A 60,948-nucleotide genomic window follows, 5' to 3' on the forward strand; every position below is an offset into this window, starting at 1 on the left:
CATTAACTGGACCAGAATCGATCTGCTAGGAATCATAATCAACCTATGTAATAGCTTATTTGTTCGATTCTGAATCTACCGATTAAGTTATTGGTCTCCCAACGATTTAGAACCGATAGATAAACTAGGAACTGTTGGAACTAGAGTAAATCCACATCCACATCCTATATATAAATGTTACAAACCCTAAGTGGCAGTGGCACAATGATTTTTCCGAATCTAATATTTCGTCTAACTTAAATTATTGAGGTAGATAACACTCTAGTGGGGTGGAGCACTTGCATATATTAGACACAGGAAGCGTTGGCGTAGGTCGTGTTCCCGATTGGAGAACTACATACCTTTTAAGTATTTTGGGAAAGGAAATTTCATTTTCTTATATGTGAGTGCATCTTGTTGTTACTAAGGTGGTGAAGTTAAAAGTTGTAACTTACTTTTGAATGCCCTTGACTTATTCTCAAAAAACTATTTAAGTCAAAGGTAAAAAAGTAAGGATCGAGGTTTTTTAATGAGAATTCATTCATCGAAGGCTTCAGATGCGCACAAGGGGTACCGAAGCATATTTTGAGGAACATACTAAAAACCAAGAATGGTTTGTGAATCTTAGGATAATCCAAAAAGTATTTTCAAAATAAATTGAAAGTAACTAATTATTATGTCATCTTCAATAATAGTCATTGTCTTTGTAGATAATTACATGATTTATCCTCACCAAAAACAAAAATACTATTGTGATACAATCTTATTGTAACCAATTTTTTTACAACAAGATTTCCCATAGGAATTACATAAACAAAAGACATGAGCATGAAGCTAAGCTAAAAGATGGTCAGCGAGGGGTGGATGTGAACGAATTCAGATCCTCTATGGCACACTGCCTGTAGCAGCCTGAGCGGGTGTAAGGTGATCATTGCACCGCTCAGCCTGCTACGAGCAGCGTGTCATAAACGATCTGGATCCGTTATGAACCCGTCCAAGACTGGCCGCCTCGAGCGCTTAACATGTGCTTCTACGGTGTTTAGCCCTCTCTCTCAATCAATCTGTCTCTCGCTGTTGATCAATCCAAACTCCAATCAATCTATTTCGCCCTTTGTTTTGGGTTGGTTTTGTCCCTTGGTTCTGGTTCATTTAATCTCTCTCTCAATCAACTAATCTATGTCTCTGTCAATCAATCCAAGCTCCAACAATCAATCAATCAATCAATTCCAATTCATCAAAGATAAAAACAGTATTTTGTTTGATTAAATGCAGGAGATAGTGGTAAGGCCGTTTTGTGTTTTGGCGCTGGTGTCACGTTGGCCAGGCGATCAGGTAGTTTTTTTTTTTTTCTATTAATTGTTCAAAACCAGGGTTTTAAATCATAGAATCGATCATCGGATCCAGATTGGAATCAATTCAAATCAGTGTAAATTGGGATCAATCATGGATGATTCCCACTCGAATCAATCGATTTCTATCCAACTCGGCCAATTTACCGATTCAATTCCTGATTATTAAGACCATGTATAGACCCCAACAATAATAGTGCCCTAACCATCTTGGTACAAAAGCTAGAAACAAATAAGTCACAAAAGCTAGAAACAAATAAGTCACAATTAGGAATTTGATTTGCTAGAGTTTGATCTTCTCTTGGGGTTCTTCCAATTTAATTTGAAGCAGCAACTCTCGGTAAAGTAAAGATTAAAAATAGAGAACGAAACCCCAAGCCACTTGGGCATTTTTGTCTGTTTGTAAATTCTCCTATTGCTGCATGTTCAGGCAAAGACTTTGATCGCCATTGATGCTTTAGTACTTGTCTTCTTCGTCTCTGCAATATTTTCATTATTTTACGTTTTTGGTCCACTGCATTCCAAGATGAAAGCTTACAATAACTGAAGTCGACAATATCTAGAAGCCTGAGTGTTCGTCTGTCAGGGTTGCAGGAACTTTCATGCTATCGGGTTCAAGGTTAAACAAATGAAATAATTCATTTTCCCTGTTTCAAAAATACCTTTTTAGATTATGTTTGGTTGCAAGGGAAATCAAAGATAAGGGAATAGAAATGAAAATTTTTTTTTGTAATTATTTTTCCCGTGTGTGATTGTATAAACTACTTATATTTTTTATCATATTTATTAATGATGTATTTTACATGAAATTTTTATTTTACCTTTTAAGCTAAAGGGAAATTGATGCCAAGTAAAATGGAAGTAAATAACCAAATATGGAATGATTTGAAATTAGTAATATAGTCACATGGAGTAATGATTACAAAAAATTATATTTTAAGTTTGAAAATTTCAGTTCCTTCCCTTTATTTCTCCTTGCAACCAAACGAAGCCTTTGATTTTTATATTTTTTGACATATCCTACGAGATTTCATTTCTTTATTTGCGAGCCCGAGTAATACTAGGAAAGTTCCTGCAACCAAATAACATCAATAGTGCCTCCGTACGTCGGTGTGTTATATATGTTGGTTCTTGGTGCATGTAGAGCCTAATTGGTTGATTCAGAGGGAGCCGAGCCTCTTTTCTCATAAGAGATGAAATAGGGGATTCAAAATTTCAAATTATAGTTTCCATTTCTCTTAGGGGTGTCAATTCTAGGCACAGCCCTGCAGACCTAACCAAGTCCGCTCGGCTAAAGCCCGGCCTATTTATTAAATGTGTCAAGCTTAAGCCTGACACGTTTCGTAATCGGGCAGTCCCAGTGTGGGGTTCTAGCCCGTCAGGCGTCTGACTGGACCGACCGATTCCATATCCGACTTAGCCCGATCCTTTAACTCTAAAATTCCTCTCCCTTACGCTCTGATGGTCTCCCATGTGTGGTTGTATCTGATCTTGTTATATGGTGTTCTTCTCATCATATTTTGTAAAATGAAAATTGTTTGAGTAAGAGAAATTTAATTTCATAATTGGTATTAAATCAAAGAAAATAAGGATCAGCCCGGTGTTGTGCTTGTGTCGTATGTTAAGATATTTGACAATGAATTTTTAATTGACATAATAGAATGCTAGGCCCCATATCTGATATATCAATCAACGACTAGCCCATTGAACCTACAAGTTGAACTACTACTACTCCATAGTCCATACATTGTATCTTATCCATAAGCCCATTATATTCAAACTTGACTTGACCCAAGATGAGATGGGTCGAAATGGAAAGCTTAAAGGGTGCTTTTCATTTTTTGGATTTTCTCCTCAGTCCTCTGTGGTTGCATCGTTTAGAACCTTGGTTAAGGCAGGTTTAGAGTTAAGCATGACCACAGCCCGATTAAGGCTCAATTATTGTAGCTTGATTATAGCCCAAACCCGACGGAACCCGTCCAAGCCCGGCCTGATTATATAAACGGGAGGTCACGGTGCGGGTTTTAAGCACCATGAGGCCCAGCTAGGCCCAACCGGTTGACACCCCTAATCTCTCTAATGCCTATTAAATAGTATGAGAACAAGATACAACTCATAAGTAAAAGTTTTGTACAACACTAGCTCAAAAATGATATTACACACCCCCTCACGTATCACTATTCATGTGAGGGGGTGATATATCATAAATGCCCCTTCTCCTTTTGTCAAATTCCATAGGGGGTTCCTTTATTTGCCTGAAACTACACACGGGCCGGTGTAGGGAACTCTCTCCCTAAATAGGCTGTAAACAAGTTACGTACTGGATTACAACAAGTCCACTTCCTTTGTGAGAGATGACCACCTGTCCCATTTAATTTTTTGCCATTTACAAGGGGAGTAAAGGTATTAATTGAAACAAAAAGGACAAGTGGTTATCTCTCACATATATGTTCGCCTGCACGTACGTGTAGATGATCTATTCTCAATTACAAGTCCTTACAACTTTAACTCACGTTCATGTAATAAGTTACATAACCATAACTTCGACACGAGTTGGTCTCACGTTCACATACGTCAGCGTATGAGAACGGCTCACAACCATTAAGATGGAATCCACCTCATGTGGGGTGAACGTGAGCTGGACTCGACACCTAATACTCCATATTAACCAACACGTACCACTTCTCTACTTATTTTTAGAATCCTATAAATTCCACTTCACACTCATCCTTCTTCCCAGTGTGGGTATTCAGCTTTTCGTACCGTCTCCCCCTAAACTATCTTTAGCTTTTTGTTGTTGTTTTCAAACTTCAATGGATCTTCTTCGTCTTATCATCATTGGTTTTCTCTCCGTAAGAGCCCATACGTTCATTCAGATCATCAGTTTGATTTCATCTCATTAATTCAAGATATATAATAGATCTATATAACTCTCTCAGTGCAATAACCTTTTTTTTTTTTTTTTTTTTTTGGTGGGGGTGGGGTGGGGGGGGGGGGGAATGTTATTATTTATAATATTTGAGTAACAATTGATCTGATGAACTTGTTACATGCAGTTGTTCACTATGGTAGTGACCAGCAGTACTACTACTACTGCAACTGATGAGAATCTAGCTTTGAAAGATTATTGGAGATCAAAATTGCCAAACACGCGAATGCCAAAAGCAATCCAAGCAGACCTTTTAACAAAATCAAAAAAGCCTTCGCTAACCGGAAACGTGGAGTTGGTGTGGGATGCGGTGGTTGCTAGTAACAATGGCTGGGGGAGTCCCCCACACAGCGTCGGTCAGCAAGACGATCATCAGCTCAGTTATGACCAAATAAGTGAGACTTTATACTTCCTAGAGAATGAGTTGCACCCAGGCAGCACCATGAACTTACACTTCACTAAGACAACTCTTGGGATCCACTTCTTGCCACGCAAGGAGGCAGAGGCCATACCCTTCTCCTCTAAAAACTTCTCCAATGTCTTACAAAGATTCTCAGTCTTGTCCGGATCAAATAATGCCCAGGTGATGAAGAATACAATCAGTGACTGCGAGAAGCCAGCAAGTGCAGGGGAGGAAAAGTATTGTGCTACTTCATTGGAGTCCATGATTGACTTCAGTTGTTCAAAACTTGGGACTAATAATGTTCAGGTCTTGTCGACGGAGGAGGAAGAGAAAGAGACGTCCCAGAAGAAGAAGATCATTATTAAGAAGTACAGGATTACAGGAGATTTAGAGAAGATGAAAAGTGAGAAAGCTGTACTCTGCCATGGCATGCCTTATATGTATGCTGTATTCTACTGTCATACAACACGTGGCGGGACAAGGGTTTACAAGGTTCCATTGGTGGTTGATGGTGATGGAACAAAGGCCCACGCCATTGCTGTTTGCCACATGGACACATCTAAGTGGAGCCCCAACCACTTGGCATTCCAACTACTTAAGATTAAGCCCGGGAATTTTCCAGTCTGTCACTTCCTTATGGTGGATCATGTTGTGTGGGTTCCTAACATGTAGTAGTGCTCTATCTCCACGACCACGTACTGGATCCACTTTCTTTGTTTGTTTTGTGTGTTTGTCTGTTTGCTTGTCTGTATATGTAAGTTTTTTTTTTTTTTTTTTTTTTTTGTTTTTTTTTTGATAAACTTTGCATATGTAAGTGTAACTCTATGGATTTCACCCCAAAAAACTGTAACTCCCTGGAGATGTTGAAACCTAATAATATATAAATAATTCTCTGTTGTCTTACAAAAAAATGGAAAATTTGTTTGTAACCGCGCGAGGTAGTTATAGACTAAGTTGTAACCTCTCTTTTATGTCCACGATCAAATGCCTATTTCCTTTATTACCTTCGGGAATAAAACCGTCATTTCACTTGGAGTGTATCGTAGAAGAAAAAAAATAAAAATTCAGAACCTTGATTGCTATAGGGGTATTAATGTAATTCAGTTTTTGCAGGGGACAATTGCGCAGCATCACCCGCAGCCCCTCACTATGAGTTCCCCACGCACGTTCACCACTAAGGCTTTAAGCACCACCACGAATTGCCCACGCCAGACCCTCACCACGAGCAATTTGGATCCTATACTGCCGAGCTGCCCAGACACGGTGTCGCTCTCAATGTCCGCCTTATCCCTGTCCAAACGCCTTGTCCGAGTGAGGGTAAGGCGAACATTGCACACAGTACCGTGTCTGGGCAGCATGGTCCTACCGAGCAGCTCAGTAGTAGAGATCTGGATCCCACCATGAGCGCCACAATTTGGATTTTTTTTTTTTTTTTTTTTGGAGGAATTGGGTGCTTTTATATATATATATCTATATCTTTAGGTATTTATACCTATAGAGCGGGGGGGGGGGGGGAGATTTTTTTCTTTTCTTTTTCTTTCCGTCGATTTCTAACCAACCAGGCGTAGCCTAAGTTAATTTAGTATCCTTAACCTTCTTATTGCAAACAGAAACTAGAAACAAGTAAGGCATAATTAGGAATTTGGATCGCTAGAGTCTGCACACTATGAAATACCATGAGTTGGCCAGGTTTTACATTTTATCTATTATTTCTTACGATAATCGGGTCCAACTGGCAGATTAGATTCCCATTAAGGCGAGTAATTAATTAATTCTCCCCATTCATTTTAACTCACAGTACTCCACAGTGCTAGCTAGCTGCTGGGTTTTCAATTAATCCATAGTGGTCATCAAAACTGAAGGACAAAGATCGAAGATGCAATTCCTTAGTTGCTCATCAATTATCTTATTCTCTGATGCTAATATGGATTTTAAGGTATTGAAAATATCCAAGTTATGAATTATATCTCTCTCTCTATCCACAACTTTGTGAGCATACCCAATTGCACGATAATGCAAGATTTTTCCCTATTACTATTATCAACTAGATATATTTTAATACCCTTTATATTAAAATGTGAAATCTATAAAGCTCATGGTCATGTGGTGCAAAAGATTGGACTTATTTTCACTTTACCCGTAAACTATAAGTGCTCGATCTCTTTTATTAAACTAATTAAAATAAGTTTTAAAAGTTTTAAAAAATAAATATTCATTTATTAATACATTAATGAAAGTATGAAACAGTTAAAACAAATACTTTAATCAAAAACATACCAGCCAACTTTAAAGTGGAGTTCCATGGAATATTATCTCCTCCAGTTCCCTGTCCGGCCCAGTTTTCCCAGTGCCTATAATAATAGGGGTTGGACCCCACCCGAGCAGAGTGTTCGGGTAGGGGTAGGGTGGTCATTGTGCCACCCCCCTTCCCTTTTATTAGAGACACAAGAGGAACTGGAGGGGACAAAGATCCGTTCCATCACGCTCAGTAACAAGCACGGTTTTAGTGCACGATCCAACTTCAAAATCGATATGATATTGATACGGTATCGACATACATTGACTGTATAGACAAGTTTACCCCTAATTTTTTTTTTTACAATTTAGTTTTTGTTACTATTTTATTCATTGTCCATATTAATACACCAATACAATATCAACCAAGTATCAATATCGATCATTTTCAAAATCATGATCCGATACCAATACCTCAAATTGTGATAACAAGTGCAATATTCATTGGAAGAGATAAGTCCAAGAATATCACACTCTACTCATATTTTATGTTTTTTGAATGGAATAGATATATCAACTTTGTCCTTCTCCCAATCGAAAGAAAAAAGGGTTAAAATGATTACAAAGACTCATGCTCCGATAGCTTAGAGGGGAGACACCTAAGCATGAAAAAAGAAAGTATGATATTTTCACAAGAACGGTAGGCTACAATTATAGAATGCTCTTTTTCAGTCTTTTCTTACCAAGAAAAGAAAAAATAGAAATGCTTTTTCAATTTAATTATCAAGTGTGTATAGTGTTATATATATATATATATATATATATGAGCCATCAAGTGATTCAAGTGGCAAGAAGGTCTACCCAAAAAAACGAAAAAGTGGCAAAGAAACTATTAGCCGCCTATCATATTGGGTGTTGGGATTTGATGTTGGACAGTTGGAGTGAGTGAGAAAGAGGACAAAGGGAGTGATCACTGATGATAGTGATAGAGATTAGCCTTAGGATTAGTTTTTTAACCCATCACGACGCCATCATTTTATTTGCTATCCGGTTTCTTTTGATTAATCGAACTGCATCAGAAAATAGGGGTGTCAAAAAGTCCGGCTCAGTTCAAGTCCGACCTAACCTTCCTTGAGCCTGGATAGGACCTAGGTCCGATTTTTCAGCCTATAAGGTGGACTTGGGCTTCATACTTTCTTGGCCCAGGCATGGCAGGGTCAGGCCTGGGTTGATGCCTCGGACTGAACCCAACCTGCCCAACAAAGACCTATTATTGTTACAGTTATAATTCATGGTCAATTAGGATCAACCTGACCCGACCTGACCTGCTCAATCAGTAAATCCTGAAAGGGCTGATCTTGGGTCAAGAGTTTGTTAGGTCCTGATAGGGCTAGACTGGGCTTGAATTCAGTTTAAGATTCCCTTGGGTTGGGCTGAGGTTCAGGGCAAGCCTGGCCAGCACCGCCGTTTACAATCCTAATTATAAAATTATAACCAGATCATTTTTCAACAATGCCGTTTAATTCAATTATAAACGGTCGGTTCTAGTTCCGGGAATCGGTTTCGATCACATTTGAACCTGTTGGTGTTCTACCGATTGAATTTGAAGCAGAACTCAGTAAAGATTAGTAACAGAGAAAGAAGCCGTAACAACTGACTAGACTTTAGAAATAAATAAATAAATAAAAAGTAACCACTTGACATTTGTCGGTTTGTGCATTCTGCTTTTGCTACTCTTTAGTATTTTGTCTTCTTCGTCAGCGATGATTCAGAATCCAAAATTGATCTCCACCATATCTTACTTTCGCCCAGTGCTTTCCATGTGGAAGGCCCCTATGATAATTGAAGACGATAATATCTAGCCGCCAGTGCCTCAACAGTGGGTCGCTGTGTAATGTTGGCTTTTGGTACATGCAGACTTTAGCCACGCTTGATTATTTTAAAAGGGATAAGAATAGATAGATAAGGATAAGTTTTAGGAGCTTAGATGATTCATTAGGATGGAACCGACCCTTTTTTTTTCCTCATGAGAGAAAAATATATGAGATTTTTTTTTTGAACAAAGCTTTACTGATAAAACGTGTAGTGTATATTCATGGATTCTGAATTAGAAACTTCATGAAACTATGAAATAGAAAGAGGGGGGGGGGGTCAAAATATTTTATACGTAAAAAATCGGACCCTCCGCACAAGGCGGTCAACCATGCTATTTTCCTTTATTGAAAAAAAAAATGATTTAGCTGCTATACTTGTAACAAGAATGTTTCTGTTATAAGGTTGGCAGCTAAGGAAATGGAATAATTCATTTTTCTTTTGGGTTCATAAATTCCCTCTTAAGTTTTAGTATTTTTTAAAATACCCTTTAAAAAAAAATTCTAGTACAAATGTAGCAGCAAAATTTCATTCTTTCAAATTATATATCAAATGAACTAATATTGGCCATAAAATGTTGGAGCATTACTTGTAGAAAGTACTCATGATGCTGCCACATATCAAATCAAAGTTTCCATTTCTCTAATGACCATTAAATAGGTTGTAAACAAGTTATATAATGGATCTTACCACTCCCCTGATACATTGTAATATAACTGATTACAATTTCTTACAACTTTTAGTCGCGTTGATATAATAAGTTATGGGAAAAAATTATACACAACGCCAGTTCAAAAATGAAATTGCACACTCCCTCGTATATCACTGTTATTGTGAGGGGTTGATATATCATAAATGTCCGTCTCCCTATTGTTAGAATACAAAAGAAAATTCCCTCGATCATTCGATTAAAACTGCATGCACTCGAAGAGTGTATGAAACCCTCTCCCGTTTGTGGTTATTACATAACCACAACCTAGACACCTAATACTCCACTAACAACATAATTACTCCTCTACACTACCACGGATGCATACAACATCTATGCATTACGGACAACACATGATCAACTCCATATTAACCAACACGTACGTGCGTACCACTTCTCTACTCATTCGTAGAATCCTATAAATTCCAGCACTCACTCTTCCTTCTTCCCAGTGTATTCAGCTTTTTGGTGTTGTTTTCAAACTTCAATGGATCTTCTTCGTCTTATCATCATTGGTTTTCTCTCGGTAAGAGTCCATACGTTCATTCAGATCATCAGTTTGATTTCATCTCATTAATTCAGGGATAGATAATAGATTTACCTCTCTGTACGTACGTGCAATTATTATTCTTTTTTTAGAATTATTTTTAAGTAACAATTGATCTGATGAAGTTGTTGCATGCAGTTCTTCACTATGGTAGTGACCAGCAGTACTACTACTACTACTACTACTGCTACTGCAACTAATGATGAGGATCTAGGTTTGAAAGATTATTGGAGATCAAAATTGCCAAACACGAGAATGCCAAAAGCAATCCAAGCAGACCTTTTAACAAAATCAAAAAAGGCTGTGGTGGTGACTGGAAACGTGGAGTTGGTGTTGGATAATATGGTTAATGTCGACTTATCCTGGGATGTTGCCACCGACACTAATCAGCTTCGGGGTTATGACCCAACTGAGACTTTATTCTTCCTAGAGAATGAGTTGCATCCAGGCAGCACCATGAACTTAGACTTCACTAAGACGGCTCCTCTTGGGATCAACTTCTTGCCACGCAAGGAGGCAGAGTCCATACCCTTCTCCTCTAAAAAGTTCTCTAATGTCTTACAACGATTCTCAGTCTTGCCTGGATCAAATAATGCCAAGGTGATGAAGAACACAATCAGAGTTTGCGAGATGCCAGCAGATATAGGGGAGGAAAAGTATTGTGCTACTTCATTGGAGTCCATGATTGACTTCAGTTGTTCAAAGCTTGGGACTAATAATGTTCAGGTCTTGTCGACTGAGGTACAGTACAACAACAAGAAGAAGGAGGAGGAGGAGGAAGAGAGAGAGACGTCCACGTCCCAGAAGAAGAAGATGATTAAGGAGTACAGCATTACAGGAGACGTAGAGAAGATAGGAAACCACGAGGCAATTGTGTGCCATGGGTTGCCTTACATGTATGCTGTATTCTATTGTCATGCAAGACGTGACACAAGGGTTTACAAGGTTCCATTGGTTGCTACTGATGGAACAAAGGCTAAAGCCATTGCTGTTTGCCACATAGACACATCCAAGATGAACCCCAAGCACTTGGCGTTCCAACAACTTAAGGTGAAGCCTGGGACTATTCCAATCTGTCACGCACTTCTGCAAGATCAGGTTGCGTGGGTTCCTAACATGTAGTACGACTCCTCTATCTCCACAACCACCACCTACTCCTCCTACTTACTTTCTTTCTTTGTTTGTTTGGTTGGTTGTTTGCATATGTATGTATTTTCCTTTCCTGTTTTGTTTTTTTTTTTGGCAAACTTTGCATATGTAAGTATAACTCTATGGAGATGTTGATAGGTAATAAAACATAAATAATGTGTAAGGGTATTTATGTAATATCTCTTCATATGTTTTAATATAATCGTACTTGTATTAAAACTCAGCCTGTGAGGGGTAATCTAGTAATTAGCCCATCTGATTTAAACCCTAGTTTCCTTATAAATACTAGCTGGAGGCAGCAGCCTGGGTATTCCAAACTCGATACTCAGGGTGTAATGCTTTAAGCAACCTTGTGCTTAAACCCTAAACCCTAACATAATGCTCCGTTGCCTTAAAAACAAAATGGAAAATTTGTTTGTAACTGAGGTGGTTACAATCTAAGTTGTAATTTCTCTTTTATGGCCATGATCAAATGCCTATTTCCTCTGCTACCTTCGAAAATAAAAGTCATTTCACTTGGAGTGTATCGTCGAAGAAAAAAATAATAAAAATTCAAAACCTTGATTATGTTAGGGCTATTAATGTAATTCAGTTTCTACCGGGGACATACTACCCAGCATCCAGCGGATTTGGATCCTCTACTGTCGAGTTGCCCGGCAGGACCGTGCTGCCCAGACATGGTGCTGCGTGCAATGACCACCTTACCACCACTCGGGCAAGGCGTTGGGCAGGGGTAAGGCGGACATTGCGTGCAACACCGTGTCTAGGCAGCACGGTCTACCGGGCAGCTCGGCAGTAGAGGATCCAAATTGGTATCCCACTGCAATTTGGATCCTCTACTACCGAGCTGCCCGGCAGGACTGTGCTGCCTAAACACGGTGAGGCATCCAATGACCGCCTTACCCCCAGCTGCCCGGCAGGGCCGTGCTGCCTAGACACGGGAAGGAAGTAGAGGATCTGGATCCTTCGTCTAATGGCCAGATACCCTCCTTTTTATTTTTTTCTTTTGGAGATATTACATTAACTCATGGGCCACAATTAAATCTAATTAGGCATAATTTTAGCAACTTTTTCATGGGCCTGTTGCTGTTGTTGTTGTGTGTGTAGGCCGTAGGGGTGGCACTTAAGCCTGTTATCGGGTTCAGCCCAACAGCCCAGGTTAGTAAATGGGTTAGGTTTGGCAGTGGGCTATTGAACCTATCTCATCCCACTTGAGCCCACTTAATCTGCCTGACTAAAATGTTTTTTTTTTTTTTTTTAATATATATTTTAATTTCCTTGCCGTTCATTTCTATTTTGACAATCCATTAATAAGGAGCACAACAATTTAAAAAAGGGCCTGCTAGAACTTGTCCAATTATAAATGGAATGGATTCGGGGTGAACCCCTCTACTTTACTAAGTTCATGGGTTCGGGTTGGATTCATTTCCCCTAAAATCCGAATTCAACGTTTTCTTTTCTATTTTTTTTTCACCCTCTCCCTGCTTGTTTTGTTGTAAAAACTTTCATGTAAAACAGGAATGCGTTTTCTGTCCGAGAGGGTGGTCTCTACACAATGAAAGCGCATGTAGAAGCATCATCAGGTGTAGGATTTCTATCTTTCATGGGGATGGGACCATTTTGCCCCATGCATATTGTGTCTAGCACAAGACTCACACTCCGAGAAAGAGTCTTTTTTCCCAAGATATTTTACCTGAAATAGTTGAGACTCCGACTGAACTCGCTCTTCTCTAACGGCCCAGCAAAACTCACTTGTCGTGTGACCCGTTGATCCCAAGCAATGTCCTTTGCAAAGTGACCCACAACTACACAGCTCTCCTTTATGTTAAGAGACGGAGGGGAGGAGGGGAAGGGGGGGGGGGGGGCGCAACTCAAACGGAACTTCCATCAGATACAACCCGTCTCACTGGATGGGTAGTCTTTCTCTACCCACCCACCCGCCACCCCTGTTTGAGAGTGATTTCAATATCAATGGGGTAGTCTCAAAATAAGGAAGTTGCTTCTTGGAAAAGTGCCTTTTCGCTGCCAAGTCTTTTTCTTATTTGGTCGGGCAAGAATCCATCCTGGTTTAAGAATTCATCCAACTGGGACACATCCATCCATTCACCTGAAACCATTAAAAACGGAAAAAAGAAAGTGTTTCCATAAGGGCTTCAAACAGCCAAAACTATTAAAAGAGGAAGGATGCAGTGCACGAGCCTATTAATGCCCAAGCCAAACGAGATAACTTAGTTAACTTAGGGTTCAGAATGATCTGGAACAGCGATTCCAGTGTTCTTTCCCGACCCGATTCCATCCTAGGAGATTTCTAATTTGTCAGTATATTAATTTGTTTGTATTTTAAGTTAAAACAAACAGTGCAAAAATCTTAATGTACAGGAAAATTTACTTTTCTATCATTTTACGTAAAAACAAACCAGTTGATATACTTCATCCATCGTGTCTGCGTATGGGCCAGCATATGGGCTAAACTTGCTAAAACAAGAACCAATCTTTGAAAGAAGTGGGAACCGGAGAGGATATTGATCCCTTAATAGTGATGGATGTTCAACTTTCAGGTCACCTCATGCGCTTGAAAATTGAAGTGTGCTTCTACGGTATTTAGCCTTCGTCCTCTCTCTCTCAGTCAATCAATCAATTCAAAACTCTAAGATGGAAAAAATCCAAGAATATCACTCCTTTATTCATGTATTATGTTTATTGGATGAATAGACAAGCTCTATGTCTAGTATCATATTAAAGTAATCTACAATCTGATATTTAGACACATGAACTTATCTCATATGACAATGTCGGCAATGGGATTTTTTGTTTTTGGTTTGGTGAAAGATGGAAATGCCGCGATTGAATAAATTAAACAGTGTCTAAAAGGAAAAGGAAAAAACATGTATATATATATTTTAAAGCATTTATCTCAACCGCTTACTTTTTGAATGAAGCAATCATGATCATTAGGAGAGCTTAATACATTATTAAAAAAAAGTTTTTTTTTTTTTTTTTTTTGATGAGCTAAGTTTTTTTTCTTTTTGATGAAGGTGGGTTAAGTTATACGGAAAATTATCGCCCCCAGTATTGGGGGTAGTCCATTGCGCATCGTGCGGCACAGCACGATCCATGTGTGCACGGTGGGATGAAGGTGGGCTAAGTTATACGGAAAATTATCGCCCCCAGTACTGGGGGTGCTCCAGTGCGCATCGTGCGACGCAGCACAATCCATGTGTGCACGGTGGGACCCAGTACTGGGGGCGATAAAGATCCAAGTTATACATTGGTCAATCTCCTTACGATCGTAGACTCCCACTATGGTGAACAAATAGTTAGCAGGTAGCTGTAACACCCACTGTGCACACATGGATCGTACTACCTTTGCATTGACGGATCCCAAACCACCACAAAGTGAGATCCTGGAAGAAGATGTAAAACGGATTGCATGGATTCAAGCCGATTTTCAGTGTAAAAATCGGATATTGAATGCGCTTTCCATTGATCTATACAATGTGTATAACTCATACGAGTATGCATATATGATCTCGAACGCTTTATGCAACAAGTATACTCTTGATGATGCAAGCAGCAAGAAATATGTGGTAGCAAATTTCTTGAATTTTGAAATGACCGATGACGAAAGCGTCTCTTCCCAAATTGATAAGTTTCAAATCTTGGTGGGAAGGTTATCTAAGGAAAATGTTATTCTTCCGGATGTTTTCGTCACAAGTTCCCTCCTTGAAAAACTCCCTCCCTCTTGGACTGATTTCAAAAATAATATGAAACACAAGAGAAAGGAATGGTCCTTTGAACAGGTTGTGATCCGAATCAAGATCGAGGAGAGGAACAGGAACAAGGACAATGGTGGAAAGCCTCTTGGGTACACAAGACTCAAAGCCAACCTTGTCGAATCAAACAAACAAGGTCATTTCAAAAAAGGTCTTCAAGTTAAGAAAGGCAAGAGTTTCAAGAAGTCAAAAGTGAAGTGCTTCACATGTGGTAAGCATGGTCATCTCAAGAGAGACTGTCGGAACAAGAAGTCTCTGAAATCTGAGAAAGTGAAGGCTAATTTACTGGAGGAGGACATTTTCACCGCCATGATTACAGAAGTAAGTTTGGTTGAAAAACCAAAAGATTGGATACTTGATACGGGTGCAACTCGACATATTTGTGGAGATCGCAATGCGTTCGGTACTTACTCTGTTGTTAATTCGGGTGATCAAGTTTTTATGGGAAATTCCCAATCTTCTAATGTTATCGGTAAAGGAACCGTCACATTGAAGCTCACTTCGGGTAAGACACTTGTCTTAAGGGAAGTGCTTCATGTTCCAGACATCAGGCGAAATTTGGTTTCGGGTCCACTTCTAAATAAGGCTGGGTTTAAACTCACCTTTGAACCTGACAAACTTGTACTGTTGAAGAATGATATTTTTGTTGGAAAGGGTTATGTAAGTGATGGTCTTTTTGTAATCAGTGTTCTGAATGTAATAAAAGATAAGCCGAGTGCTTCTTCCGTTTATATTGTTGACTCTTTTAATTTGTGGCATAATAGATTAGGACATATTAGTGCTCCCTATTTATCTAGATTATGCAAGTTAGGTCTTATTGATAGCCTTGGAAAGCCACCGATGTCTAAATGTACTACTTGTGTAGAGGCCAAACTGACAAAGAGGCCACATAAGTCAGTAACGAGGCAAAGTGGTCGCCTTGACTTGATTCATAGTGATTTGTGCGATTTTAAATCGTATGCATCAAGAGGTGGAAAAAATTATGTTGTTACCTTTATTGATGATTACTCAAGATTTACTATGTTGTATTTACTGAAATCAAAAGATGAAGCAAGTGATGCCTTTATATCCTATAAAAGAGAAGTTGAAAATCAACTAGGGAGTAAAGTTAAAAGACTTCGAACCGATAGAAGTTCAGAGTATTTTAATCTTTACAAATTTTGTGAAGAGAATGGTATTATACATGAAACTACAGCTCCATACCAACCACAATCCAATGGAATAGCCGAAAGGAAGAATCGTACATTGAAAGAAATGATGAATTCATTCCTTATCTGTTCTGGGTTAACCCTTGATATGTGGGGGGAAGCTATTCTAACGGCTTGCTATATTTTAAATAGAATTCCTTACAAGAAAACTGGTTTAGTACCTTTTGAGTTATGGTTTGATAGAAAACCTAACTTAAAGCATTTAAGGGTATGGGGCTGTTTGGCAAAAGTATTAATACCTGAGTCAAAGAAAAGAAAAATTGGTCCTAAAACCTTTGACTGCATTTTTATAGGATATGCTTCGCATAGTAATGCTTATCGTTTTATGATTCTCAAAACCATAGATGGTGTTTGTGAAGAAAACAACATAATAGAATCAAGGGATGCAGAATTCTTTGAAGATGTATTTCCTTATCAATCCAATGAAGTGGGTGTTACTAATGCTAGTGGTGATTTTAAAGATGTTGTATCAAAGAGTACAGAAAATGATACTGTTTATCAAGATGATCCTATATCTAATGATAGTGACGAAAGTCATTTGAGGAAAAGTAAAAGGCAAAGGAAAGCTAAGCACTTTGGTAATGATTGGGTTGTTTATTCTATAAACGAGGATCCCAAATTATATAATTGGGTTGCCCATATTGTGGATAAGGATCCTCTTACGTATAATGAGGCAGTTACGTCTCGAGATGCCGTCTTCTGGAAAGAGGCAATAAAAAGTGAAATTGATTCATTATTATTCAATCATACTTGGGAATTGGTAAATTTGCCACAAGGTTCCAAAGTATTGGACACCAAGTGGATATTTCGAAAGAAATTGAAATCAGATGAATCACTTGATAAATTTAAAGCCAGACTAGTCGTCAAAGGCTTTAGGCAAAAGAAGAACTATGATTATTTTGATACTTTTGCTCCAGTAGCAAGAATCACCACTATAAGAGTAATGGTGGCTGTTGCATCAATTTACAATTTGGTGATACACCAAATGGATGTAAAAACAGCATTTCTCAATGGAGATTTAGAGGAAGAGATATACATCAGGCAACCAGAAGGTTATACAGTGCCTGGACAATTACATAATGTATGCAAACTTGTTAAGTCCTTGTATGGACTCAAACAAGCGCCAAAGCAGTGGCATGAAAAACTTGATATGGTACTCATATCAAATGGATTTCTTGTAAATGATGCCGAGAGGTGTCTATATAGTAAGTTTCATCACGGAAAAGGTGTGTTCATCTTACTTTATGTAGATGATATGTTGATTATGGGCACTAACCTAGATATAGTGAGACATACTAAAAATCTCTTAATGTCCAATTTTGAAACCAAGGACATGGGAGAGGCTGATGTGATTCTAGGAATCAAAATCGTCAGGAAGGAGAAAGCGATTATCTTATCACAAGCTCACTATATAGAAAACGTGCTTAAAAGGTATGGATATTTTGACTTATCGTCGGTTAAAACACCTTTTGAGATGGGATGTCATTTACAACGACATCAAGGTAACCCTGTGAATCAGAAAAGATATTCACAGATAATTGGTTCTGTTTCTTATCTAATGAATTGCACTAGACCTGACATAGCTTTGGCTATGGGAAAACTGAGTCAATATACTCATAACCCGAGCAACGAACATTGGGATGCTATTGAAAGACTATTGAGGTATCTAAAAGGTACCGTTGATTATGGTCTTCATTATAGTGGAAATCCAACTGTACTAGAAGGTTTCTGTGATGCTAACTGGATATCAGATACAAATGAATCGTTAGCAACTAGTGGATATATCTTTACACTAGGAGGTGGAGCGATTTCGTGGAAATCGATTAAACAGTCCTGTGGGACAGGATCCACGATGGAAGCAGAATTTATTGCCATGGAAAAGGTAGGAACTGAAGCCGAATGGCTTAGAAATTTAGTGGCAGATATTCCACTATGGCCAAAACCTGTTCCTTCGATATCACTTCATTGTGATAGCATGGCGGCTATAGCTAAAGCTAAAAGCAGAGTCTATAATGGAAAAAGGAGGCATATTCGCTTAAGACATAATCTTGTGAGGCAGTATATAAATGAGGGAACAATAGCTATCGATTTTATAAAATCGGACTGCAATTTAGCAGACATGTTCACAAAACCAATGCCTACAAAGATTTATATAGAATCATCTAAGGGAATGGGCTTAAAACCTGTGACATAGGTCATGTGATGGAAACCCAACCTATGAAGAGGTTTAACTCCTAGATTAGGTTCAAAGGGTACAAACGAAATCACCGGATGATCTGATGAGTACTACCAATAGTTGCTCATTCTGTTAGATAGAAAGGTAGTACCACCACAATGGAAGAGGTTGAGTTACTAACTCTTAATCAAACCAAATCTCACGAAATGTGGGGATGTGTTATCTGTGGTGCACACTGTGGGTTGACCTAAATGGATGTAGGAGGTGAGGCCGCCTACCAATGAGAGTTTTAAAGGCGAACTCTCTAAACGTCCATAATACCAAGATATGGGACAAGGTCGGATTCTGTTTGAAAGACAAAGTAAAATGTCCGTTTAATTTATAAGGGTACGTCACGTAAAGTCGACTGATAGGATATGGGTGGTGAGCTTGCCGGCTACACCAATGAGGAAAGGTTCAAGAAGTCTGACTTTACCCGTACTCTGTAGCGAAGTTCATCAGACCTAGTGTAGGTTCAAGTCCGAAAGACACCTGCAACGATGTGTCCTATTATGTCTAATGTACCGTACAGGTACTTTAAGTGTCCCATAAAAATAGGGGGTGTGATGGTCATTTCACATGTGGGGCTCAGGTGGGACTCACCTGTGAAATGACCACCCCACCCCTATTTTTGCTGTCGTTTAACTGAACTGGATGTTCCAGTTCCTGCCACTTCAGGACAGGAGCCAAATCCTACGTATTCTACTGTCATACAACACATGGGACATGAGTGTACAAAGTTCCAATGGGTGGTGCTATTGGAACAAAGCTGCCACGCTTTTTGTTTTTATTTTTGTAAAAGAAAAGAAAATCATTTATTGAAAAAACTTGAGAACATGGATTTCCACAGTTCTTGCTTTAGCTTTCTTTCTGTGTTGCTGATGAATTTTTATCCGTTGCTCATAGGAAGGCTTCTTTCCACAACCTCTAGGAAAACGTGAAATCTATTCTCGTACGTTCTAAAGTGACACGTGGCTTTTAAAAACAGGATTCCCATTTTGCCGTTTCAATTGTTTTTTTATTTTTATTTTTAGGCAAAAGATTTTGTGTGGTCTACATCATGTCCATCGTGCTTGCAATCGTTAGATGAGGATGTGGGATCTATACTGCACACCATCATGCCCATCAACGGTTGAAAGCAAGATTGTGCATGCATAGCCATGTACCAAAACTCTCTCCCTATATATAATATATATATATGCTTTAATAGGGGGAGGGATAGGAGACGGGGAAAGGCCCCAAATTAGTTTGAACTTTGAACTCATGAATCATGATCTTTTATTTTAGGAGTTGGGTCTTTTGCCAACTGACCTGACTCCCTGAGGTCAATTCTCTCCTTATTTTTAGTTTTTAAATATTCAATCACACCCCTCTCTCTTCCGTTTTAGTTCCTTTGTTCAACCTTTGCCATATTCTTTTTATTTTTTAAAATTTTTTCATTTCTCCTCCTTCCCAGAACCGACGAACATCACGTCTGTTTTAATTTTAAAAAAAAAAAGAAAAAAAAAAAAAGACAAAGAACACATCTGCAAGACTGCAACCCCACTAATCCACCGCCTCCGCTATCTCCACAACCCTCACCTCCCCGGATCTTCCTCCTGCCCCATCCCCTGTAAAATAATAATCTCTCTCTCTCTCTCTCATATTATGATGAAGTGATCGCTTCTACCAAAAAGAAAAAAAAAAAGGGAAGTGAAGTGATCCGTTTGTAATTAGCGAACAAAAACCTTGAATTTATTGAAAAAAAGAAATGAAGTGGAGGTACACGGTGGGGTTGGCAGTTGGGAGAAATGGCAACATTACACACGCATACAAACTCCAGTGTTGCCAAGTTCCTCTTAGGAGGACCAATGACGTCGTGACATTAATAAAAGGGAATCACTGAAAAGATAAAGACAAACTAATAAAAAACTGATCGATCAACAAATGAAGCTGCCTTCCTGTGTCCGATACCACTGAAGTACGTCTACAGAGCTGAGCTATACTACCTCTTCTTCTTCTTAATAAATGAAATGAGAAAAGATTCTAACAGGGAGGCACATATGCAGGTTTCCTTCTCATACTTGTTTCGGTGGTATTACCATTCTTCACTATTAAGACTGTGGTCATACCCCAGCTTACGTGACGTTCAAAGTGACAATGCATTAACCACACTCCTGGAAAAAACCATTATTAATAGGGTTAGAAATAGAAATCACCTTATGAAATTGAAACAAAAATCATACCAAAAAAATAAAATAAAAATTTTAATTATTACCAGGGTTGTTTGCCCGGAATCTGATGGCGGCCCATCCATTCTTAGGGACTCCAACTGTATTGATTTCAGGGGGATCAACCAAGTTATAGTTTAGGGGATCTGTGGTCTCGTTAAAGTTTCCAAAACCCCATCCAACCCAATAAAAGCTATGACCATGAACGTGCATTGGATGGTTCTCCCCTGAAAGAATGTTTGTCCCTTGGATCACAAGCTCCACTGTTGAGTTGAAATCTACCACTATCACCTTGGTATCCACCGCCGGGGTTAAAAGATTAGATGCAAACTGGTCTGCTGTGAAGTTATAATAGTTAGCCGGTTCAACTGGAAAATCTGTTTCATATACCCCTTTGATCTGCTCATAATATGCATCAAGTATGGCAATGGATGGGAGTCTAAAACTATTGTTGCTCATGCTCGCAGAGAATCGGTCCCCATTAGGTCCGGTACAGGTGTTATTGGCCCCACAAGGCAATGTGTTGACAGCGATAATTGTGTATATTCTGGAATCGAAAGTTTGAGGGACATCAACTGGGTGCTCTGCACTGGCTAAGCTTCTAAGCTGACTGGCGTAGTTAGTTGCTGCATTAGTGTCCGTATAGCCAGGCAGGTATGGGAAAAAGGGAGTTGATGTAGTAGTAGTAGTAGCGGACTGATCGGTTTCGGTTTCGGTGTCATCGGAATATTGTATGATTGCTGTGGATGTGGTGTTATCAAAGTGAACAAGAGTTCCAGCGGAATAAGCTCTACTGGCCAAGTAATATTGACCATGGCTTTGATCAGCTGTCAAGAGGCAATCCATGGTTTGGCCTGGGGTTATCATTATATAATCTGTTGTTATGGGCTTAATGTAACCTCCATCTGTTCCAACCACTGTCAGTGTATGGTTCGCTATGGCTACGAATGCTTCCTCATTCATCCCTGAATTGATGATCCGAAGAAGATACGTTTTCCCTTTCTGCACCAGTACCTTAAAAGTCCCTGCAACCACCAATAAAGGTGCATTTAGAACTTTGACTGACGGACACTCTCTTCTAATTGTCTTTTTTTTTTTATTATTTATTATTCAAATTTTTTTTAAAAATAGAGGTATAAAAGGATTTTTAAAAATAAATTGAAAATAACATATCATTATGATATCATTATCAAAAGAAGATGTTATTGTGGTGCCCATTTTTTTCAAACTATGTGTTCTAAAAAAAGAATAAAATAATAAAATTATAAATTATTTTATATTTTGAGAGGTGTCAATAAGAAAATTCCTTCTAAAATCAAGAATTGTATCTTAATCTAGAAATTCTTGAATTTTTGCATTTAAAACACATAAATTATATATCTCGTATAAAAAAATAAAACTACAGTATTGTCTCGTGCATACATATAGTTAATTACCTGCTTTGGAGTTTGGATAGAGATCTCCTGGTTGACCATTTATGGTGTGAGCAATTGAGAGGTTTGGTTCTCCTCCATTCAACAGGGCTTGTTCAATTATCTCATTCACGTCCCCATGGTACCAATTTCCTAAAAATTTTCCCAACAAAGATATAAAAAATTGAATGAACCACCGAGGCAGACGTACGTAATGGTCTTTCTTCTCTCTCTCTCTCTCTCTCTCTCTCTCTCTGTGTGTGTTCTCTATGGAGTAACTAATTAATAATGAACATACGTACGTACGTACCAAGAATAATGGGGACTTCAGAGTAGGGTTGAGTGTAAGGGTAGGAAGCTCCAAGCTTGGGGTAAACGATGATGGGGCCATGGGCTGTGGCTCTTGACCAGTCACTGTGGGCGTGCCACCAAAGGGTTCCTTCCTCTGTGCTGAAGTTTATCTCGTATGTGTAGTTCGCCCCAACTTGGATTGGGCACTGTGCGATGTACTCTGGACCATCTGACCATGGATTCCTCGGCTGTTTCACACCATGCCTGCCATGCCATTCATTTCACACAACACCCCAAAAATGATAAGCACCCATTCATTAAGAATTTATAACTAATAAAAAAAATAAAAAATAAAAAAAAAGCTTTTCTTTGTTTTCTAGATTAAATCCGGCCATATTCTTACATATTTTAGCATTCTTCTTTCTTTCTTTCAGTTAATAATAAGAAGCATACCAGTGAATGGTGATATTGACGCCTCCATGATTGACAACTTTGATAAACACTGTATCTCCTCTGTGGACATGCAAAGCTGGTCCCGGATATAACCCATTCACTGTCAATATTGAATTGGTGACATTCACTCTGGTGTATGAAGCTGTAGTGATCTACGACAACCATCAAACAAAAAACAGAAACAGAGAAACTTATAAGACCTTAATTAATTAATGGACTAGCCATGTCAGTTCAATTATATACATAAATTAGAAGCTAACAATTCAATGAGAAAACTCAAATCATGAATGAATATTGAACTTACATGCCAGTTATAATAGTAGGTTTCCCCCATAGACAGGCAGAGGAGTTCCAACAACACAAGCCCCAAAAGCTCCAACATCACACCATTCTTTCTTAGCCCCATTTTAATTTGATCAAACAATAATGAAGCATGCAATTAGAGCTCCATCTTCTTTTTCGTTCGTTTGCCACTTATGATCTGTGAATTGAATCATCTATTGAAGGGCCTTATATAGTTCTTTTCTCTATTATGGGGCCCACAGACCTTACATTCCTCACGCGGACAAAAAAAATTCATAATCCATCTTTAACATTTAGATAGCGTTATGTGCCCGGTGTATGTTGGTGATTATTCTGATTTGAATAATGATGTACGCGGTTGTAATTATACGTGCGAGTCATTATGTGAAATATGTAAGTATGTAAGTGATTAAAGTAGAGGTGATGTCGTGGTAGTAGTTAATAGAAGTTAATAGAGTAATGGAAGTGGGATAGAGTCGTAACTAATTAATTGTCAATCTATTTAATAGGAATCGGTATATATGAAGTAAGCGAAGACTTTTGAATCCCTAAAATTATCCCTAAAGATATTACGAAGGAAGCTTCGTTCGTACCTTGTCTAGTTTCTCTCATATGTACCTGAGTACTTATCAAAAAAAAAAATATATCAAACCTATTCTTCAATTCATTGATTTTGGGGGTGTTTATTTCATCGTGAATGGTAAAAAACTTTTTACTTTGAAGTTGTAATAGGTAGGGAAAAAGTTCATTCTGACTGTGTGTCATGATAAATTTTTTTTATTTTGGGTATGAGTATCACTTTATTCAAAAGGGAAACAAGGAAAAGAGGAAAGGGGCTACTGCGCATGTACAAAGAGGTATTACCCAAATCAGGGGATATCCACAAAAAAGATGCACCCTAAAATAACATGCAGCAGGGACACAAGATAAACAATCCAACAAACATCAGAGAGGACTTCATGAGGCCGGTTAAGGCAGTGACACCCAAGGTATATCCCAATGACTAGCAATGTAGGCATTTCTGTGGGTATTCTTCCCGGTCAATGATAGGGAATGGCATTTGGCAAAGCCATGATAAGTTTTTACAGATAGTTGGTTCTAGTTAACTTAACCCTTGGATGAATTGAATGCCTTTTTATGGATTAACTATGTTTATAATTCTAGACTAGAATTTAATTAAGGGCAAGAGAATAAGAGATCGTTGTTTGGTTGTGTAGTCCCTACATCAGTACGGGGCCAATGAGAGCACGTGTACAAGCATTAACATGGATCGGATTTTTTATTTTTATAAAAACGAATACACACACTCCTGAGCCTGAGCACAGAACCTACACCTCCAAACAGCCTTATTTTTCCTTGAATTAATACCCACCCACGTATGCATGTGCATCTTTTTATTTTTAAGTGGTTCGTGAAACTCTAGTCCCTAGATTTTCAAAGTATTTACCACTTGGCGAACCCTTTTGGATTGAAACATGACATGTAGGAAGATGATTTTGGGGTTTACTTGTCTACAAATTTGTGCCCCTTCCGATATATGCCATGTGGTAGATATTAGGGTCTTAATGAGAAGTTTAATAGAATGAATTGTCTTGGATAAATTTGGCCTAATTAAGATAGGTATCAATATTATAGGGATGGATAGTGGACACTTTGGATAGACCACTAGTTTCAAATTTCAAATTCATTCAACCGTAAAACCCCATATATATTGGCATGCATCCCCATCCCATGTCTTTCCATGCATGTCTATAGTATTTTTACCAAAAAGTAAAAAATAAAAGTGCATGTCTATAGTACTTTGACCACTATTGTGCACGCTATCATAATCTTGGATTTTAAAAGCGATTTTTCCATTTGACCAATTCCGCTTAGATTGAAACTTGACACGTGAGTAGAGTACCTAGGCTTCATTGTCTATGAAATTTGGGCCTCATTCAACGTGTTATATGGTAGATTTTTGGGTCATCCGGATGTACTTGTGTGTTGGGGATACAATGTCTTGTATTCCGTCGCTTGAGTTTGTGGGTTGATTTCGAAGGGCCGGCCTTTGAAGACTATATGGTTATTTCGGTAAAATTCCTATATAGGATTGCACTATAAATATGAAGCAAGAGTTTTTTCTCTAAAATGATATCTAAGAGAGGTGTGAGGATGAATAGCTATAACCCTATTCTCCATTGATAGTGAAATAGATTTCATATCACCATGGATATGGACAATCTTGTCAAACCACGTAAATCCTTATGTTCATTTGTGTGATTGTTATTTACGACTTTCATTCTTTTCTACATCCTAAGAGATTTCATATTCAGTATTATGCCCCGATCAGTAATCTCGGTGAAAACAATTATTTTAACATAATTGTAGACTAGAATATAGGAAATTTTTATTAAATATTCCAAAAACAAATTAATTATATCTTAACGACCGTTTTGACCTGATTAAATAATTGAGGTGTTTCCTGAGGAAGGAGCCTATTCTAGGTAATCGTCATCCAAAGTCAACTTGAACATTGGTCAGGAAAATCTTATATTAGAGCCGATTTAAAGAAGAATACATTATTGTATTCAATGGCATTTGTGTATGTATTTTTGTATGACCTATACTTGGTAAAGAGAAAGCCTTTCTTAAAAAAATTTATTACCGGAATGGGACCCACTAGGGGGTGACCCACGAAGGACTATATATATATATACACGAAAGTGGGATATTCTGGGAATGTCTTTCATCAGCCAGCACCTTGAACAGCCAGTGGGATAGATGCCGACACATATTAGAATGACTTACCGAGATCTTTTTTTCTTCTTCAATCCATTCAAGATAAATAAAGCAGCCTCTTTCTTAAAAAAAAAAAATTTCATTTCGGATAGAATCGGTCTTCTGTCGGACACCATCCCCACACATGTATAAATAAATAAATATATATATATAAAGTAAATCGAACGCTACTCAACTCATCCCCTGAAAATCGAAGGGTGAGTATTTTCAAACAAGAAGAGGTGAGTTGAGTATCGTTCAATTTTCAAGGGGTGTCATGTAATTTACCCATATATATATATATATATATAAATGACTCTCCCCTAACTGCTTAGTAGATCATTCACATTATAGAAGGGATATTGGTTGCTCCTTTTTTAACATCTTTGTTAAAGATGCAATTTTTTAAAGACACTCATTGATGTGGTGTGTACATTCTTTCCTACACTAACAATGGGAAAACCTTCTGATAATTAACACCATATGGACATGACATAAAATTTTTAATTATTTTTTTTTGTGTAAAATATTTATTAATTATTTTGATACTATAAAAATAATTACTAAGGAAAATAGTTCTAATATGTCAACTATTCTTTTTACATTTGACAATTGACGTGGTCATTTTGACCAATGGATAGAGAAATCATGGTTTGACATAGTTGTGTGTCAAATTTCAAAACCTAATTCAATTGGGGAGGGAGGGAGGGAGGGGGGGACAATTACAGTATTAGATGATTACCTAATTATCTTATGTATTGTCATACCTTGACTCTTGTTGTATCTCGAAGCATTTTTTTTTTCTTTTTTGGTCTAGATTAACAGTATATGGAGCTGGGTATGCCCAATCTTGGTGGTCCACCAGACCATATATATACATATATATATTGGTGGATTTGTTATGTGCCAATTTAATTAATGGATGTACATTGACATTAATTTTGAACTCATAATATTAGTATTGTTTAATAGGGGCAACTGACAATGACTACATATATATTTCACTCTTAAAAGTTAATACTTTAAACTTTTTTTTTCCTTTGTCAATTTATTAACTCATTATTTAACTTTATGCAATGTTCATTACTGTTTAAATTCAAGTTCTTATTAACTCGTTGCAAGTTTTTTACTAGAATTGTTATTAATTGTCTTTATATGGAATTGATAGGGAATGATGTATCTGATTATTAAATATAGAGCAAATGTGGTTTGATTTGTTGCACCACATTGTAAATCTTTAATTCCCACTTTTGTTAACATCAAAGGATCCGTTTCTTGACTTTCTTGGACAAATGGGGCATTCTTTAATAGGTATCTTATGTTGACCAATCACTGGTTTTCGCACCTTAATGTTAGATATAGGTGGTTCTGAAACAACTTTAGCCTTTAGGTTTAAAAAACTTTTAATGTCTAATATCAAACATAAGCTAATAAATAATAATAAAGCCATTGATAATTTTATTTTAATATCTAACACAAAACATAAGCTAATAAACTATAAAGCCATTGAACCTTTATTATTTTTTTTTAAAGTTAATGTTATTAGTTAATAAAATTTTTTTTTGACCAAATAACTTAATCAGCCAAAACAATGTCCCAAGAATCGGGGTAAGTGATTTCCTAGGCCTATTTTTTGTTGGGGTTTTGGGGGCCTTTTTCTTCTCGTGAGATCTGTCCTTTAGAGGCATGTAAGGGTTGCCTTGCTTTGTTTGTAACTTCGTACATTTTTTCCTTCTTTTTTTTTTTTTTTTTTTTTTTGCAATAAATTTGATTATCGATTTAAAAAAAAAAAAAAAGGGCTTAGACCCATATTTTAATAACAATATATGAAACATGATAATGGGCTCATAAACATATAACATAAATAAGGCGTTAAACAAATAACAAAAATTGGGCCGATGAACAAAATCAGAATATGGGTTTTGATATAAAAAGGAGTTAAATATTGTAAGAAATTTCATAAGTAGATTTCAAAAATCATTTTAACAAATTAAATCGAAACAAAATGATTTCTGATTTCATTTACATAAACAGTTTATGGTCCATCCGTTTGTTGGGCTTCATAATTGGGCTATCATTAAAACTATGATTAGATCAATAAATTAATAAAACCCACAACTTAATAAGCCCAAACCCTCACCTTTAAATGACCCAAAACTCAAATTTTTCTAATGCTCTGCAAACCTGTAGAACTTATCTCAGTTATCTGTGAGTTGAATCATAAGGGTGATGCATTGGGCCGGCCAAAACAATGGCTAATGCGCATGCGGCGACAGCGGAAACAATTTTTTTTTTTATTTTTTATAAATTACGTTATAAAATACCAATAAATAGATAAGCAATTCTTTTTATTTTTGATGAAAAATAGATAAGCAATTCAAAGAGCATAATATATTGTTCACCATGGCCTGATCTCTATGTGCCATCTCTGAGAATCACCAATAATTGTAGGCAAAGGAATCTCAAAGTTTCCCTCTTTTTCCTTTTTAGTGTATCTCAACAATAGGTATTATCAAAAATACAAAACATGGGACAGAAAGAAGGCAAAGAATCCAATATTTATAACCAAACAATACAATTCTCCTACTAAGGAAAACAATAAATTTAGGACTCCAATTAACTTAATTATTATGGAATGGATATCAATTACTTAGAATCCAAATTAGGTGGGGCGATTCTGGCAAGATCTACTATAGATCCAACTTTCTATTCACTCGTGTGATGCAGGTGGTCCAGAGGGGACCACCATGGCTCCTCTCTTATGGAGAATCCATACATCTCTTATACAAGAAAAAAAAGAAAAAAAGAAGCAGTCAAATGATGGAATATTTGGTTAGCCACTATTATAGATAATGGGAGAAAATTCCTACAATCTCTTATTTGGTCCATATGACCTCATTATAATTATCCCAAAACAATGTGTCTGGTTGGAGCATTGATCCTCACATCTTGGCCCTGGGGTTGCAACGGGGGGGAGGGGAGAGAAAGATCATCGTAGGAAGCGAGGAAGGTCACATGTGGAGGTGGAGTTGCAGTAGGGAGGCCAGTAGGTCGAGATGGGAAGGAAGGGTGAACAAAAGTTGTTTGTGCCAATCAGTAAAATTTGAGTGGTTCAAAATTGGTACATTATTGGGAATCATAGCAGGTGGAGGTCCTACTAGAAAAACATAAATAACATGTTTACTATAATTCATGCAATAAAATGACTCTAGAATAATTAGTTTGCATTAATATATTTATTCTAAACAGTAACTCATTGCATCATCACGATTTATCCTATGAGATCAAGACAACAACATGCTTGAGAAGTTCCCTCGATGGGCAAGAGAATCACCCATAGGGTTAAATAGTTAAAGTCAACCCAATCAAAGAGGATGTATACCTTTGAAAATATTCTCATACAAACTTAATTCCTATTTTGTCACATAATTCCCTAAGCTGGTTCACAATTATTTAAAAAAAAAAAAAAAAAATCTTGTACCTATTGAGTTATTGAACACCAGTCTCATAATTATAAATCGGAATCATGACATTATTACTTTTAAAAATTAGTTCGCTTGGATATCTTCATGTTTTCATAATAGATCATCTATGATGGCAATCGAATTATTTTAATTTTCAAATTTCTCCATGCCATGAATAAGATAACATCTCAATTAATATCATAAGACAATTCATAAATATTTATACATGATAATAAAAACATAATGCATGTTATTTTAACCTTAATGTGTTAGATATAGGAGGTTTTGAAAAAAGTTTGACCTTTAAGCTCAAAATATTTTAATATCTAATACAAAACTAAAGCTAATAAACAATAAAGTCATCGAACCCGTTTTTTTTTAATAGTTAATGTCATTAGTTAATAATAAAAAAATTGGACAAAATACCTTAATTAGCCAAAACAATGATGATGCCTTAAAATAATACGGACCTTGTATCTTGTTGATAGATGGGAGATCCTTTGTTTGGATGAGTTAGTTTGTGTAGGGCTCTTGCTTGGGGCTTGTCCCAAGAGTGGGGGTAGGTGATTTCCTAGGCCTGTTTTTAGTTGGGGTTTTCAGGGGACTCTTTCCTCTCGTGGGATCTGTCCTTGAGAGGCATGTAGGGTTGCCTTACTTTTTTTGTAAATGTTTTCCTTCTTTTTGCAATAAATTTGATTATCGAGTGAAAAATATATGGGCTTAGACCCATATTCTAATAACAAAATAGGAAACATGATAATGGGCTCATAAACATGTAACATAAATTAGGCCTTAATCATATAACTAAAATTGGGCCGTTAAATAAAATCAGAATATGGGCTTTGACATAAAAACACTTATATATTATAAGAAATTACATAGTTAGATTTCAAAAATAATTTTAGTGAAGTAAATCGAAATAGAATGACTTCTGATTTCATTTACATAAACAGTAGTTTATGGTCCATCCGTTTATTGGGCTATCATTAAAACTAGGACCGAGTTTCCTTCCACCTACGGTGAATCGGATCCCATTGGGCAGGAGAGGGTGGGAATGAGTATCGGGACGGTATTTTAGAACATACTAAAATCATAGGAGGAATTTGTGAACCCTAGGATGGTGGGTGTACCGTCCTCTATGAGTGGAGGAAAACTTTATCCTTAAAGATACGATTGAATCAATAAATTTATTAAACCCACAACTTAAGAAGCCCAAGCCCTTACCCCCTAAAGACCCAAAATCCACAATTAAATGGGCTTTCAAGTTAATAAAATATTCCTTAAAATTGACAAAGTCCAATCCCAAATCTTATAAATCATTGTATTAATAGACCACACTTATGGTCTATTATCTTCCAAAACGGAAAAAAGACCCCCAATCCTTGCTTCATCTTCATAACACTACTGCCGCCCGCGCCCCTAGTCCACTGTAATTTTTTGTCTAAACGTTGCTTTCTAGGAGGAAGAACCCAGTCGCCCGGCTACTGCTACGCTGAGCATAGGCGGCCGGTCACAACAGAAGAGGGGTTGTTTCATCGGATCCTTAGGGATAGTCCGCCGGTGGGAGAGGTATTTTCCAACATACGTCAACAGCAGGTGGGGCCGGGGGGGGGGGTTTGGTTTCATAATTTCATTCATGCTAGAGGGGTTGTGGGTGGGGGTTTCACCACGGACACCAGTGCAGGATGCGGGTGCCTGGCCCTTGCGTCAGGCGCACGTGGGTGCCGGGCCAATCTGGGCACCTACGGGCTAGAATTTTTTTAATAAAATAAACCCATAATCTGTGGATTTAACATCATGAAGGGTATACTTCATGGGGGAGCCGTGCTTAAGTAAAGCCTCAAAACATGCATACATGATACAACTATACAAATACCAGTCTCATAATATAACAATTAGAGCTGTAGGATCGGGTTGGGCTGGGCTTTTTAAAATCCTAGCTCAACCCTAAGTTCCTTATATGGGCCCAGGTTCGGGCTGGCCTTTACTTAGGACTTGAAAAATCTAACACTGGTCCACCCTCAGGGTCAGGGTATCTCAGCCCAGGCCTGTTTGGACTCAGGGAGGACCAGGGTGGATTTGGGCTAACAGGACCAAATTTGCATCACTAATAACAGTAATCTCTCTTATTATTATGAATTGATGGCTCAGTACTTACCAAACAACCTTCTCTTTATTGAACCAAACAAATTTTTTTTGGTCGGGGGAGGGGGGACCTTAAAACATGCATACAACACCAATAATAGCCTAGTTCCTCATAAGAGGATCTAAAAATTACTGACATTACAATAAATAACTGGTTAAACTATTTGACAACTCAAACACAAAATTACTAAAAACTGATCAAACCCAGAATTAAGTCTTGTGTCCAATACCGACGTCTACAGAGCTGCGGCATAGATAATAAATGTCAGCAGGGAGGCACATGTCGAGGTTTCCTTCTCATACTTGTTGGTCTGGTTTTACCATTCTTCACTATTAATACTGTATTCATACCCCAGCTTGCATGTCTCTCCAAATGACAATGCATGAACCACACTCCTGCCAAACCAAACCAAACCAAACCAAATTAACCCCCATCATGCCATCATCAATTAATTAATAATTAGTATATACAACACTAGCTAGACTTCCCTTAATTAAATGACTTAAAAAAGTAACAAAATTAAGCAACTTACCAGGGTTGTCTGCTCGGAATCGGATGGCAGCCCATCCTTTCTTAGGGACTCCCACTGTATTGATTTCGGGTGGATCAACCAAGTTATAGCTTTTGGGATCTGCGGTCTTGTTAAAGTTTCCAAATCCCCATCCAACCCAATAAAAGCTATACCCATGAAGGTGCATTGGATGGTTCTCTCCTGAATACAAGTTAGTCCCTTGGAACACAATTTCCACTGTTGAGTTAAACTTCACCACCTTCACCTTAGTACCCACCATTGGTGTTGAAAGATTAGATGAGAACTGGTCTGCTGTGAAGTTGTAATAGTTTGGTGGTTCGTTAGGAAAATTAGTTTTATAAACCCCTTTGATCCTCTTATAATATGCTTGAAGTATGTCAACTGATGGGTTTCTAAAACTAATGTTGTTCATGCTTGAAGAGAGTCTTGCCCCATTAGGTCCATCGCAAGAGTTATTGACACAAGGTAATGTGTTCATAGAGATAGTTGTGTAAACTCTGATATCGAAAGATTTCGGGACATCAATTGGGTGATCTTTACTGGCTAAGCTTCTAAGACGACTAGTGTAGTTAGTTGCTGCATCGGTGTCGTTAAAGTCAGGGAGGGTTGGGAAAAAGGGAGTTGATGGAGGGGTGTAGGTTCCATTGTATTCTATGATTGCTGTGGCTGTGGAGTTATCATAACCAACACCTTCTCCACCCGAATAAGATTTAGCTGCAATGTAATAGTGACTAAGGGTTTTGTCAGCTTTCAAGATGCAATCCATGGTTTGGCCTGGGGTTATCATTATATAATCTGTTTTTATGGGTTTGAGGTAAGCTCCATCTGATCCAACGACTGTAAGTGAATGGTTAGCTACGGCAAAGAACGTATCCTCATTCATCCCTGCATTGATGATCCGAAGAAGATAGGTTTTGCCTTTCTGTACCACCATCTTAAAAGTTCCTGCATCCACAGTTCAAATGATTTATTAAAGGATCTCTCTGAATGTAAACCCTTTATTAAACGGACCTGGCTCATGTCCAGCCGTGGCCGGAGCTGGACGGTCAAGCGCTCGGAAACCACCCCAAAAACAAGGGGGGTTTCATTTCACTTGTGGAGCCCAGGTGAGACCCACCTGTGAAATGACCACGTACCCCACCCCTGTTTTTGCTGTCGTTTAACAAAGCTGGACACTTTAGGTCCTGCCACGGCTGGACAGAACCTTTTTCCTTATTAAATATGGGAAAATAACTTTGCGGGGGGGTGGGGGAGGCAGATTAGGTTCTCTTACTTGAACTATTATCGTACTCCTAAGGGTTCACAGATGGAATCCAAGAGAGTGAGTGGCTTATTAAATATGGGAAAATAATTTTGCGGGGCGGGGGGGGAGGGGTGGGGGAGGCAGATTAGGTTCTCTTACTTGAACTATTCTCGTACGCCTAAGGGTTCACAGATGGAATCCAAGAGAGTGAGTGGATTCCATTTGTGCACCCTTCGGAGAATGGTTCTTCTAGCGCAAGAACTTGATCTAGCCTATGCGTGCTGCCCTAGACACAGGGGGCGAAAGTCCTGGTTGACCATTTATGGTTTGCCGAGGATATATATTATAGAGTTACGTTACCTGCTTTGGAGCTCGGAAAGAGGTCTCCTGGTTGACCATTTATGGTATGAGCATCAGATTGGTTTGGTTCTCCTCCAAGCGCAAGGGCTGTTTCAATTATCTCCATCACGTCCCCTTTGTACCAGTTTCCTATAAATTTTCCCAACAAATTAATATATATATAAATTGATTGATTGAAACCACCCCCCCCCCAATCAGACATAATATATGGTCTAATTATTCTTAGGGAGAATGTTTTGTGTGCAGCATAGCTGTGCTAAGGCACATGGGTAACCTGTGCAGGGGGCAGGGTGGTCATTGCACCCATCCCTATGTGCCGAGGTGCAACTTGTGATACGACATAGAGAACAGCGCCCCTTATTCTTATTAGTGTTTGTTCTATATATGGAGTACAGTTAATAATGAACAGACGCACCAAGAATAATGGGGACTTGAGAGTAGGGTTTGGGGAAAGGGTAGGAAGCTCCAAGCATGGGGTAGACGAAGATGGGACCATGGACTGTGGCTCTTGACCAGTCGCTGTGGGCGTGCCACCAAAGGGTTCCTTCCTCTGTGCTCAAGTTGATCTCATATGTGAAGTTCGCCCCAACTTGGATAGGGCACTGTGTTATGTACTCTGGACCATCCGACCATGGATTCCTCGGCTGTTTCACTCCATGCCTGCCCTCATCATCGATCATGAGCCCAAGAATTAATTATGATATATAAGCGCACCCACCCATAAGTAGTAGATGATCGAGGCTTGAATAATACAATTAACATAATCCATAATTAAAAAGGAAAGAGAGAGAGAGAGAGAGAGAGAGACATACCAGTGAAGGGTGATATTATAGTTTCCATGGTTGACAACATTGATAAACACTCTATCTCCTCTTCGGACATGCAAAGCTGGTCCAGGAAATAGCCCATTCACTGTCAATATTTCTTTGGTGCTATTCAGTCTTGTGTATGAAGATAAAGTGATCTGCCACAACCTCAAACAAATAAGAAACAACAAACTTAAGAGATCTTGGACTATCCAGTAAAAATACCCCATGAAAACCATTCATGTTTGTAGGTTTTTGTTTTTTTGTTAAAATAAAATTAAGACCTATCTAACTAGGCACTCTTCACTAAGGAGACAGCAAAAAAGGGGAAAAAAAAAAAAAAAAAAAAGTGGATTAATGCCTGAAACTGCATGAACCAGGAACCCTGAATCATATTTATGCTCTTTGGCTTTGATGGAAGATCATGAAAAAAACTTATTCCATGAATGTAATGGAACAGCTCAAATGGCAAAACTGGATTTATTTCCGGTGGATATTTCCCATGGTCATCACAACTTAACCACAAATTCAATTACAATCTAACATGAGAAACTTGTGAACTTACATTCCAGTTAAAATGGTAGGTTTCCCGGCCCAAACACAGGCAGAGGAGTTCCAGCAACAAAAGCCCAAAAAGCTCCAAGATCAGACCCTTCTTTGTTACCTCCATTATACGATCAAACAATGAAGGATCGATGCAAGAGCTCTCTTCTTTTTTTTTTTCTCGTTTGCCACCTATAGTTTATGAATCATCTTGAATAGGGTTTTATAGAGTTCCTTTATATTATGTGGCCACACACTTAACATTATTCCTCACGCCGAAAGATAAAAAAACCAAGGTTCAATAAAAAAATTAAAAAAGAAACGAACACATGATTAAGTTTTGGCTTATTTAATATAAATATGGGAGCCCGTTCCCATGTTGAAACCTTTTGCATATGCCTAATTTAAAAACTTTTAATTGCCATGTGGTAGATCATGGGGTCTAAATTTTGTGAATTCGCAGAAACCACTAAACATGGTTGTTTTTTTTTATTTGGTAAACTAAACAGGTTTGTTCTAGGAATAGGAATTTGATTCTAAATATCTGATTTTCGATTCTTGTCAATTCATGTTTCAAAAAATCAGAGTTTCTTCTAAGGTTCAGGTTGATTCCAACAACATTGCAATCAGAATTAGTGAAGACTGATTTGATTATTGATTCCGCTTCCTCAAACAATACCCCTACGTGCCACTCACACGTCAAGTTTCAATCCTATTGTAGTTCTCCATGTGGTAAATATATATATATATATATCTTTGAAATCTGGGCCATTGGAAAGAGCATAATTGTTGTTGAAATATGGTAGATATACATGGAATGCATACCAATACATGAGAAGGTATTTGATTATGCATAGAATACATACAAATACATGAATGGATGTTTGATTAAATTAAACAAACAGGAAGATAAAGTCATATTATTTCACGCAGAAAAATATGGAATCACTTCACTACACTGTTGAAATAAAGTCGTACTAGTACAGGTAGATTGAGCAACTCCAATATTAAAACAGGAAGGGAGACCATAAAATTCCCTTTTGTTCTTATTTTACTTTCTTGGTTACAACTTGCAAGGAAAGATAGATTTATATATATCATACGACCCACATGGTACATTGTTTAACATATCATGTGATACCAATTCAAGTCTTTCTAAATTATTTATCGATAAAGATAGTTATCCTTCGCTTTCTGTCTGGTCACAAGTAGATCCATGAAAGGGACAATGCAATCTGGCTAAGAACCAAAAATTTCAGTTAGAGAGTCTGCCATTATAAGTTTCTAAGGATGGCCCACCATTTTGCATTATATGGGCGCGCAGTTGGTTCAAGTCTGGTTAATTGACCCTTGGATGAATTGTATGCCTTATGGATTAGTCATGTTAATTAAGAGTAAGAGATCATTACTTGGTCGTGTAGCCCCTGCAGCACCGCTAGGGTCAATGACAGCACACGCACGAGCATCAACATGAGAGTAGAAGCTACCCAACCAAACAGCCTTGCCTTATTTTTTTTTTCCTTTAATTAATACCCACCGACGTATGCCTTGACATATCACCAATTTGGGTCCCTTATTATAATATGCCAAGTGGTAGATATTAGGATCATAATGAGAAATTTATTATTAGAACAAGTTGTCTGGATAAATTTGGCTTAATTAACATAGATACCAAAATTAGTAGGGAAAGTTGCTACTTCAGTATCCAATGTAGATAAATTTATTTTAGTGGCCTCACCTAAATTTTCTACATTGAAAAATAATTTACAATTTCCGTTGTTGGATGGATAGTGGATACTTTGGATAGGTCACTTGTGTCAAATTTCAAATTCATATTCAACCATAAACCCTCATATATATTGGAATGCATCTCCACACTTTTTTAATCCATGCATGTCTATATATGGTACTTTGACCAATATTGTGCGTTCTATCATATATAATCTTGGATTTTAAAAGAACTATTTTTCCACTTAACAAATTCGGCTTAGAATGAAATTGACATGTGAGTAGGATACCTAGCTAGGCTTCACTGTCTGCGAAATTTGGGCCTCATCCAACACGCCACATGAAAGATATTTGGGCCATCCGGATATAATTATGCCCCAATTAGTAATCTAAATTTTGTTAAATATTCCAAAAACAAAATAATTATATCTTAACCACCGTTTTGACCTAATTATTTGAAGCACCAATGACTTGCAGATCACTTGAGTGAAGTACAAGGTTTATTATCTTAAAAAAATACTTTCACAAAACATTTCCCATATTGCAAATCACGTAAATCAAGCCAAGCAACAAGTTGAATAATTGAGGTGCCACCCTTGCTTGCTTGTAAGGTCTCCTATACATTCAAAAAAATAATAAGAAAAAAAAAAAAACCAATAAAGTCAACTTGGACATTGGTCATGAAAATCTTCTATGAGAGAAGAATTGGAGAAGAATGTATATTGTATTGAATGCATCTGTATGTCGATATAACATGATGTATTTTCATTGTCTTGTCCATATCAATATCGTATCAAATATCGACTCAGTACAAGTATTTCATTTCGATATCATACCGAATTTATTTAATACAGTTCAATACATAATAAACTAGCTAGTACGATATCACTATATGATTTGTAGTACACATTGACACATTACTTCTATTATTGTGCTAGGTTATTATATGATGCCCAAAAAAGTAGGATTACAAAAGAAAAAAAAATGAACTCTTTTATTTTTATCCCAAAGGGTATTACACTTAACAAGGGACCACGCCTCAAGAAACAAAGCGAAGATTTAGGGTTTACCAGTCCACCCAACCGTGATTTCCTCATTGTCAAAAGAAAAAAAGAAAAAAACTATATTTTTAAATGATGGAAATGGATCCTTCCCCTTCCCATTTTTGAAGGGGGCTCTATTTCCCCAAGTCCCTCTAATACGGGTGTAGAAATAACCATCCTATCCCGCCCGAACACATTGCCCAAGTGAGATCCACCCCAGATCCACCCCCTTATTAGAGGGACTTGAGAAAATAAACCGCACAGAAAAATGGAGCAGATAATTTTTTGGAGGGGTTTGGCATGTCAAAAGGACAATGTTGCAAATAGAAGAACTTCTTACATAAATTTAAAGCTACTAATTGAATAAAAGTAAATCTTTTCAATATTTTTTGGAAGTGGTGGTGGTGGAAGTGGATGATGGAGTGTATGACTCATCCAACTAGTTAGTGGAGATGATGGATTATTAATGTCGTGATACACTTTAGAGCTGTCTGTTGTTCTTTTCTATCCGTCAAAGAGGTTTTTTTTGTGTTTTTTTTTGGATTAGACATCCGTTAAAGAATTGTTTTTCTTATAGATAGCAATTGGCTGTTTTTTTTTGGTAAAGATACCAATTGGCCGTTAACCCGGCTCATTTCGTGTGGTCTGTTTGGACTTATTGGTATGATTTGTTCCCCTTCCCCGAACAAAAGACATTTATTAGCGATAATATATTTTTCTGTATTTTTAATACAAGTTTTCTTTAAATCCATCCCTCTAAGAAAGACCGTTATAACTAATCAAAATCATGTGGGAGAGGTGTTTCTGGGATACTATATATGTCGAGTCAAACCCAACTGTTCATTAAATGGATAGGATGAAGAGTGTGTTATGTGTGACTCAATGTCTTGTATCCGTTTCAAAATTTGTTCTGTTCCGATATTTTAACAGGAACGGTTTGGGCCGATGGATCAATCCGACTTAGAAGAGTATTTATGTTTTATCATCTTGTTTTTTTAATTAAATAAAAAAATGAGATTAATTTGGAGATTTTTAAGTTATGATTTTCTAGGAAAAGTTCTTGCCACGACTTATGTAATGTGAATCACGTTAATTAAATCTTTGTCTTATTGATGGCAATGCCGAAGATAAATTGATAAATTTTTGAGTTTTTATTTTTGAAAACTTTTCAATCATTCTTTTAACATCAATTCTTTTATATTAATACATATTTTAATGACCTTTATCAAAAAAAATCTTTATCGTATCATTACCGTGTTTTGTTTTCTTCGTCTTTCTTGATGTTTGCGTTATTAGTCTATATCCACTCGTACTTGTATATTTGACCTAAAATTAAGTGATGACATGTGTTTCAAAGAAGGAATATGTAGAAGTCCAGTCCAGCTATGATCATGCAGGTTCAGTACCGGACAGGTTTGGAACTGGAACATGGAGCAACACACTAGCCCTCAAGAGATCCAAGACGCATATTCAAGCCCAACTGATTAAAAAATGGGTTCTTGGACCGGCCCAATCCACTAATTACATATTATTAATAGGTCTACCTAACATCCATGGTGCCACACCTATTTCATATCGATCCTCATGGTACTCTAATCATAGAATTTGAGCAAAAGCACATTACAGCTGTCTTTCTTTTTTTTTTTTTTGTTTCTTTCGCACAAGCTCTGACATTCTTTCAAATATTAAATTAACTTATGTAAATTTTTATAGAAAAAACTTTCCCATAACACTAAAGTGTAATTTTTGTCTTGGATGAATTTTTTTATTATTTTATATCCTATTATGAATATATAGGCCCATGTAAATGATACATTTTTTCAAGGTATATATCTATTGGTGTGGTGTGTAGATTCTTCTCCATATTTACATCATGGAAAATCTCTCTAATATAAACTAGTAATTTATGAAAAAAGAAAAAGATGGATACAACACTCTTCGATTATGTTGAAGTTTAATTATATTCTAATCAAAAGTAATCCACCCCCTCCCTTTAATCTATACACCACGTTTTATAAATTAGTTTACAAACCTTGTATCAATAAATAATTAAAAAAAAAAATTTCCTCCTACCTATAGAGGACAGATCATCCACCATCTTAGAGTTACAAACCCCTAAAGGGTTTTGAAATGTTTCCAAAATGCCCTCTCGATACCCCTCCTGCCTTCCCCCGCCCTGCAGTGAATGAGGTTGTGGAGGGAAACTCCATCCAATAATTAATTTAGAAAATGAAAAAAAAAATTAGTGTTTTTGACAAATGCCCTCCTAAAAATGTTCATTTGTCCAAATGCTTTCTATAATTTTTTTAATTGCAAATTCCTCCCTACTTTCAAAACATTGTAACACTTTAATCCCTGTCATTAATTTGGGATGTTGGATGTTTGTTTTAAGAAATCTAATGACCAAAATTAAAGGATAAAATGACCAATATGTCTTCATCTTCCACAAATCGAATAGGGTTGAAATTCAAAAATCTTTCCCCAAATTGATTAGGGTTTGAACCCATCTAGAAAGCAAGAGATCAGAATTGGTAATGATAAATCATGGCTTATGGGTTTAGACTTTCTTATGGCTTCTGTGTTTGTTTCGGCAGATCGGAGCCTGAAATTTCAGAGTTCAAGGTACAGAGGACATGATGAGATCCTTAAATCTCCGGTATTTCCGTTATCGTGGCATTCGAATGAATTAGATTACCAACATGTCTGGCCTGTAAGTCCTTAAATCTCTGGTATTTCTCTGTGGGAATCCGTTCTTATGACATTTAATGTTCGTTGAAACGCTTTGTGTGTTATTTAATTGATAAACAAAAATAAAGAAGAATTGGCATTTTCATTTTCTCTTTATAATCCTTGCTGGTGGATTTACAATGCAGTGAAAGTCTATTAAGTGTTTGGTCCACAAACCCAGTTCAACATTGCTAAATTTTCACCCTATCCACTTTTTTCACGTTCCCTTCTATTATCATGAAAGCTGTTATGCTAGTGGAAAGTAACCGATGCAGACAATGATCCAGAGGATCTGATAAAGGTGGGTTGCAACAGAGAACGTTTATTCCCAACAGATGAGGAGGCAATGTCGTCATAATATCTAGTATGAAATTCAATTGAGTTGTCTCAAACTGCAATATCTAGGCGATCTACTTTGTTGTTTCTCTGGACTTTGAAGTGAGGACAAGTTGTTCCATAAGCCATGAATCATTTTCAATTGTGATCTCTTGCATTTCAGATGGGTTCAAACCCTAATCAATTTGGAGAAAATTTTTTTAGTTTCAATCTTCACCGATTTGGGAAGGTGTGGCCATTTTGATCATAGGGTTTTTAACAAATGCCCCCTTATAATTTTTTTAATTATAAATTCTTCCTACTTTCAATAAAATATAGCATTTTGGTCCAATCCGTTAATTTGAAACGTTAGACGTTAGTTTCAGGGAATCTAATGATCAAAATGCCCTTCTAATAAAAATCCACTTAAATTTAAAAAATAAAATGATTAAATTGCCCTCATCTTCCCTAAATGGTATAAGATTTGAAACTGAAAATCAAACCCTAGACCATTTGGAAAAAATGAACCCTAAAATCAAACAGAGAAATCAAACTTACATAAAAACTCAAAATCCTCCGCAAATAAAAATTTCTGCTCGTCTTCCTCCTTGATTTTGACCTTGTGGGTATTAAAACCACCAACTCATTCCACTATTTTAAGCCCTTCCACTAAAACGTAAGCAACTAATTGAGCAGTTGGTATAGATGCGGAAAAACCCAGGAGAAATTAATCTTAATCCCAAAGAAAAAACGTAAACAGGAGATGGGAGCTTGGGAGGGCCTCGGCTAATATACTAAAAACCCACTGTAGAGAAAGTAAAAGAGAGAGCTCTAAACTCTTAAATGAACCACTATAACCTATCAAGCTCTAAACCTCTCCTGGGTTTCATTAATACAGACATCCGAAATTACCAAGAGAATGAAAAGAGAGAGAGAGAGAGAGAAGAGATGGGTTTTGCTTCCTATCGCCATCTAACTCCAACATGGAACAACTTGGTTGCTTGTGAAGGGGAGGAGAAGAGATTAAGGGGTCCTCTGCAAAACCACCGACAGGGTCATGTTCATCCTTTCCCACGCCCTGCAAACTGGTCCCATGCCTAATTATTGCTCTTTGTATTTGTTATCTAGTGCTCTGTGTGTAGCACAACCGAAGAGAAAAATGTTGACGCGACGTTGCCTGGAATCGCTCCACAAACTCACTTGGCTTCTAAAAATCGTCAATTTAAACATTCCCAAATGCCACAATTACTGATTATCAGACTGAGGAGAATGATCGTTAACTATAGCAATCTCTTCAACTAAAACAGATGCTTAGGCAGAGCAAGCGATTGAGTTGAGGGAGAAAAGGCTACTGTGACGAGGTGGAGTAAAGTGGAAAATGTGAAGAGCTTCAATAGGTACAGGATGAATGAAAACCTCCAAATTTTCAATTGGGAACTAAACAAAGAATTGTTAGGGATGATAATGCATAGGTTCTTCATCCCTTGTCTTGATTCATGGGAAATTCTGCACTGTAACTTCAATTTTGGAGGTTTGATTTTAGGGTTCATCTTCTCCAAATGGTTTAGGGTTTGATTTTCAGCTTCAAACCTTAAACCATTTGGGGAAGATGAAGGCAATTTAGTCATTTTAATCTTTAATTTATGTGGGTTTTGAATAGAAATGCATTTTGGTCATTAGATTTCTTGAAACTAACGTTTAAGGATTGGACCAAAATGCTATCCTGTTTTGAAAGTAGAGGGAGTTTGTAATTAAAAAAATTGTAAGGGAATAATTGGATAAATGAGCATTTTTAGGACGGCATTTGTTAAAAACTATTTTGGTGGGTTATTATCAGAAGGGTATTTTGATCATTAGATTCTTTAAAACTAACATCTAACGTTCCAAATTAACGATAGGAACCAAAGTGCTACAATGTTTTGAAAGTAAAGGGGAATTTATAATTAGAAAAATTGTAAGGAGCATTTGGACAAATGAGAATTTTCAAGGGGCATTTATCAAATACCCAAAAAATTATAATCTGTGGATTTAACATCATGATGGGGGGTTACTTCATGTAGGACCAATGCTTCACCAAGTCTCGGATTACTGGATCCAACTCCTCTCCAAGGAGACTAGTGCTCAGGGGGCATTCAAGGGCTGGCTGTGCCGCACACAACCCGGCATTGGCCACTGTTTTGGCTGGCCCCGTGCAACCCCCTTATGATTCAATCCATAGAGAAGTTCTACAAGTTTGAAGAGCATTAGAAATAATTAAAAAAAAAAAAAGGCAGACTCACATCTGCAACGGCTCGGCACAAGGCTAGTACAATATCAATAAACAGATAATAGTCTATTCTTGGCTAAAGTCACAAATAACGTAGAGTATGATAGGAAAATATATCGTTCATCATGGACGGATCATTATCCTCTTTGGTTCTCTGCTTGGAACAATTGTCCGGTTCCACTCATAGGGGGCCGAAAATGACGACCTAACCCCCTGCCCGAACACACTACCTGAATGAGGTTAAGTCGTCATTTCCGCCTTGCTATGAGAGGAACTGGACAACTATACCGGATAGGATAAAAATTCATCATGGACTGATCTCTATGTGCCATTTCTGAAAATCACCAATAGTAGTAGGTAAAGGAATCTCAAAGTTTCTCTCTTCCTCCACAATTCTACCACTAAGGAAAGCAATAGATTTAGCACTCCAATTAACTTAACTCTTATGAAATGGGTATCCATTAGTTAGAATTAAACAAATAACGGAAATTTTGATAGGCTACTATTGGCCATGTGGGTCATACATAATGAGAATTGAAAAAATTCCTACAATCTCTCACTTTAATCATATGACCTTATTATAATTATCCAAAACAATGTGTCTTTTTTGAAGAGACATTGATGTTCACATCTTTGGATTACATATTGTGTTATTATATTATTTGAGGCTTTAACCAAAAGAACTTGTTACCCATCGCCCCTGATTGGTAATAATTAATGACATTAATTACAATAAATCACTGGTTGGTTTAACTATTTGACATCGATCTCTCACACATAAAATTACTAAAAACTGACCATCAAACAAGTCTTGTACGTGTCCAATACCGACGTCTACACACACACACACACAGAGAGAGAGAGAGAGAGAGCTACCTACCTCTTAAATGAAATGATAAAATCTCATCAGCAGGGAGGCCTCACATGTCGAGGTTTCCTTCTCATACTTGTTGCTCTGGTTTTACCATTCTTCACTATTAATACTGTGCTCATACCCAAGCTTGAGTGACGCTCCAAATGACAATGCATGAACCACACTCCTGTACGTGAAACCAAAATTAACCCATCCACCTCAATTCAAATATATATTGACTTAGCAACAACAGTAACAAATTAAGTTAATTAATTAATTACCAGGGTTGTCTGCTCGGAATCTGATGGCAGCCCATCCATTCTTAGGGACTCCAACTGTATTGATTTCAGGGGGATCAACCAAGTTATAGTTTAGGGGATCTGTAGTCTTGTTAAAGTTTCCAAAACCCCATCCAACCCAATAAAAGCTATACCCATGAACGTGCATTGGCTGGTTTTCCCCTGCAAACAAGTTAGTCCCTTGGAACACAATCTCTACTGTTGAGTTGAAGTCTATCATCTTCACCTTAGTATCCACCGTCGGTGTTAAAAGATTAGATTCAAACTGGTCTGCTGTGAAGTTGAAATACTTAGCTGGTTCATCAGGAAAATCTGTTTCATAAACCCCTTTCATCATCTGCTCATAATATGCATCAAGTATGTCAATTGATGATGGGTTTTTAAAACTAATGTTGCTCATGCTTGTAGCGAATCGGTTCCCATTAGCTCCATCACAGGTTTTATTACCCCCACAAGGCAATGTGTTCACAGAGAGAGTTGTGTATATTCTGATATCGAAAGTCTGAGGGACATCAATTGGGTGTTCTGTACTGGCTAAGCTTCTAAGTCGACTAGAGTAGTTGATTGCTGCATCTGTATCATTATACTGGGGCAGGGTTGGGAGGAGAAAGGGAGTTGTTGATGGAGGGGTGTAATTAGTGCCATCTTTCATGTATTTTATGATTGCTGTGGTTGTGGAGTTATCATAGGCAACACCTTTTGCACCCGAATAAGCTTTGGCAGCCATGTAATAAGAGTGACTAAGGGTTTGGTCAGCTTTCAAGAGGCAATCCATGGTTTGGCCTGGGGTTATCATTATATAATCTGTTTTTATGGGTTTAATGTAACCTCCATCTGATCCAACCACTGTAAGAGAATGGTTAGCTACACCGAAGAACATTTCTTCATTCATCGCTGCATTAATGATGCGAAGAAGATAGGTTTTGCCTTCCTGTACCACCATCTTAAAAGTTCCTGCAATCACAGTACAATAATCCCCTTTACTAATTATATAATATGAAAAATAATTACCCCTTCATTCAGTTGAGATGGCCGTGTTGATCTGGTATAAGGCGCCAGATTAAGGGCATTGGTTCAAATCCCACTCTCAACAATAATTTTTTCTTTTAAATTTATTTTTTTTAGGCCATTCTTTACACATTAATTAAATCTTTTTTTTTTAATTCCCAGACATGCTTCCCGAATCTACTTTAATTATCTGTTTTGCTTTCCCAGCATTTTAAATTAGGTTTTTAGACACCACTCATTTTCGACTTATATTATGTTTGGTTCAGATTTCAATTTACTTTTTTTGTATAAAGTCGAACACTATTGTTAGTGTCTAAAAAAGACGTACACAGTGCACAAAGTTCCCACCATTACTTACGAGGTTGAGAAAGACTAGTGTGTATGCAGCAGCCTTACACTGTATCGTTTTGCAGAAAGCCTGTTTTCCAACTTATTCAATGGTATTAATTAAAGGGATAAAATCTCTTCATCATGGATAAAAATGAAACTTGGTCATCGATTCATTCTGGTTTATAGAAATTATTTGCTCTTCTTCCCTAGTATGTGAATCAAACACAGCTTTAGGTTATTCATTCCTTACCCTTCCCATCCCCAATAATTAATTTATATTTTCCTCTTTAACTAAAGACAATCAATAATTCGGATTTTCATGTTTGTCCATATCTATTTCAATAATGCTACATTTGGTTGTAGGGAAACAAAGAGGCTTTTCGATCATCACAAGAAACAACTCCTTTTCTAGTGTTTCTCATCAGATTTCTAGACAACCAAAGATGCCATTATTGAAATATGGAAAAAGCCAATAAGCAGTAGTTTGAAATGTTCTTACAAAATTTCCCCACTTTGCACCTGCAATGGCAGCTAAGAAATATAACATTCTGGTCTCATGGTTTATATGATGTTGTCTTGTGTAGTAGTTACTAAATAGTTAGTGTTTGATATATTTATATAAAGTTAGTTACCTGCTTTGGAGCTTGGAAAGAGATCTCCTGGTTGACCATTTATGGTATGAGCATCTGAGGTGTTTGGTTCTCCTCCACCTTCAAGGGCTTCTTCAATTATCTCCATCACGTCTCCTTTGTACCAGTTTCCTATACATTTACCCAACAAAGAGTCAGACATGCATATTTAATGGTCTTATTTATGCTTCTTGCATTGTCTGTGCTGTGTGTGTTTGTTGTATGGAGTAATTAATAATGGATGATCGAACACATATACCAATAATAATGGGGACTTGAGAGTAAGGCTTAGTGAAAGGGTAGGACTCTCCACGCTTGGGGTAAATGAAAATGGGGCCATGGACTGTGGCTCTTGACCAGTCACTGTGGGCATGCCACCACATGGTTCCTTCCTCTGTGCTCAAGTTGACCTCATATGTGAAGTTCGCCCCAACTTGGATAGGGCACTGTGTTATGTACTCTGGACCATCTGACCATGGATTCCTCGGCTGTTTCACTCCATGCCTGCTCTCATCATCGATCATGAGCCCAAGAATTAATTATGATATATAAGCGCACCCACCCACCCAAAAGTAGTAGATGATCGAGGCTTGTTTATAATACAATTAAAATAATCCATAATTAAAAAGCAAATTAAGAGAGAGAGAGATACCAGTGAAGCGTGATATTATAGTTTCCATGGTTGACAACATTGATAAACACTCTATCTCCTCTTCGGACATGCAAAGTTGGTCCAGGAAATAGCCCATTCACTGTCAATATTTCTTTGGTGCTATTCAGTCTTGTGTATGACGTTTTAGTGATCTACAACAACCTCATACAAAAAAGAAAATAACAAAAGAATTTGAGATCTTGGACTAGCCTGTAAGAACCCATGAAAATCATTTATGTTTGTAGTCTTTTGTGTGTGTGTGTGCGTGATAGAGAAGAAAAGACTAGGGAAGATATTGGCTAAAATCCTAAAACTGTATGAACTAGGGAACCTTGAATCATATCTATCTATGCCCTTTGATGGAAGATCCTGAATAACCAAAAGAATGCCATGGATTTGATGATTAGATTATAACATGAGTACTAATGAACTTACATTCCAGTTAAAATGGTAGGTTTCCCGGCCCAAACACAGGTAGAAGAGTGCCAACAACACAAGCCCCAAAAGCTCCAACATCAAACCCTTCTTCCTTGGATCCATTTTGATCAAACACTGAAGAATGCAAGATCTCTCCTTTTTTGGCTTTTTCCACCTATGGTTTCTCAATCATATTCTGAATGAGGTTTTATGGAGTTCCTTTCTAGTGTGACACCAAAAACCTTACATTCCACATCCGAAAAAGTGAAAAAACCAAAAAAACAAATCAACGTTCAGAAATATATATATATTTTTTTATAAAGAAAATTCTCACGGATACCCCTGTAAGTATATCAAATATCACGGACATCCCAAACATTGTCAAATATCAATCTTCCCCCTGATGTTAAGCAGTTAAACACCCAAAGTTGAAATGTCTATTTTAACCCTAACGGTGACAGGGTCTGTGACCCCTATTGTTCTCCGACGGTTTGTTGGCCTTCCGGTAGGTCGCCGAATGCAGTTTCCTCCATGAAAGGAGTTGCAGCGGCGGCAGGGATGTTTGAAGAAGAAGATTAAAGTTGGGAAAAAGGCAGGTGTCGGTGCGCTAGTGACGGCCCCGGAGCCATTGCGTCATAGATCGGCAGCACAGATGGCGCACCTGCAGGCACCGGCGGTGCTTGTTTCTTGAGCCGGTGTGTTCCAGGGTCAACCTCTGGTGCTCCTTCGGGCTTAACTGCTGTAATTTGACGGAGGTTTCTACGGCGGTTGAAGTCTTCTTGGACAGATCGGGGGATTAACAGCCGTTCGATCCCGTGAATGACACCATCTGGACGGATCACAGCGTCTGGATGGATGACCGCCGCGGTATCGACCTTCTTGTCGGAATCCTTACAGGTGAGGTGAGGTGTACATAATCGTGTGCAAGTGTCCTGTGCTTGGCTGACTTTGAAGCTTTCTTGGGGCACCCGTTGGATCCGATCCGTTTGGGGATAACGTGAAACAATAGTGACGTTGTGCTTGCCGACTGCTTCCTCTAATGTCTACAAAAGAAGAGCTTTTTCGACGAGTTCAGCAAGTTCTGTGTAATGTGAGTCGAGGAGAGCTACGAGGACGGAATTGGAGTTGATTTGGACTGTATTCGACAAATTGGATGGCTTGGCCGTAGAAACTATTGAAGTATCTTGCAATGCAGCACAGAATCCCAGCAATAGAAACGAGAAAAAACACGAACAAGAGCTTAGGAACGCCATAGATTCGCAAATCCATGGCGATTGAAAGAAGAAAACCAGTCGGTAGCAGATATGAAATCAAACCCAAAGCTTTAAGCTTTTTCTTCTTTAAATATCAAAGTGCTCTGCTTCTTCTTGAGTTCCTTCACACAGTGTCTCTCTTCTCTGCTTTAGTCTAATCTTTATTCTTTCCTTCCTCGCTCACTCTTCATTTCCGTACGGATATTTACACTATTCTTTGTTCAGTTGTGCTTAAAAAAGAGTGTTCTTCTTGCTCCTAGAAGATATAAGATAGATAGAAGTTGGAATCAGAGTAGAGATGGGACTACCACTCTCGTTCGTTTCAACCATCCCTATTTCAGGGTTCTGAGAGAACTGACGGAACAAAGGAGAATTCTGATCAGGCTCAGGGAGATTTGGGTCCCAAACCCCCCATTAGCCTCTTTTGCAGTATCACCGTCCCTTCCCTCACTTGCCTTCTCGCTGAAATTGCAGAGTCGACATCGTTCAGGTGACGGTTTAGGGTTTGTAGGAAGTGATTAGAGAGGGATTTCTTTATCTGAATCTTCTTCTGCTTCATCTTCATTGGAAGGATTTGAAGACTTTGTAAGAGTTAACGAGAAGAAGAGAATGACATAAAACAATCTTCCCCAGCTGTGGACTCCAGGGTTTGAGTTGTATTGAAGACCGTGATTAGAATGGTGCTTGCATTTGGGGTTTTAACCTTAAGAGTATTATGGAAAGGTCACCCTATGATAAGGATATTTTTATCATTATAAAAGAATTAACAGTGAGTTAACTGAACAGACCTAACAGAGTGGACTAGGCTGAAATAAAATCATAAAATAAAAGGTGTCTGTGATATTTGATATACGTATAATAGGTGTCCGTGAAATTTTTCCAAACAAAAAACCCAAGTGCTTGTCCTTTTCAACAAGATTGAAATTAACTTGAATGAACATATATGTTTCTATCTTTTTCACAATGTTTCTATAGCTCTCAAAGTGTTTGCTTATGGATTCAAGAGTCCAGCCTTTCCAAAGGCATTACATTATTGAGTCGAGTCCTCATCCTCTACTTCTACCTTGCCCGGTACTATCGCGCGCCCCACACACACAAGCAAGGTAGAAGTTACCGCCTTACCCTTGCTCAAGCACCTTGCCCGAGTAGGGGTAAGGTGGTAACTTCCACCTTGCTTGTGTGTGGGGCGCACACGACAGTAGGGGCAGCAGAAGTAGAGGATTTCGATTCCTATTGAGTCATATTTGAAGTTTCTATTAGAACATTGACGTGTGTGACCTAGGCTGTGTCACAGGCACCCATTGATTGCTTTAGTCCAAGACAATTTTTTACCGTGGGTCCTTTGATCAAATGGAATTTGTGTGTGTATCTAATTTGTCTATCAATAATTTGATATCAGTTTGTGTATAAATCTAAAGGGGAGATTGTTGTTGAGGTTTGGTGTCTTGACTTCTGATGACGGAACATGTAGTGAGAGTTCTTTCTCAATAACGAAAATCTGAAAGAGGTGTGAGGAACGAGTGATTGTAACCCTATTCTCACCGTGGACGTAGGCAATCTTGCCGAACCATGTAAATCCTTATGCGTATTATGTGATTGTTATTTGCATTTTCCATTCTTTTAAACATCGTGTTAGGTTCTACAAATTGGTATCAAAACCACTAGGTTCCGTTTTCTAGGGCTTGCTATCACGATGTCAGGGAAGGGATCGAGTGTCAAGTACGACATCAAGAAGTTTAATGGGAAGAACAACTTCACTCTTTGGCGATAAAGGTTGAAGGATCTTCTGATACAGCTAGGTTTGGCGAAGACTCTGTTGGGGAAGTCGAAGAAATCAGAGAAAGTAAGTGATGAAAACTGGGAAGAAATGGAGGAGAAGGCGGTAAGCACAATCCTTCTGAATTTATCAGATAACGCCTTACAATATGTGGTGGATCTCGAATCTGAAGAATCTGTGTTATGTGTATCTCAATTTCTTGTATCTGTTTTGAAGTTTGTTCTATTCTGATATTAATTTTTGGTAGCGAATAGGGCTTGAGCCGATAAATCAACCTGATTTAGAAGAGTATTTATATGTTTTATCATCTTACATAGTAAGGAGAAAAAATAAAAAAAGATTAATTTGGAGATTTTCAACTTAGTGTTTTCTAGGAAGAGTTCTTGCCCCGACTTTTGTTATGTGAACCATGTTAACTCTGTGTCTTATCTTTACTCAGTTTTGTTTTCTTCGTGTTTCTGGATGCTTGTGTTAATAGTGTAGATCGATCATCTACTCTTACTTGTATACTTCACCTAAAGTTAGGTGATGACATGTATTTCCTAGAAGGAATAATGTCGAAGTCCAGTCCATCTATGATCATGCAGGTTCAATAATGGACAACAGGTTTGGAACTGGAACATGGATGGAGCGACACACTGGCGCTCAACAGATCCAAGACGCATGCAAGCCCAACTGGTTAAAAAAACATGGGTTCTTGGGCCGGCCCAATCCACCAATAGCATATTATTAATAGGTCTACCTAAACATCCATGGCAGCCGCGCCTATTTCATATCGATCCTCATGTCACTCTTATCATGGAATTTGAGGTAAAGCACATTACAGCTGTCATTTTTATTTTTTTTTGGGCACAAGCTATCATTTTTTTGGATACTCAATTAGTTTATGTAATTTTTTTATAGGAAAAACTTTCCCACAATGCCAGAGTGTGCATTAATTTTTTTTTTGTATTTTTTCTCTCTTATTATGAATATATAGATCCATGCCAATGATACTGTTTTTCAAGACATCTATTGATGTGGTGTACAGATTCTTTCCCAAAATGACATTGCAAAAAAAATAAACAATTTATGAAAAGAGAAAAATCAAACAATGAAATGATGGATCAGTAGTTCATTACTAACAAAACAACCATCTCTTTATTGAACCTTTATTGAACCGAATAAAATTTTTTTTTTTTTGGGGAGGGGTGGGGGACGGGGAATGCCAACCTCAAAACACGCATACAAACTCCAGTAGCCTACCTCCTCTTAGGAGGATCTAATAATTAATGGCATTACAATAAATTACTAGTTTAACTATTTGACTTGGATTTTTTTTTTTTTAATTTTTTTAATAAAATATTTATTGAAGATTAAAAGGAAACCAACACGACAAATAAAAGCAAAGAAAACTAAAACCTAAAAGGGGGATTCAGCCCTAAAACATATATTGATGAAGGTAACAAGCCACTTGCATGCTCACTAAGAACAATAATAAAATAAGGCTACGAGGGAACTGTAAACCATTTGACTTGGATCTCTCACACATAACATTACTAAAAACTGATCACCAAACAAGTCTTGTATCCAATACCGACGTCTACAGCTGCGGCTTAGATAATAAAATCTCAGCAGGGAGGCACATGTCGAGGTTTTCTTCTCATACTAGTTGGTCTGGTTTTACCATTCTTCACTATTAAGACTGTATTCATACCCCAGCTTGCATGTCGCTCCAAATGACAATGCATGAACCACACTCCTGCCAAACCAAACCAAACCAAATTAACCCCCATCATGCCATCATCAATTAATTAGTATACACAACACTAGCTAGATTTCCGTTAATTAAATGACTTAAAAAAGTAACAAAATTAAGCAAATTACCAGGGTTGTCAGCTCGGAATCTGATAGCAGCCCATCCATTCTTAGGGACTGCAACTGTATTGATTTCAGGGGGATCAACCAAGTTATAGTTTAGGGGATCTGTGGTCTTGTTAAAGTTTCCAAAACCCCATCCAACCCAATAAAAGCTATACCCATGAAGATGCATTGGATGGCTTTCCCCTGAATTCAAGTTAGTCCCTTGGAACACAATCTCCACTGTTGAGTTGAAATCTATCATCTTCACCCTAGTATCCACCTTCGGTGTTGAGAGATTAGATGGTATCTCATCTGCTGTGAAATTAAAATAGTAAGGTGGTTCATCAGGAAAATTAGTTTTATAAACCTTCTTGATCTTCTTATAATAAGCCTGAAGTATGTCAATTGTTGGTTCTTCAAAACTAATGTTGTTCAAGCTACTAGACAGTTTTGTCCCATCAGGTCCATCACAGGTGTTATCGCCCTCACAAGGCAATGTGTTCACAGAGATAGTTGTGTATATTTTGATATCCACAGTTTGAGGGACATCAACTGGGTGTTCTGTACTGGCTAAGCTTCTAAGTCGACTAGTGTAGTTGACTGCTGCATCTGTGTCATTATACTCTGGGAGGGTTGGGAGATAGGGAGTTGTTGGAGGGGTATAAGTGCCATTGTATTTTATGATTGCTGTGGTTGTGGAGTTATCATAGGCAACACCCTGTCCACCCGAATAAGCTTTAGCTGCCATGTAATAGTGACTATGGGTTTTGTCAGCTTTCAAGAGGCAATCCATGGTTTGGCCTGGGGTTATCATTATATAATCTGTTTTTATGGGCTTAATGTAACCTCCATCTGATCCAACCACTGTCAGTGTATGATTAGCTACACCGAAGAACATTTCCTCATTCATTCCTGCATTGATGATGCGAAGAAGATAGGTTTTGCCTTTTCGCACCACCATCTTAAAAGTTCCTGCATGCAACCACAGTGCAATAATTTATTAATTATATTATATAAAAAAAAATATTTGTTTCATTCAAAGAGTTGAGATGGCCGAGTTGGTCTAAGGCGCCAGATTAAGGTTCTGGTCCGAAAGGGCGTGGGTTCAAATCCCACTCTCAACAGTATTTATTTTTTATCCTTTCTTTACACATTAATTAATTTTTTTTTTAATTCCCAGACATGCTTTTATATGTTTTGCTTTCCCTGCATTTTAAAATAGATTTTCTGCCACTACACTTTATGGATGTTTTGCTTTCTCAGCATTTTAAATTAGGTTTTTAGACACCACTCATTTTTGACTTAGGTTATTTGGTTCAGATTTTAATTACCCCCCCCCCTCCTCGTTTTAATATATAAAGTTGAAAACACTATTGTTGGAGTCTAAAAAGGATGTATTCAATGCATGAAGCTCCCACACCACTATGAGGTTGAGAAAGACTATAATGTATGCAGTTTTACCCTGTTTCGTGAAAAGGCTGTGTCCCGACTACTTTTTTTTTTTTTTTTGGGTGCAAAGGCTCCTCAAGGGGAGAAGAAACCGAAATACAATATTCTTAGGAAACGAGGAGACCCAAAAACCCTTATAAGGGTAACCAACCGCCCATTTAGCAATAGAATGAGCCAATACATTATCCGTCCTATAAACATGACGGAAACTACAAAAAGCAAATCTAGATTGAAGAAACTTTAAGTCCTCAACAACAGCAGAGATCTCCACTGGAGGGAGGGAAGATCCCACCTGCAAGCAACTAATCAGGGAGAGGCAGTCAGAATGGAAAGCAGCTGTGTCCCGACTTATTCAATGGTACTAAAGTAAAAAGAATCTCTTCACCGTGGATAAAAAGAAACTTGGTCATCAATCCATTCTGGTTTATAGAAATTATTTGCTCTTCTTCCCTTGTATGTGAACCAAACACAGCTTTAGCTTATTCATTCCTTACCCTTCCCATCCCCAATAATTAATTTATATTTTCCTCTTTCACTAAAGACAATCAACTATTTGGATTTTCCTCTTTTGTCCATATCTATTTCAATAATGCTACATTTGGTTGTAGGGAAACAAAAAGGCTTTTCATCACAAGAAAAAAACTCCTTTTCTAGTGTTTCTCATCAGATTTCTAGACAACCAAAGATGCCATTATTGAAATATGGAAAAAGCCAATAAGCAGTAGTTTGAAATGTTCTTACAAAATTTCCCCACTTTGCACCTGCAATGGCAGCTAAGAAATATAACATTCTGGTCTCATGGTTTATATGATGTTGTCTTGTGTAGTAGTTACTAAATAGTTAGTGTTTGATATATTTATATAAAGTTAGTTACCTGCTTTGGAGCTTGGAAAGAGATCTCCTGGTTGACCATTTATGGTATGAGCATCTGAGGTGTTTGGTTCTCCTCCACCTTCAAGGGCTTCTTCAATTATCTCCATCACGTCTCCTTTGTACCAGTTTCCTATACATTTACCCAACAAAGAGTCAGACTTGCATATTTAATGGTCTCATTTATGCTTCTTGCATTGTCTGTGCTGTGTGTGTTTGTTGTATGGAGTAATTAATAATGGATGATCGAACACATATACCAATAATAATGGGGATTTGAGAGTAAGGCTTAGTGAAAGGGTAGGACTCTCCACGCTTGGGGTAAATGAAAATGGGGCCATGGACTGTGGCTCTTGACCAGTCGCTGTGGGCATGCCACCAAATGGTTCCTTCCTCTGTGCTCAAGTTGATCTCATATGTGAAGTTCGCCCCAACTTGGATAGGGCACTGTGTTATGTACTCTGGACCATCTGACCATGGATTCCTCGGCTGTTTCACTCCATGCCTGCTCTCATCATCGATCATGAGCCCAAGAATTAATTATGATATATAAGCGCACCCACCCATAAGTAGTAGATGATCGAGGCTTGAATAATACAATTAAAATAATCCATAATTAAAAAGCAAATTAAGAGAGAGAGAGAGAGAGAGACCAGTGAAGGGTGATATTATAGTTTCCATGGTTGACAACATTGATAAACACTCTATCTCCTTTTCGGACATGCAAAGCTGGTCCAGGAAATAGCCCATTCACTGTCAATATTTCTTTGGTGCTATTCAGTCTTGTGTATGAAGATAAAGTGATCTGCCACAACCTCAAACAAATAAGAAACAACAAACTTAAGAGATCTTGGACTATCCAGTAAAAACACCCCATGAAAATCATTCATGTTTGTAGTCTTGTGTGTGTGTGTGTGTGGACCTGACCAGGCACTTTTCACTACAAAGCAAGAAGGCAGAGAGAGAAGAAAAGACTAGGGAAGATGGTAGCTAAAATCCTAAAACTGTATGAACCAGGGAACCTTGAATCATATCTATGCCCTTTGATGGAAGATCCTGAATAACTAATAAAAGAATGCCATGGATTAATTTGATGATTAGAAGATACCATGAACTTACATTCCAGTTAAAATGGTAGGTTTCCCGGCCCAAACACAGGGACAAGAGTCCCAACAACACAAGCCCCAAAAGCTCCAAGATCAGACCCTTCTTCCTTGGATCCATTTTGAACAAACACTGAAGAATGCAAGAGCTCCTCTCCTTTTTGATTTTCCAACTATGGTTTCTCAATCATCTTCTCAATGAGGTTTTATAGAGTTCTTTTCTAGTGTGTGTGATACCAAACACCTTAAATTCCGCACGCGGAAAGTGAAAAAAATAACAAATCAACGTTAAGAATTTTTTATTTTTTATTTTTAAAAAAAATCCAGTGTTTGTCCTTTTCAGCAAGATTGAAACTTGATTGAACATATCTGTTTCCATCTTTTTCACAATGTTTCTATAGCTCTCAAGCTGTTAATTTGCTTATGGACTTAAGAGCCCTAACCTTTTCAAAGGCATTACAATATTATTGAGTCATATTAGGAGTTTCTATAACAACATTCACGTGTGTCACAGTCTCCCATTTGATTGCTCCAGTAACACAATTTTTTACCGTCGGATCCTTTGATCAAATGAAATTTGTGTGTATCTAATTTGTCTATCAATAATTTGATATCACTTTGTGTATAGATCTAAAGGGGAGATTGCTTCTTTAGGGGTAAGTAAGACTGAAAAGACACAAACACATGATTTAGGTTGGGTTAGTCAAGAAATTGAATTCATAAAATTACTTGTTTGTCATGCGATAGATCAGATGGACCCAAATTTTGTGAACGTATAGAACCACTAAGCATGGATCTAAGAATTAGAATTTGTTCAATGATTCCGGTCGAATAGGATTGGGATTCGACTAGATCTGATTCCTGATTCTTGTCAATTATTCCTTTGAAAACCAGACTTTTTCTAAGGTTTAGGATGATTTGGATAAAATCAAAACTAGCCGAGGTTGATTCAGTTGCCAATTTCGAAAGGGTATACCCAGTGCATCAGGCTCCCATCATTGCGTTGTTTGGAGAAGGTCATAATGTATGTAGGCTTACCCCCTACTTTCGCAGAGAAATTGTTTCCATACTCAAATCCATGACCTTGATTACAATAGATCAACCTTTACCGTTGTAGTAAGGCCCACCCTCATAATTTATTAAAGAGACAGATATAGGAAGGTTTCCTATGGGGGGCATGTAGGAACATTTTACCTTATAAATATATCACCGACTTTCTTATGGTTTTGAAACCATAATCAAAATTTCATGAAGACCCAAATTATCTGCTTTCGCATCTGTTTAGAGTTTAGACTTTAGACAAACGACAACACCGTTTGTCTAAATTCTCCAACTTGCCGTGTCCTAATCCACTCATTATCGGCTAATTCCCTGTTTATCCCATTTTTTTTCCGCTAACAACTGAAATTGATTGATAGAGATATATATTGCAAATGGAATGGCAGGTTGCAAAAACCATATTAGAAAAATATGACATCACTTCACTAGTAAGTTGGACTGAAGTCGTACTAGCTAGCTAGGTAGTAGAGGCCATTCCAATATAAAATAATTCCCTTGGTTTTTATTTTATCTTACTTTCTTGGTTACTACTATCAAGGCAAAATAGCTTTTTTTAACATATCATGTGATACCACTTCAATTCCTTCTAAATTTTTTATTTCTAAAGATAGTGAGTCTTGGCCCTTCTGCCTGATCATCAGTAGTTCCATGAAAGAGACAACGTACAGTCTGGCAAAGAATTGAAATTAAATGATTAAATTTGCTTTTAAACCCTCTGAGGCTCTGAGGATGCTCAATCATTTTGAATCAGATGGACAATTGGTTTTGGCAAAACCAATTCACCGTTGAATGAATTTGTAGGCTTTATGAATTAATTATGTGTTTAATTCCAATTCCAATTCCAAATCCAAATTCAATTAATATGTAACCAAGTACGTGCACTACTCGTATTCCCTAAATTACCTAAAGAAAATAACAAAAATTTGCCACATGGTCAAACTTCTTTTGGGTTGAAACTTGAATTGTAGGAAGGGGATTTTTTTTTTTTTTTGGTAATTGGGAGCTTTACATATATAATTGATAGAAAGGGGGGATCGAACCGGGGAGGGGATAAGAATAATAAGATACCAGCCAAGAGACTCGAACTCGAGACCTCTTGGTGAGCATGGGTATGAAGCGCATCACAGCTCACCAACTGAGCTATGCAGTTGTTGGTGTAGGAAAGGGATTTTGGGGTCTACTCGTCGGTGTACCCCTTTTCGATTTGCCATGTGGCAGATATCAGGGCCCTTTTATGAAAATTTTATTAGTACGAGTTGTCCTAATTCACATAGTTACCAAAGTTAGTAGGGAAAATTGGTTACCTCACGGTCCAAGATAAGCTTATCTTAGTGGGCCTACCTAAATTTGCTATACAAAAATAAACAATTTTGACTATTGGATAGATAGTGGGTAATTTGGAGTCGGGGCAGGTCAGTTGTGTCAAATTTCAAACACTTATTCAACTATAAACCCTCATATATTGGGAGAATGGATCATCTGCACGTATCAACAGGTGAACGTACATCTCAGAGCCAATCATATTTTAATTTTGTTTTCATAAAAACCCCTCCTCCCCTTGTAAATGGCAAAAATAGGACTGGTGATTGGATCTCACATGTACGTTCACCTGTTGGTATGTGCAGAGGAACTAAATTCGTATATTGGCATGCATCCCCAATCCATGTATGTCCATGTACGCTTATAGTACTTTAACTACTACTATGTATTATATCCTAATCCTGGATTTTAAAAGCTCTATTTTGTCACTTGGCAAACTTCATTTATGTTGAAACTTGATGCGTGAGCAAAAAACCTAGGGATCCATTGTCTGCAAAATTTGGACTTTTTTAACATTCCAAGGGTACTTTTTGGGCCCTAGAGATAGCAATCGCACCCATGTTTGTCCCCGACCCTCCAATCTCCCGATCACACCCATACCCGTGGACAATTTGATCCACTCGTGGCCAAACCCGCGTCCAACCCCACCAACCCTACAGTTTGGTCCCTTTGTGGCCCTGTCCGTGTATGGGCCCGTTCTTGTAACTGGTCTTATGCTGTTGTAGCAATTAGGCTGCATAACCCAACATATATGTCTGCCTATCCCATAGACCTTTTGGTTGCAACTTGTGTTTGTGATTTTTTTTTTTTTTGGGTAATGAGAGAGAGAGAGAGTAAAACCAATAATAGATGTTTGTGGGTCCTTGTAATAAAAAGATAAAGAGGATCTGATGACGATGAGCAGTGGGATTGAATTAATTGTAAAGAATACAATGAATGTGGACCGTGGGGTAAATTTCTCCCAGGTGCAGACGAACTCGTGCTTATTGTGATTACATTCTCTTCCTCTTTTATTGCTCCAACGTTGAACCGTGCAATAATCCATCCATCTCTCATCTCCATCTGCAAAAAGAAATGGAAAAAAAAAAATAAAAAAATTTTTGTTGAATAGGAAAAAAGTAATATCTTTGAGATACCTATTGATAAAAAAAAATTTGTCCAAGACATGATTAGGATGCTTTTCCTTTTACTGTGAGTGTAATATGCAAAGCAATCCATGAAGTGGTCGTTCCGAAGGATTATAAACTCCAAAAAGTCCGAATGGTTTTTCTAAAATGGTAGGTCCAGGTCCGTTATTGTCTATATTTTCCCTTACATATTCAAATCTGTGAATTGACATTTCACTAATTTCACATGGCCTTAGAATTAATCTTTTGAAATAACAGCGTCAAATATCTCTCGTTTCATTTGATTTTTTTGCCCTTTATGGATAAAATCGGACAAACAATAAATCAATAATTTTGTATATTGAGAGCGAGAGGACCGAATTGGTCTGAAGCAAGGTTCAAATCCCATTTTCAACAGTTTAAAAAGATTTTTCTTTTTTTTTTGGGCGAGTGTTTTCTGTGGAAAAGCGAGAGTACGAGACTCTTAGGTTTGCACGAGCCAATGAAAGAGTGCATGAAAACATCATTGAGAGGGGGGGAATTTCCGCCTTTCATAAGGGTCGACGGTTCCCCCACCCCACCCCACTGTGTGGACGTGGTGATGCCATGATACACTACCCCATACAAAACTTTTTCTTTTTTTTAATTTTTTTTAATTTCTTTTTTTCTAAATATTGCTAGTGTTTATTGTATTATAGGAGCACATGGAGACACATAATCCCGATACAAGGACCTTTAGAAATCTTTTTCTCTCATGTGGCAGATCCATATGCACCGCCGCTCCGGGCCCTACAAAACATTGTAGGCATTTTGCTTTTATCAATTCTATTTATGTGGGGAATTATATCAGGAAAGCATTGTTATGGTATGGCATAACAAATCAACAATAATCAACATTTAGATGTCGAAATAGGGAGTAGATATGTCATTTCACAGGAGGGAGGAGAGAGATGGATAGAAGGATGTGTTAGAGTACATAAGACACTCTATTGGTTTCAACAAAATTGTAATTTTACTATTTTGCCCCTTGTTTTATTCCTACAAATAATTTAATGTTGTATTTAATGTTGAGGGTAAAAAGGAAATTTCAAATAGGACTTGCATTACAATACTTTTAATATTTTTTAAAATTCATTATTACCCTTATATTTACCTTTATATTTAATATTATATTAAATGACTTTTGAAAATAAGATAAGGGGCAAAAAATAAGATTATAACTTTTTAGCTCACCACCTTGGTGATAACAAGTATATATAAGCGGTGGGCGAGCATTCTCTGAACAAGTGGTGTTGAAGAGCACACCAATGAGGTGTGGCAAAACGGTTTTTGTTAGAGCAAACACCAATCAAGACACGAAAAAAAAAATTAAAAACAAAGCAAGACAATAGAGAGATTTAACGTGGTTCACACACCAGTATGGTGTGCTACGTCCATAGTGAAAGCGAAACTGTTTCACTATGTAAATCGGAGTAAAATACAATGGAGAACCCTAAAGAACACCCAAAATGGCATTGCTGCTCTCTCCCTGAAACCCGAAAACGAAAACCCCAAATCTCACTCTGTTTACAATAAAGTGGGTAAAGAATATAAATACTCCTCCATCAGATCGGGTCGTACCGTACCACAGGGGCTTTGACCCTGCACCGCCAATGAGATCAATGATAGGCCCTCCGCTACCATCACAGATCTCAGAAAAAGTTTCATTCAGATCATCACCAAAAATGTCGAAACGGATCATTCTTCAAAATGGGTCTAAGAATTCGAAACATTCATTAATAGTTTCGTATATTGGAGGGCTACAAGGCCATTTCTTATGACCCTCTCCCAACCATGGAAGAAAAACTCAATCGAAACCTGTCGAAATCACCGAGTTAATTCGGTTTTGCACGTTTTCGAGACGAGTTGAAAGGGGATTTTATAAAATCCCTCGATTCGATCGGATTTCAATGGTTTCGACCAGTTTCGACCATATTTCGATGGTTTCCACTCATATGCCCATCGAAACTAA

At 37.7% G+C, this 60,948-nt stretch overlaps 5 protein-coding genes and 1 non-coding gene across 6 annotated transcripts; 3 read left to right on the forward strand and 3 right to left on the reverse strand.

Moving 5' to 3' along the window:
- Positions 1-4,393: 4,393 nt before the first annotated feature.
- On the forward strand, positions 4,394-5,332 carry LOC122644193 (BURP domain-containing protein 3-like). Its single transcript, XM_043837809.1, has one exon. The coding sequence runs from the start codon at positions 4,394-4,396 to the stop codon at positions 5,330-5,332; it is 939 nt and encodes a 312-aa protein (XP_043693744.1).
- A 4,838-nt stretch (positions 5,333-10,170) lies between these two features.
- On the forward strand, positions 10,171-11,145 carry LOC122644317 (BURP domain-containing protein 3-like). Its single transcript, XM_043837919.1, has one exon. It carries the CDS (start codon positions 10,171-10,173, stop codon positions 11,143-11,145), a length of 975 nt encoding a protein of 324 aa, XP_043693854.1.
- A 9,469-nt stretch (positions 11,146-20,614) lies between these two features.
- On the reverse strand, positions 20,615-22,831 carry LOC122644467 (laccase-14-like). Its single transcript, XM_043837926.1, has 3 exons — positions 22,735-22,831; positions 22,015-22,143; positions 20,615-21,603 (listed from the first exon to the last, which is right to left on the reverse strand). The coding sequence occupies exons 1-3, from the start codon at positions 22,829-22,831 to the stop codon at positions 20,615-20,617; spliced, it is 1,215 nt and encodes a 404-aa protein (XP_043693861.1).
- An 8,788-nt stretch (positions 22,832-31,619) lies between these two features.
- LOC122644635 (laccase-14-like) lies at positions 31,620-35,018 on the reverse strand. The gene is made up of 6 exons (XM_043838019.1): positions 34,914-35,018; positions 34,355-34,506; positions 33,958-34,202; positions 33,543-33,671; positions 31,940-32,884; positions 31,620-31,802 (listed from the first exon to the last, which is right to left on the reverse strand). The coding sequence occupies exons 1-6, from the start codon at positions 35,016-35,018 to the stop codon at positions 31,672-31,674; spliced, it is 1,707 nt and encodes a 568-aa protein (XP_043693954.1). The 3' UTR covers positions 31,620-31,671.
- An 8,826-nt stretch (positions 35,019-43,844) lies between these two features.
- Positions 43,845-55,672, reverse strand: LOC122644672. The gene is made up of 13 exons (XM_043838065.1): positions 55,469-55,672; positions 55,003-55,154; positions 54,610-54,854; positions 54,354-54,482; positions 52,055-53,002; positions 51,802-51,929; positions 47,774-48,201; positions 47,177-47,333; positions 46,742-46,893; positions 46,349-46,593; positions 46,093-46,221; positions 44,105-45,076; positions 43,845-44,010 (listed from the first exon to the last, which is right to left on the reverse strand). Exons 1-13 carry the CDS (start codon positions 55,571-55,573, stop codon positions 43,877-43,879), a joined length of 3,924 nt encoding a protein of 1,307 aa, XP_043694000.1. The 5' UTR covers positions 55,574-55,672; the 3' UTR covers positions 43,845-43,876.
- On the forward strand, positions 53,074-53,154 carry TRNAL-AAG. The gene has a single exon. It is a non-coding gene; the product is annotated as a tRNA-Leu (tRNA).
- Positions 55,673-60,948: the final 5,276 nt, after the last annotated feature.

This window comes from Telopea speciosissima, chromosome 1, assembly GCF_018873765.1.
Source record: "Telopea speciosissima isolate NSW1024214 ecotype Mountain lineage chromosome 1, Tspe_v1, whole genome shotgun sequence".
Taxonomy (NCBI): Eukaryota; Viridiplantae; Streptophyta; class Magnoliopsida; order Proteales; family Proteaceae; genus Telopea; species Telopea speciosissima.

Excerpts from the sequence above, each read along its gene's own strand:
- LOC122644193 (XM_043837809.1), top strand. The coding sequence starts at position 4,394 with ATGGTAGTGACCAGCAGTACTACTACTACTGCAACTGATGAGAATCTA.
- LOC122644317 (XM_043837919.1), top strand. The coding sequence starts at position 10,171 with ATGGTAGTGACCAGCAGTACTACTACTACTACTACTACTGCTACTGCA.
- LOC122644467 (XM_043837926.1), bottom strand. The coding sequence starts at position 22,831 with ATGGGTTATATCCGGGACCAGCTTTGCATGTCCACAGAGGAGATACAG. Across the intron at positions 22,144-22,734 it reads GTCAATATCACCATTCACTG|GAAATTGGTACCATGGGGAC; the intron begins GTATGCTTCTTA and ends GAAAATTTTTAG. Across the intron at positions 21,604-22,014 it reads CTATCCAAACTCCAAAGCAG|GGACTTTTAAGGTACTGGTG; the intron begins GTAATTAACTAT and ends TGGTGGTTGCAG.
- LOC122644635 (XM_043838019.1), bottom strand. The coding sequence starts at position 35,018 with ATGGAGGTAACAAAGAAGGGTCTGATCTTGGAGCTTTTTGGGCTTTTG. Across the intron at positions 33,672-33,957 it reads TCAAGTCCCCATTATTCTTG|GAAACTGGTACAAAGGGGAC; the intron begins GTGCGTCTGTTC and ends GAAAATTTATAG. Across the intron at positions 31,803-31,939 it reads ATTCCGAGCAGACAACCCTG|GAGTGTGGTTCATGCATTGT; the intron begins GTAAGTTGCTTA and ends TTGGTTTGGCAG.
- LOC122644672 (XM_043838065.1), bottom strand. The coding sequence starts at position 55,573 with ATGGATCCAAGGAAGAAGGGTCTGATCTTGGAGCTTTTGGGGCTTGTG. Across the intron at positions 55,155-55,468 it reads CCTACCATTTTAACTGGAAT|ATCACTTTATCTTCATACAC; the intron begins GTAAGTTCATGG and ends AGGTTGTGGCAG. Across the intron at positions 46,222-46,348 it reads TCAAGTCCCCATTATTATTG|GAAACTGGTACAAAGGAGAC; the intron begins GTATATGTGTTC and ends GTAAATGTATAG.